Raw genomic sequence first — 72,089 nt, forward strand, 5'->3', positions numbered from 1 at the left:
ATATTGGTGTAAATACTGCTGTTACATTTTGCTCATGGGGGTTTGCACCAGTAATCAAAGCGTATCGTATCCACCTAAATACACCCTTGGGAATGCCTCCTGTGAATGGGGCCGATGCTATAAAAAACGCTGAAAGCAGGTGCTGAAAAGTAAGTGCCTGCTTTCTTAATGTGTGCATGGCGCCCGCAAGGGGGGCGCCATGCTATACGCAAATTAGGGGGTCGCGCTAGCAAGGAGGCACTAGGGTTGCTTGCGCGACCTTAGCGCCTCCTTACTAACCGGAGGTCTGCCAGTTTTGATCACAGACGCTGATAAACTTGGCATCGGTTTTCATAACGCAGCTGGCCGGTGATGAAAACCGACACCGAGCATATCGGCATCAGTCTTCAATGCAGCGGTTGAGTTTTTGGGTTTTTTTTTTTTTTTTTTACTTTTAAAGAAGTACAGAAAAACATTTTTTTCTGCTTTTCTGTACTTCTCTTCAATGCACTCATCTATTAATGCCTGCTCCAGGCAGGTGTTAATATCTGAGCGATAAATGTGCGCCTCAGACGCACATTTATTTTTTGCATTTGGAGTGAATGAGTAATAGCCTCATTCACATGGATTTGCATATGATAAGCGCTATCTCATTCACTCCACGTTGGATGCACGTTAAATAGGCGCTAATCCCCCTATTGTATTAGGAGGTGGATTAGCGCCTATTTAACCCGTGTCCGACTGCGGGTTATACAATGTGCTCAGCTGAGCGCACTCTATTGCATCGACCCCAATATAAGGTAAAACTACTCATGTTGTAGGACAATGCACATTCTTTACCTCTCATTGAGGGTGGGGAATTTTCAAAGAGCCAATTTACATTAATAAAAAACATTGTACACCCCCCAAATCAACTTTCAAAAATGCCCTCTGAAATTCTATATCATTCAGATGGTAAATTATTTAGCAAAATCTCAAACATTTAGTTGTTCCCAAAGCATTCTGCTGCCTTTGAATGACTTCCATGCAATAATAAAACTACAGAAGCACTGTTTGTTGCTGTTTTTTAGGTGATGGCTTGTCAGCATTATACTTATGAAACTACTGCTTACATAAGGTGTAATTTTCTGTCTGTATTTTTCTTTCCGTTTAATCTCTGTTCTACTATTCATGGTCCTTGTTTTTCTCTGTTATGAATCATCTATCTTAGTTTAAGTGGACTAAATGAGCAGATGCATGTCACAGTAATACTTTTCGGAAGATATGTTGCAAAATAGAATGTAGCAAGAAATAATCCTTGCTCTCACCATCGCTGGAAAAAAAAATAAACATAATTCACGGTTATGATGCCACACACCTACTAGGAGGAAATATTTGATAGACAGGGCAGAAGACTAAGCAATGCAGTATAAATAATTTTATATATGCTAGCTTATAGAAATTATAACTTGAAAAGTTTAAGAAATAGTAATGCCAATCCTTTATTTCTCTGTCTTGTTGCTGTGTCATTGTATCTGGTGGGAGTTTACTTACTGTATGCAGCATACCATGGTATGTTATAGTCAGGGCTGATGTTAGCAAACTGTTCAGGCCTCTTGCAGCTTCAAGATTCCTCTTCACTTATGTATTTCTAAATCTACTTTGTTGAAGGAATTGTAAACTGGGTAAGAGTTGCAGGAGTGGGTGGTCTTTTTTCCAAGAAATACCCAATTAATATAAACAAAAAGGAGTAAGCATAATTCCTGTAATATAATTTATATGAAGCCACTTTGACCCTTTGAGGAAGCTGCTAAACAGCTACTGAAATGGGACAGTAAATCCCGTATTACTAAACAAGCTCTTTACATTGTCGTTGCTGCAATCCTAACTTTTCAAATTAATTCTAAATGTATTTTGTCATTTTATATTGTTTTTATGATTGTTATTTTGCAAGCTCCTTTGAATTATAACTAAACCGAAGTATAAGATTTTTATGTAACTAAATAAACAATGTACAGAGAAACATGATGGCAGATAAAGACTTCTGTGCTCATTTGCTCTGACCTGCTAGATCTTATTACGGGTCTCTATTAGAGGTCTGGCTTTTTCTTGACCTCCCCACCACTAAGCATCCTTTGTGCTTGTCCTATGTGTTGCGCTGGGAGTGGACCTTTGGCCTGGTGCAGGATTGGTACGGCCCTCCAGTCAGACCCGGAGAGTGCCTGCCACCAGGAGGCAGAGCACAGGAGAAGACAGAGGCTAGCTGGAGCTTCACCAATAGCAACCCGGGGTTCCCTCAGGTTGAGCCCTTGGTTACCCGGGCCACCTGGTCTTAGGTGGGCCTCGCAGGGTCTCCTAGAGAGAAAGTTCAAGGGAGTACCCACCACGAACAAGAGTGCACGGTCGGTTTTCAGACAAGGAAGTCCAGAGGTCGCAGGAGGCCAGAATAGAATGCACGAGTGTATAGCGAGAAGTAAGGCCAGAGTCTTGGTGCAGAATGGTCAGCCAGGCAGGGTCGGTAACAGAAGTCAATCCAGGCATAGTCAGGTCAAGCAGGAGGTCGGGTTCCAGGTAGCAGACAAGAGTAGTCGAAGTTCCAGGCAGAGGTCAGGGCAGGCAGCGATCAAAGAGAGGTCAAGAACAGGCAAAGGTCGGTACTGTGAGATCAGTCCGAAGGATTCTACCAGGGATGGAGAGACGAAGGAGCAGGAGACACAGGAGACGCTGGAACTGGAAGACGCTGGAACAAGACACTGGAACAGAAGACTGGAACAAGACACAGGAACAAGGCCACTGGAACGCAGGAAGGCAAACTTACTATCACTAGGTGATCGACCTGATTGTCAAGGCAAAGTGGAACTGAGAGAGCAGCCCTTAAGTAAGGCCAGAGAGGAAATTCCCTGGGAGAAGCTTACAGGTGGGGCCCAGGGTAGAACAACTGCGGGCCCTTTAAATCCAAGAAGAAGCTGCGGCCCCCCCCTTAGAAGGGAAGGGGCAGGACCCTGGACAGCAGCCATGCTGCCAACTGCAGCAGGGGAGCAGGAGCTGGGCCTCAGGACAGGCCCCGATGACATCAGCGGCATCCAGCCATGAAGAGGAGGCTGTGGAGCGGCTTCCTGCCTTGGGAATGAGGACCCCTCCCCCGGGAGGGAGTAAGTTATGTTGGTGGCCTCCTGCCGCATTGGGGAAGGCCCGGCACAGCTCCTGCCATGCCGGCAAGATGGCGGCAGGGCCGCAAGGACCCATGGCATTGGTGGCTCCTGCCACGGAAGCAGGAAAAGGCAGGCTGCGGCCATACCGGGCAGCGGGGTGGCGGCGACATTGGCGGCACCGCCGTGGAGGTAAGCGGCATCCCGTGGCTCCGGCCGTGGGAGGAAGTGTAACACTATGCAGCCTTGAATCCCATTACTGGGATGTGGGCCCATGCATCCATCACCTTTACTGTGAAGAAAACCTTCCTTGTGTTCCTTCTATCCCTTCCAGCCTCATAGCATAACCCCCAGTTTTTAAACTTCCTATCCATAGAAAAATGCTTACCTCTTCTTACATTATTTATACCCGGAAGGTATGTGAATATTTCTGTTGTTTCAAAAATGCAATTGAGTTTCCATAATGGGCCTGATTTTCAAAGTCATTTACACACGTAAAACATGGTTTTGTGCATGCAAATAGCTGTTTTAAAGTAGCCCGGGGCTCGGCGCGTGAGCAAATATGCATGCAACCTGATTTTGGTGTACTTTTATGTGAACTGGGGAGAAATGCTTTGGTGGACTAGGTTGGGACTTAGGAGCATATTTTTTTATTTTAAAGAGTATGAGGTGAATTTTCAAAAGATACATGCATAAAAGATAGCACGTGTGCTCGTAAAATGGCATATAGGCTATTTTAAAAACCTGCAACATACGTGTGTGTCCGGAAATAAACCTGTGGATATAAAAATGAAATGGGCCACGGGCATTCCAGTCAGGAGCCAAAATTTATGAGTAAATTGCTATTTTACAACCTGCCAAGGTGATGCACATAAGTCTTTTACTTGCGTATATTTACTTCTGATTAAAATCTGGTGTAAGTGATCGTTAACATTTCAAAAGTGAAAAAATGACAGGGTGGAGGGGGGTCTGAGTGACAAGGGGGTACTTCAGGCTGAAGAGCTAGGAGGGTCTTCATGAGTAGCAGATGGACTGGGCAAACTGGTAGATTAATTGCTAAAACTGGTTATTTCATTGCCACTCGCATGTTATAAAATCCCCTGACTTTCACCTGTAAATGCGTCTAAATAACATGAGTAAAATCTATTTCTATATCTCTTTAAAATTCAAAGTAGAAATACATGGGTATATCACATACACACACTTATCCAGCTAAATTCTGACTTATCGATCTAAGTAGTCCTTTGCCGCTACTTAGGTAGACACATTTGAACGTATCCAGATAAATAGTTTTTATTTTATTCTTTTCTGGCTATTTTATATACACGGGGAAGTACAAAAAGTGCTATGAAAATGGACAAGTAACACTTTTCTGACTTATCCGGATATGTGCCGCTAATTTTCCAGATGTACAAACTTACACGGCATGCATTTTTTACATACACGAGCATGTTTGTGCGCAAATGTACTCTTATTTCATAACATGCACATATCATTTGCATGCAAGTTATAAAATACAGTATTAAATTTGTGTGCATCCGTATACACGTGTATATGGGCACTCATGAGCAGTTTTGAAAAGTCATCCTCCCTTTGTCAACTATAAATGTCATCCTTGCTTTTCTATCTCTAATGAATTTCCTTGCTTGATTTCTCTCATCTTTTTTTTGTTTTGGACTTACAAAGGCTAATATTCAAAAAAGCTGAGCCTCCTAAATTTTGACTCTTAAGCTGGAGTCCCTAAGTTAGAAGCCTATTTTGAATAGAACTTAAGAGCCAGGGATGTTAACTTTCAAAGGGGCATGCGGGCGGACATGAGCATGTGTGCGTCAGTGCACACCTAGGGACGCGGCGATTATATAACACACACATGTGCACGCATATTATAAAATACACTAGGTGTGCACTCATGTGTGCCCAATTTTAAATGGGCATGTGCCTAAGCACATAAATCCCGATTCTTCCGGGTAAGTCAGGGTATTGTATAAGAAGCAAGCATCCATGCCATTGTCAGTTTCACCATTGGCCAGCAGTTCACCCAATTAGAAACTAGGTCCTCCAAAGCTCCCTAGTTTAATAGCCTGCGTTCCCCTCAGTTACTCTAGACTCTTTAAACCCCTCTGGATTGAGTTTTTTTTAAACTTACACTGCCTCCATAGCTGAAGTAAACTTACGTGGCACTGAACCTGGGCACGCCCAGGTACTTAAATATTTAGGTGCACATCTCTTGGCCACACTCTGGAACACCCACATCCCACCCAATCCAAGCCCCTTTCTGAAATCAAGTGAGATGTGCACTCAGTAGGAGATATGCACACACCTGGGCGGCTTTTAAAATTCGGTGGGTGCGCGTAAGCCCGACTTGCACACGCATCCCCCGACTGATGCGCACGCAGGCTTTTAAAATCTACCTTAAAGTTTTCAGCTGAAATTTCACATAACTTTAGGATCCTAAAATTTAGGTCCCTAAATTTTAATTTTGCCTAGATATAGGGCTCTATGTTAGGTGCCTAGTTCTGAAATTATTGCTAAGCACCTAGCTTTGTTTTCTCATACAAACTCTGCCCCTGTAGCCACCCACTTTTCTGGGTCCTAAATTTAGGAGTCTTGTGAAACTAACTAGCAGGGTCATTCATCAAAATGCGTTATGGTGTTTAATGCCTGCGATAACACATGCAATATTAATGGTATTGCACTGCGTGAATGCACATTTTTTGAAGGGGTAGGATTAATGAAAGCAAGGGGCAATATTGCATGTTTTTAATTCTGGAAATAACTACACCTGGCATTAAGCCTGAAATTTGTGCTAAAGATTGCAAATTACATCTGTATTTGGGGAAAGAAGGAGGAGTAGAGAGAGAGAGTGAGAGAACCTCTGGAAAAGCATTCACAGAATTCAACTATTTATATCACTATAGGAGGCCCAGCTAATAACTCGCGATGAGGTTTTGGTGGTGGTTTAGGGTTCTGGGGCCAGTTTGACATGCAGGGTAAGTTGTACAAAGAGCATAGTACACCTCAGTGAAGATTTGACATCATTTGAAGAGAGGAAAGTCTCCCAAAGATGAGATTTCTGCAGTGTTCTCTCACCCTAGCTTGATGAACTCTCTATTTATACCACTGTAAGAAAGGGCACTCTTAACTCGGACTGGGTTTTGGGAGATGGGGTAGGTTTAGGAGGCTGGGATAGGTTTAGGGGTATTGTTAAGTAAACAGTAGGAAGTACTAACAGCAAAGCTGACATCAGTGAAGATATTTTGCTGTTTGGTGAAAAGTACAAGACAATTTGATTTGTACAATGTACTCTCTACCTAGTGTTAGGAATGCGGTGTTTGGGTGGATCCTTGGGTACTGTGGCAGATGGCTACGCCCACGGGGAGGAGCCCCGTGAGGAGCCACAGTACTAGGCTAGACTCAGAACGCACAAACACAGTTAGTTCTTTATTAAACAGCTAGAAGAGTGTCACCAGAGGTGGCAGTAGTAAGGCAGTCTGGTAGTTGCAGTCTCAGGGACCTCGGCAGAGGGAGCCCTTCTCACCCCGTTGGTATTGGGAGGTTCCGAAGCAGGTTTCCCAGCAAGGAAGTACAGTGGATGAGATAGACTGAGAGTTAGAGTACTCACTAGGTGCTTGCTGTAGATAGGCGATTCCACCAGGTTGAGAAGAAAATTCAGGCACTGAGGCAGGGACAGCAGGCCCTCCAGGATCAAGTACCTGTTCCCTGTAAGGCACCTGAAATAAAGCAGAGGGCCCCCGAGGAGCGGGTACCCAGTTTAGCAGCTACCATGAAGGGCAGAGAGAGCTTCCAGCGGCAGCACGGAAGCGGCAGAGTAGCATAGACAGGAACGGAATGATCCGGAGTCAAGTCCTTGCTAACTCAATAAGCTAGCAAAATAGAAGATGTTATGTACCCGGATGGTGTGACGTCAGTAAGAGGGAACGCCCCCGAGGTTCGCGCCAAGGGTTGCATAAAGACGTGGGTGGCGCGCGCACACCCTGGTAGGTACCTGAGAGGAGCATGGCAGGAGGCAGCACCATAGCGTTCTGGGGTCGCCGGAGAGGTCGGCTTGTAGACGTGGTGGTAGCCAGCTTTCCTAGGTAAGCGGGAGGAGCCGTGAATAAAGTGAGGCAAATGGGGCGAAGCCGTCTAGCACCGATGGACGCAACACCTAGCTTGTTGAAACCGCACTATTGAATATACCTCCAAAGTTAGCCGGATAAGTTTGCCTGAATATGGACCTTGATGTGAATGAGGCAGGGGGTAGAGTTGGGGACAAAGTCAGCCTTTATTAACATAATGGCAGGCTTGGCCTCCCCATCACCAGCCACCCTTCCCTTAGATGATGTGGGCAACACCTTCGGTGGAGGGGGAAAGGGGTAAGGAAGCAGTGTTGATATGTTCCCCCTTCTTCCTCCCAACCCCTCCCTTGATGCTGATCCTCATGGTGTTGGGTTTCAACTAGGAAACTTGTGTGACCCCTGGTTGGATGCTGCCCCACAGGGGTAGATGCTCTGGGGTTTTTTTCTCCTTTTTATTGGGAAGCAATTATGAGCCCCACTCTGTCTTTCCACGTTCATTTCAGCGTGGCAGTATCTTCCACGCATCCTCTCTGATTCTGCTGTGGATGTGAATTGAATTTTTCTTGCAGTTATGAGTAATCCGAGCCCTGGTTAATTTGATTGTTTTTGAACTGTTAATTTTACGGATTCACTTGGTTGAAATAGTTGTTTTAAAGAACTGTAGCTGGGGGCCTGCAGGGTCCTCTCCTGTTGGGTTGTGACAAAGAGGCCTAGGCAGAGGGTATGGGTTTGATGGATTGGTTTCAGAAGCCTTGGTGTCCTGCAGGCTCTTCTGCTAGGCCTGTGGTGGTACACTGCCATGATGCTGCAGTGAGGAGGGGGCCTTATAGGGAATGTGTTAAGACATTGTTCAGGTTCGGGTTGTTAATATGAGGTTAATAAACTGTGGCCTTTGTTAAATCCATTCTATGGGTCTTCTGAATTATTTAGAAGGTAGATAGGAGGGGGCACCAAGAAAGTCCATACTGCTTATGTTAATACAAAACTAATAAAAAAAAGAAAAATAACATTCAATTATCTAACTAGGTTGAAATGACTGTTTTCAGTGAAGATAAATTATCCAGAGAAATCACCATGCTATTCTTAAAGTGTATATAACTCTTTTTATTTAGCTTATATTATAGTAAATATTACAAAACTTCCTTTAATCTCTTGGTTTCAAAATCATAACATCCTATTCAAAGTCACTATCAGCAGATATATCTTCATTTTCAAAGTTTCAATTGTAGGATTAGAGAGTAAGAACATAAGATTTGCCATACTGGGTCAGAGCAAGGGTCCATCAAACCCAGTATCCTGTTTCCAACAGTGGCCAAGCCAGGTCACAAGTACCTGGCAGGATCCTAAGGGGTAGATAGATTCCAAGTTGCTTATCCCAGGGATAAGAAGAGGATTTCTCAAGGGATACCTGGCTAATAACAATTTATGGACTTTTCTCTAGGAACTTGCCCAAACCTGTTTTAAATCTAGCTATGCTAACTGCCTTTACCACATCCTCTGGCAATGAGTCCGTTGAGTGAAAACATATTTTCTCTGTTTTGTTTTAAATATTTCATGGAGTGTCCCCTAGACTTTGTATTTTTTGAAGATTGTTTTCCCTGTTTCACTCCACTCATGATTTTATAGACCTCTATCATATCTCCCCTCAGCCATCTCTTCTCCAAGCTGAAGAATCCTAACCTATTTTGATTTTTCCTGATAAGGAAGCCATTCCATCCCCTTTATCCAGTTCTTTTACAGTTCTGTCTGTTACAATTATACCCATGGCTGAAACCGTGGGCAGCCTCTCACCTCTCTTTTTGTCCTTTTTACAGCTTCTTCTGTGGCCCAGAGGCCGCCGACGTCCCCTCAGCATGGCTGGAGCCACTGTCTGTCCTTTGTGGCCAGGAGGCTGCCGCCGACACTGGGCCTGGGTTCGCAGACTAGCACTGCTCCTGCTCTGCTTTGTGGCTGGGACACCGCTCTCCAGGGGCCTGCCCCAGGCACGAGGCCACGCCTCTCTTCTGTTCTTAAAGGGCCCACAGTGGGAGTAGCCCTGCGGTCCCTCCTGATGATCTCATCCTGGGTGTTCCTGTTCAGCCCTATAAGAAGGGTCTTTCTTCATTGCTTCATTGCCTTCACAAGGAGCCAGTCCTCCTTAGGACTCTCTTCATTCCAGTTTCTCCTAGGTACTATGTTCTTCGTTGGAATTCCATGTCTTCATCATGGTCTCTCATCTGATCCTGTGTCTCCGTTTCAACAATCCCAGACATCCTGATGTTCCTGTCGCCCTTCTCTTCAAGTCTTCGAAATCACCTGATGTCCTAGATGTCTCATCCTTCAGATCTTCTTTCATCCAGATGTCCTTCTCTTCAGCAGTGCAAGCCTCTGGAAGATCCCTGTTTTTAATGCTCCAAGCTTCAGGTTCCAAGCTCCGAGTTCCTTGCTCTGAGTCCCATCTCCGAGTTCCTTGCTCTGAGTCTTGGATCCTGAGGTCCTACTCTGAATCCTGAATCCTGTCCAGGTCTTCGGAGTCCCTTTAGTCTGCCTCTGTCCTTGCCTAAGAACTCTGCCTAAAACCTGTTCCATTCTTGCGTGACCCGTGCCTTGCCTTAATTGGCTGTGGAGGGCACATCTCGGTACTGGCCTTGCCGGAGTCTTCGCTTTGTCCTGAGATTGGAGCCTGCTTCACTGCCTGCATGGTCCATGACCTGCCTTGACTGGCTGTGTAGGGCGCGTGGCGTGGCAGTACCTACTCAGTACTCTCCTCGATCCCTGAACCTCGTTTGAATCTCCAAGCAACCTAAGTCTTCATCTCACCTCCAAGTATCCTGAGTCTCGTCTCAGTCCTTCAAGTATCCTGAGTCTCGTCTCAACCCTTCAAGTATCCTGAGTCTTCATCTGAACCTGTTTGTTATAGCCCTCAGCCTCTGTCCATCCTGTCGCATCTGCCGTTCCCATACGGCAAGTCCGAAAGGGCTATCGAGTGCCAGGAGGGCTACTCCAGAGAACAACATTGCGTTGTTGGGTCTCTCTGATGTGTTCAGGTTCGGCAGAGGCCAGGGCTCCTTATCTTCAGCCGTCCGCCTGTGCTTGGACACTTCTCGCCTGCCTCAGCACTTCCCTGGAGCTCCTCTGCGGTCGCATTGTGGCCTAAGGGTACACCATTTCTTTAGAAACGGGACTGCTTCCAGCGCTCCCGTAACACTGTCATATCTTTTTTGAGATGCCGCAACTAGAATTGTACACAGTACTCTAGGTGCCATTGCACCATAGAGTGATACAGAGGTATTATTCACCATTTTATTTTCTATTACTTTCGTAATAACATAAGCCCTGATTTTAAAAGGCTTGTGTGAGTACATACTGGGGGTTACGCGTGTGGCTGGGCCCTGCGTGCGTCACACACATTTTCTAAAGAGCCTGGCCATGTGGGTAACCCCGATATGCTCTGAAGTGCCTTGGACAACTAAAAGGGGCAGGGCAGGGCCAGCTGGGACAGTAGCCGTTAGGCCCTGTCCCAGGGAAGCGCATGCCAGCAGCCAGCCGGCATGCAGAAGATTCTGCTCTGGAGGAGCAGTAAGTGCAAAAGCAAAATAATTGGGGATAGCTGGGCTAGATTTAGAGGTTGGGGTGGAGAGGGGAAATGGGAGAGGAAAGCGAAACAATGTGACAAGGCGATAGCTACAGCCAGAAGAATGCTTGGCTGCATAGAGAGAGGAATATCTAGTAAGAGAAAGGAAGTGATGATCCCCTTCAACCAGGCTTTGGTGAGGCCTCACCTGGAGTACTGTGTTCAGTTCTGGAGACGGTATCTCCAAAGGGACAGAGACAAGATGGAGGCGGTCCAGAGAAGGGCTACCAAAAAGATTGATGGTCTTCATAAAATGACTTATGAGGAGAGATTGAAGAACCTAAATATGTACACCCTGGAGGAGAGGAGGAGCAGGGGTGATATGATACAGACTTTCAGATACTTGAAAGGTTTTAATGATCCATGGTCAACAACAAACCTTTTCCATTGGAAAAAATCAGTAGAACAAGGGGACACAATTTGAAGCTCCACGGAGGAATACTCAGAACCAATGTCAAGAAGTATTTCTTCATGGAGAGGGTGGTGGATGCCTGGAATGCCCTTCCGGACGAAGTGGTGAAGACTAAAACTGTGAAGGATTTGAAAGGTGCATGGGATAAACACTGTGGATCCATAAAGGCTAGAGGATGGGAAGGAAGAGAAGAGCCATGGGGGTAGAGTACTGGAATGGAGGCTACTACCTGATGATTACTACCCTTACTCAATAAGCCTTTGTAACTCCAACATTGCTCTCTGCTTCAATGGCAAGGGGAAATATGGAAAAGGGGATTTGCATTCAGATAACAACCAACAAGGAATGAACTTCACAATCTGGGTAAACAAAGAAGCATGGGGGTAGCTTGGTTATTACGGCGGTTACTACCCTAAACCAATTAAGCCTGATATCACTTTGAATGCATATACAGAGTCGCTCTCTGCTTCTATAGCAGGGGGAAATGTGGAAAACAGGATTTGCATTCAGACAACCACTAACAAGGACTGAACTTCACAATCTGGGTAAACAAATAAGAGTGGGGGTAGCTTGCTTATTACGGCGGTTATTACCCTAAACCAATTAAGCCTGATACATCACTTTGAATACATATACAGCACTGCTCTTTGCTTCAATGGTAGGGGGAAATGTGGAAAACAGGTTTTACATTCAGACAACATCCAACAAGGCATCGATCTGTGCAGTCTGGGTGAACAAGCATCGGGGTAACTTGCTGGATGCAGCGATTACTGTTTGCTTAACCATTAAGCCTTATGCTCACCTTTGATTCAACTTCAACATTACTCTCTGCATCAATGACAGGGGATGTCAGGAAATTTGAATCAAACAGTTACCAACAAGGGCCCTGAACTTGCTGGTAGATGAAATAGATAAGTATGGGAAAATAATGAAACAGATAAATATGGGAAAATAAGTGTGGGAGCTTGCTGGGCAGACTGGATGGGCCGATTGGTCTTTTTCTTCCATCATTTCTATGTTTCTATGTTGCTATCTTAGGTAGGGGGGGACGGGAACTGGGAAGAAGCCCGATCACGTCGCTGCACGTATCTTAAAAATCCCACCCACGCATGAAGGCTACCCGCCCATATATGCACGCACAGATATTAAAATGCAGTATGCATATAAGCATGGGAAATGCATTTTATAACATGCGTGTGCTGACACGCGTATGTTATAAAATCAGCACGTCCATTTGCGCGTGCTGGGAACTGCGCTCACATGGATATGCACGCCGGCCTTTTAAAATCTAACCCTTACTGTTTGCTTTTTTGATCACTGCACATGGTGAGCCAAGGATTTCAATATATTGTTCACAATGATACCTAAATCGTTTTCCTGGGTAGGAAATATATTTGGCAGAAGTGAATTAAAAAATGTTTAGTAGTTCTTCTGATGTACAAATGTAACATCCATATGGTAACACAAGTGGTTTGCACTTTTTCCTAGTTTATTTCTTTTCAGAGCCTCAACAAATATCACTGGCATTTTTTCTAGTTTGAACCTTTTAAGTACTTAGTTAAATGGGCGAGGATCAAACCTTTTTGGCTCTAATTGGTGCATTTTCTCACTATTCCATTCTTTTTTTGTAGTCTCTATTAGGGATGTGCAGAGCAAAATTTTATGTTCATATTTTTTATGTCCGAAAGGGGGTCCCACTTGCGGCCAATATGGACATAAAAAAAATCCAATGAGTTGGGTATATGTACATATGTGCAAAAAAAAAATGTAAACCCCCTCACCCTCCTTAATCCCCCCCCCAGACTTACCACAACTCCCTGGTGATCGAGCGAGGAGTGAGGACGTCATTTCTGCAATCCTTGGCGAGAAGCATGTGACGTCGGTGGCACGTCGAGTGACGCGGCGTCACGTGATTCCCGGCTCGTTCGCGCCGGACGGCTCGTTCGGCCCAAAAAGAACTTTTGGCCAGCTTGGGGGGGCCTCCTGACCCCCCCAAGCTGGCCAAAAGTTCTTTTTGGGCCGAACGAGCCGTCCGGCGCGAACTCGCCGGGAATCACGTGGCGCCGCGTCACTCAGACGTGACGTCACGTGATTCCCGGCAAGTTCGCGCCGGACGGCTCGTTCGGCCCAAAAAGAACTTTTGGCCAGCTTGAGGGGGTCCCCCCAAGCTGGCCAAAAGTTCTTTTTGGGCCGAACGAGCCGTCCGGCGCGAACTTGCCGGGAATCACGTGACGTCGGCGTCACGTGATTCCCGGCTCGTTCGCGCCGGATGGCTCGTTCGGCCCAAAAAGAACTTTTGGCCAGCTTGGGGGGGCCTCCTGACCCCCCCAAGCTGGCCAAAAGTTCTTTTTGGGCCGAACAAGCCGTCCGGCGCGAACGAGCCGGGAATCACGTGACGCCGGCGTCACTCGACGTGCCGCCGACGTCACATGCTTCTCGCCAAGGATTGCAGAAATGGCGTCCTCACTCCTCGCTCCATCACCAGGGAGTTGTGGTAAGTCGGGGGGGGGGGGGATTAAGGAGGGTGAGGGGGTTTATATTTTTATTTTGGCTCAACAATCGCGATTTCCCACATATCGAAAATATCTATGTTCGATATGTGGGAAATCCGATCGTTTATGTCGAATCAATTTTTTAAGTAAAAAAAAAATATGAGTTGCGTTTTACTAATGCGGTCAATCCGAATGCACACCCCTAGTCTCTATGGTAGAGGCAAATTAATGTTTGTTTGCAAGTGAATTTCTTGCATTTACTAATCAATGTAGTAAAAATGTTGAATTTTGACCACTTTTTATTCAGCTTGTTTCTAGCTATATATAGATCCCCATTTAGTTTGTTCACTCTTACCTTCTCTCAAATCCCTGACTCACGCCAGGTCACTCCCTCCCTCCCACCCACAAACCCCTCACTTACCCCTGTGTACTCCTCTCCCCAACAAACGTCTTATTCCAGTTCACTCCCTCCCCAAGCACCATGATGTGCTTTCAACCACATGCCAAATGTCTGATCAGTAATAGATATACAGATTTAAATTGAACACATGTGAAAATGATATATATTGTTTTATTTTATAAAGTAAATTAACAGAAAACATATAGAAACACAGAGAACCTCTCTATAAACCACAATGACATTATATTAGACATTTCCCGTTGCTGGCTGCAGCAGGACTCCATCCTATGGCTACTGAATATTGAATATTGAGCCCTTAATTTTGAAAATTCTGGAATGAAATACATTTGCTTATAACATCTCTTACATATATCTATAATACGAGGCATGCATATTTTTATGCTTTTGTACAAGGTCAGCAAAATCTGGGCAAATCTTTTCAAATGCAATACCATCTGGTCCATAATGATTGTCTGAAAGATGACAGTGATGCTGAAAATGTTGTAGGCTTTGTGGTACATCTGTTTTAGTATAAGTTTATTTTTCCCACCCTCCCGGGGGAGGAGGCCTGACGTCCCAGCCTCAGAGAGCACTGGACACTCACATGGGACAGGGAAACTCAAGTTCTGTGGAATGGGGGCAGGAATGTTCTTACAGGGCCAATAAAAAGGGTTCATAGTCTGCAAATAATACGCAGTCCACTCCAGAAGGTATGCTACAAACAAAATAAAGTTTACCTGAAAAAAATTGTATAAATCTCCCTGGTAACAAGTACCAAAGGTCGGGCAAGATGCTCATGTGTTCAAAGCTCCAGCCAAAGGGAGAGTTGCATCTTTACAGAGACACTGACAGGCAGCACAGAAGGAACATATACAAAAGAGGAACCCGTATGTGCCAGCCTGACAACAGTTAGCAGAGAGCATGAAGCAGTTTGCCCGGGCGCTGAGGTGAAATGCAGAACCAGAGCTGTGACATTTGTGGTCAGAAGAGGGGGCTATACTGGCTTAGGGGTAGGAAGTGTATCTCAGTGCCCTTTTTTGGTGCATGGTAAATGACAATTTACAAAAGGTCTGGGTAATGCATGATGGGGGCGGGGGGAACGGAGGGATATGGAGCCTATAGCAAGAATACTGCATATAAGAAAGAGATGTAATAGCTAGCTCTCTGAAGGAGTTTGGAGAGCAGTCAGACACTGCACTCTCTGTAACTGTTCTCTTTCCTTCCACCAATACCTTGTAAACCAAAGATACATTTTCCTTACAATAAAGATTTCATTATTGGCCATATTTGGTTCTCCTGTGTATTGGTGTTGGGGAATAAACTCACAAAATGCAAAGATCCAGTAGTTACAAGAAAAGCTTCAAAACTCAACCCGAACAATGCAGAATTCAGAAACAGCTTACAGTTTTAATCAGAAATACGATTGTTACAGACACAATCAGCTTAAGTTATCTTTATCCACTGTAGTAACTATACTTTCTCCCTCAGGCTTTCTGCTACTCAGCTCAGAAAAAAAAGTGTACAGTCCTTGAAATTCCTCAAAGTACTCACAAACTGGCAGACTGGCCTAAGACAAATATTCCTACCTGCTTGGTGGTGAAAAGTTCATATGTTAATCTTTACCACTTGCATTAGAGCTCCTCCTCTTCCATGTATCCATAAAATGGAAGCCCAGGCTAGGCCACAGCTCTCAGCAAATAACCAATAGACACACCAAACTCCCTGAGATTCCTTCAAAACTCTTCCCAGAGCCTTGTGGACAGGGTCGGATTAAGACCAACTGATGGCCTAAGCACAACCTGACAATAGTGCCCCCCTTGGCCCTTCCATTGCTTAACTGACAAGACATTAAGACTCAGTAAGTGTGAAATAAGAGATTAAAATTTCAGTTTTCTTCCAGGCAAGAACCCCACAACTATAATAAATATAAACTTTTTAAAAAATTGTATTTAGCACTAAAAAGCAGTAAGCAATATAAGCAATTTACTTATAACTAGGGAGCAACAGAAAAAATGCAAATTTCAAAACTCTGTGGTGCCCCCCTTTCCTTGCTGTCCTATGCATGTGCTTATTTTACTTAATGGTTAACCCAGGGCTGCTCGTGGAAAGCACTATTCTGTCACCTCCCAACTCACCCCCTTTTTGGGCAAGGGCCAAAATATACATCAGTCCCTAATTCACACCACCCTTGATCCTCTTATTGCTGGAAAGTTCCCCATAATAAAGGATAGCACCATGTAGTGATCCCTGACAGGTAACATAGTAACCTGGGAAATTTCAGCAGAAAAAGACCGAAGTGGTCAATCCAGTCTGCTCAGCAAGCTTTTTTTTTTTTATTCTTAGGGTAATTGAGGATGTGTGCAGGTTATCCTAGTCAATATGATTACCCTTTTCTTCATCTCCATCATTTTTTCTTTAGGAATCCTCTGTGTTTATCCCATGCCCTTTTGATTTCAATTACCATCCTTGTCCACTCCTCACTTCCTCTACTGGATATTGAGGACATACATCCACTACCCTTTCCATGAAGAAATACTTCCTGACATTGGTCCTGACACGACCCTTTTGGAGCTTTATATTATGACCCCCTTGTTCTACAATTTTTTTTTCCATCTAAAAAAGTTTGATTTTATTAAACTGCAACCTTTCACAGTATAAAATACAATGATTTAAATGACTCCTCCAGCATCTGTGGAAGCTATCTCTACAGCCAGGCCTGGATTTCCCAATAGACACACTATGCCTGTGCCTGTGGTGATGCAATTTTGGGGGTGAAAAACTTTCTGCAGACCTCTAATCTTGCACCCCCTCTTCGACTGGTTTCCCTCCCACCTTCCTCTGTAGAGCTCAGAGATCCTCTTTATCTCTGCTATGAGGCTAATGGGGTTCTCAAGGCTTTGCCAGTGGAAGAAAAGGAGAGGAACCAGGACTGAAGCTGTGAGGCTGGCAAGGATCTCCAGGTCCCACTGGCAGAAGAAGAAAAGAGGAGCTGGGATTGGAGCTGTGAGGTCAATGGGGATTTCCAAGCCCACTGGCAGATAAAGACGGGAAGAACTGGTATTTGACAGAGGAAAATGAGATAGATGTTTGTGTGTGGAGAGAATGGAAACTGAAGGAGCAGGAGAGAAACTGAGGCCACTGAAGGGGGGGGGGGTGTCTTATACCAGAGGGGAGAGATTGAGGCCAAAGTCAGGGGCAGGTGCTGGGGGGATTGAGACCAAAGGGAGGCAGTTGTTGGAGGTATTGAAGCCAAAGTATGGGTGGGCAATTGCTGGAATTGAATCAGAGAACTACAGGGAAGAGTGGCAGGAGAATCAGGTGTTCAAGGGATGGGGAATTGAAGATCATGGGGGAAGTCAGAGGTCTTCAGAGGAGGAAGCAGGCAACAACAGTGCCTAGGGGGGGCAGAAAAAGCAAAATTCCATCCCTGTCTGCAGCATCTTCAGCCTTAGCCAACCTAGGGAGAGGAAGATCTGAGCTGGGACTCAACCCAGATTCTGCTGCATGGCGTGCACAGTACATGGGCTGGCCCCATGCTTTGTTTATTTGAAGGATTAGAAATGTTCTACTGCTGAATCCTCAATCCTGTGGTCCTGAACTAGGTTCCTGATTGTTTCCTGACTGGCTATGTTAGCTATGTGTTGGTATTTCATGTGAAGGCTTGTGTGTTTGCTGGGTCCCTAAGAAGGCTGAGTTCTATTTCTTTCTCGTAAAGTAAATGCCAACCATTGCTTGGATGTGTTGGCAAATAGGTTGTGAGTGTTCTCTCTTGATTTTTTTGGCAGTGAAGGCTGTGGTCATGATGCAATCACCATAGAGACCCTCAACCTGTTCTATTCCCAGGACATAAATGGCCTCAAGATTTTCATTTGCTATGCGTATTGGTACTCGAATACCTAACTAGGACCATTTTAGATGGAAGATTTGGTGCCATATAAGATAGCATTTTGCAGAGATCCAAATATTTCACTACAGTACTCAAATGTAAATTTGGCCCACAACTATACAAATCATTTGTAATACACAAGCAAGTGTTTGTGTTTTCCTTCTACAGCAAACTTATAGTATTAGTGAACCTTAATGAGATTCCTAAGATTTTTGGCAACACATTACATTAAGAAGATAACTGATTGCATCATGTGTGCTCAGTGCTCTTCTGACTCACAATGATTTGCAGACTAATAATTAAAACCCTGGCATTAAGATCACAGTTTAAATACGTGTGCTACAATGAAAGGACTTCACCTGCTCTTCAGCTGCTCTGCTTGACGGTCACTGATAGGTAAGTCAACCATTATTTTCTATGGGCCTGATTTTCAAAAGCATTTACATGATTACAACTTGGTTTTACACATGTAAATGCATTTTACCTGTGTAAGTGGGCGTTTGAAAATTATTACAATATATGCCATTGAATTGTCTGTAGTTTTTACCCATGTAAAATGCAGTGATATGGGTAAATGGCTTTTGAAAATTGCTAAGATAGTATGTTAAATTTGCATGTGTAACTGCTTTGAAAATTCATCCATAATATATTTGTTAGTTGTTGTTGGAATGTGATTTCATTAAGAGATGGCAATACATAAATGCTTGTCTTCATTACTGGTAGGTAAGGAAACAAAGTTTGAGTTGAATTTTAAAGTTAAGCCTTGGGAAAAACATCAGTGGTAATGAGTAAATTCTTGTAGCCCTTTTTTAAGTACAGCAGGAACCTTTTTGTAAGGAGATCTAATGTGCTCTAGAATGTTCGTACAAGCCAAATCCTCCACATTTCATTCAGGAAGCTTTGTGCTCTGCTAAGATGCTACAGACTGTAAAACTTTTCACAGGCATTTCCACTGACCTCTATGCCAAAGTATGGAATAATCTAGACATGGAAGCCTGTGGAACTCACATCAATCACTTACTTGTATGCATTGTCTAAAAGTCATCTGATTGAACACAGTGACTGCATGGCACAATTCTTTACCTATTAATGTAATATTAAAGATCAACGAAGAAGAGTCAGTTGTTTGCTTTGATCTAGATTATGTTTCAATCAGCAGTCACATTTCCAATCTGCAATCTTATTCAAACAGATTGATTCACTGAAATAGAAAGCACATGGTCTGTGAGGATGGTGAAATGGCAGGAGGGGGAAGGCACTATATATGAAAATGTTCATATAGTAGTATAAAATCGCAAACAGGTTTAGTAGAAAAGGAACAGTTAGGCTTTTCCTTATGCAAATATGTATGTTTCAGCTAGAGTTACCAAGTAGCTCCAGATTTTCAGGTCAGGTTGATCCTGTCCTAGCTTTACACCATGCATGCAGAGACTTGCTTTTCTTAGGGAATACAATAGAGAAATCAAAACTAAAAATCCCTAAATGCCATGTGGTAAAACTAGGACTGGATCAACCTGTCCTGAAAATCTGGAGCCAATTAGCACCCTCTCAGCAGACATTTCAGTATTACAATATGTGCATAAAATGCAAACGTTAAACAACTTTGGCAACATATGAAACTTGCAAATAGTAAAGCACAATAATAAGAATCTCTATCACTATAAAGAAAAGACTACACAACGTTATAATGGAAAATAATCAAAATGACAGCATATAATATGTTTTTTTTTATTTATCTTCATTGCTTTAGGTTTATCAATCAATATGAAACTCATCTTTCTTACCTGTCTTTTGACCACCGCCCTTAGCATGCCAGTCCCTGTAAGTACATATATTATATATGAATGGCAAAACATATCATAAACTACTAACAAACTGTCTAAAAGATTTATTGTATATAATAGACATCTGAACACAACTGCCATTTTCTTTGAGTTTCTAATACTCGTAATGATCTGCTGAATGTAATGGACTTTATGAAATAGCATTAATATACAATGCTAGCTGTTTTAACTGTAAGCATTCTGTGGCAGTAGTACAGTTGCTGCTGATGTTGCCAAGATAAGCCTATACACTGTCAGTAATTTCAGTGGTGGGCATCATTTTGTGCAGTGGCTGGCTCTGGTGCTGACTATAAGTTGCCATCCAAACACATGGACTATCTACACTGGAGTGATCTACAGACCTCCTACACAGGTGAAGGAGCTAGACAGAGATATAGTGAATGGCATGCATAAGGTTACAAAGAAGAAAGAGATGTTAATGGTGGGAGATTTTAATCTGCCAGAAGTGGATTGGAGCTCCTCATCTGAGGAATCAGTTAGAAGTAGAGAGATCATGGATTCCCTTCTAGAGGCTTACCTCAAACAAATGGAAACAGGAACTGAGAAGTGTGTTTCTAATGAGCCATGTTGTCAAGTGATTATCAGACAGAGTGATTTGATATAAGAGCCAAGAATAAAGGTGGCATACATATCTCATAATCTTGGATTTCAAGAGTAGTGAATTTGATAAAATGGGGAAGTATCTTAATGGGATACTGGCAAGATGAAAAAAGTCTATTGATGTACAAAGACAATGGACTAAATGAAAATGAACTGTAGCAAGTGGCGCTTTATGTCCGGGATGGCATAGAGTCCAAGAGGATAAACATCCTGCATGATACTAAATGCACAATCAAATCTTTATGGGTAGAAATCCCTTGTGTGTTGAGGAAGAGAATAGTGATAGGGGTATACTACCGTCCACCTGGTCAAGATGGTGAGATGGACAGTGAAATGCTAAGAGAAATTAGGGAAGCTAACCAAATTGGTAGCGCAGTAATAGTGGGAGATTTCAATTACCCCAATATTGACTGGGTAAATGTATCATCGGGACATGCTAGAGAGATAACGTTCCTGGATGGAATAAATAACAGTTTTATGGAGTTATTGGTTCAGGAACCGTTGAGAGAGGGAGCAATTTTAGATCTAATTCTCAGTGGAGCACAGGAGTTGGTGAGAGAGGTAACGGTGGTGGGGCCACTTGGCAATAGTGATCATAATATGATCAAATTTGATTTAATGACTGGAAGAGGAACAGTAAGCAAATCCACTTTGATAAAATGAGAAAAATAATTAGAAAAAAACTAAAAGGAGCAGCTACAAAGATAAAAAGTGTGCAAGAGGCGTGGACATTGTTAAAAAATACATCCTAGAAGCACAATCCAGATGTATTCCACACATTAAGAAAGGTAGCAGGAGGGCAAAACGATTACCGGCATGGTTAAAAGGTGAGGTAAAAGAGGCTATTTTAGCCAAAAGATCTTCATTCAAAAATTGGAAGAAGGATCCAACAAAAGAAAATAGGATAAAACATAAGCATTGGCAAGTTAAATGAAAGACATTGATAAGACAGTTTAATAGAGAATTTGAAAGGAAGTAGATGTAGTGTATTTGGATTTTCAGAAGGCATTTGACAAAGTTCCTCATGAGAGGCTTCTAGGAAAAGTAAAAAGTCATGGGATAGATGGCAATGTCCTTTCGTGGATTACAAACTGGCTAAAAGATAGGAAACAGAGAGTAGGATTAAAAGGACAATTTTCTCAGTGGAGGGGGGTGGGCAATGGAGTGCCAAAGGGATCTGTATTGGGATCTGTGCTTTTCAATATATTTATAAATGATCTGGAAAGGAATACGACAAGCGAGGTAATCAAATTTGCAGATGATACAAAATTATTCAGAGTAGTTAAATCACAAGCTGCTTGTGATAAGTTACAGGAGGACCTTGTGAGTGGAAAATTGGGCATCCAAATGGCAGATGAAATGTAATGTGGACAAGTGCAAGGTGTTGCATATAGAGAAAAATAACTCATGCTATAGTTACATGATGTTAGGTTCCATATTAGGAGCTACCACTCAGGAAAGAGATCTAGGCATCATAGTGGATAATACATTGAAATTGTCGGCTCAGTGTGTTGTGGCAGTCAAAAAAGCAAACAGAATGTTAGAAGGGAATGGTAAATAAAACGGAAAATGTCATAATGCCTCTATATTGCTCCATGGTGAAACTGCATCTTGAATACTGTGTATAAGTCTGGTCAACGCATCTCAAAAAAGATATAATTGCAATGGAGAAGGTACAGAGAAGGTCGACCAAAATGATAAAGGTGATGGAATAGCTCCCCTATAAGGAAAGACTAAAGAGGTTAGGACTCTTCATCTGGGAGAAGAGATGGCTGAGGGTGGGATATGATAGAGGTGTTTAAAATCATGAGAGGTCTAGAATGGGTAAATGTGAATCGGTTATTTACTCTTTTGGATAATAGAAGGACTAGGGGGCACTCCATGAAATTAGCATGTAGCACATTTAAAACTAATTGGAGAAAGTTCTTTTTCACTCAATGCACAATTAAACTCTGGAATTTGTTGCCAGAGGATGTGGTTAGTGCAGTTAATGTAGCTGGGTTTAAAAAGGTTTGGATAAGTTCTTGGAGGAGAAGTCCATTACCTGCTATTAATCAAGGTGACTTAGAAAATAGCCACTGCTATTACTGGCATCAGTAGCATGAGATAGACTTAGTTTTTGGGTACTTGCCAGGTACTTACAACCTGGATTGGAAACAGGATGCTGGGCTTGATGGACCCTTGGTCTGACCCAGTATGGCATGTTCTTAAGTTCTTAAGTGCAACAAATATACAGTATATATGTCAGGAAAGTAAATAAAAGGAAAAGTAGATTAGTATAGTTTACAAAAATATGACTGTAAAATTAAAGCATTCATAAGGTAGAAGGAATCTCAGAAAAGGGAGGACAGGGAAAAATATCTAGAAAAGCTGAGGGAGTAGGGAAGACCAAGTGATAAATCAATACCAGAAGAAAGGATAGGTACTCCAATAAAGAAAGGTAACAACCATTCAGCTATGTAAGCGAAAGGAGGGAGGACAAAGCGGAATTTTGAGAATGAGAGGAGAAAAAGAGGAATGTGTGGAATATTGTGTCCAGTTTTGGCAGCCATTCCTCTGTAAGGATATCCTCAAGGAAAGGAGAGAAATTCAGATATCTCAAAGGTGTAAATAATGCACAGGAAGCAAACATTGCTCATTGGAAAGAAAAATTGTAAAACAAGAGGTGATGGTATGCGGCTCAAAGGAGCTAGACTCAGGAGGAACATTTGAGCATTTCTTTTTTCATGGAAAGGGTGGGGGATGCATGAAACAGTCTCGCAGGGGAGGTGGTGGAGGCAGAAACTTTATCAGATGTTAAAAATGCATGGCAGAAGAACAAAGAATTCTTACTTGCAAAAAAAGTGAAGGAAAGACAGAGGAAAAACTGGGGGACTGTGGTATTACATCAGACAGCAGACTGGGAGATACGGTGTGCTTTATAGTCCTTTTGTGCCCAACACACTCATTTTGTTTCTATGACTGGTGGATACATGGATTAGCATTCCATGTGATGCAGTGAATTCAACAACAGTAACGAAATTCAAAAAAGCATGGGACAAGCACAAAGGATCCATACCTGTGACAAAGTGATCAGCTGGGGTACTAGCATTGTACCAGGAAACAAAGCAGGCAGACTAGATGGACTGTATTGTCCTTATCAGCTGTCAGATCCTGTTTCTATGTCAAAGATTTAAATGCGGAAATTAAAGTGACTCTGTATTTAGAAGTCAGAAAAATAAATGTCATTATTTATGTGTCTTATAAATTGTGCACTTATGAAAAATAAGGTTGGGGGTCAGGAAGCACTGAAGGAAATGAAGAAAGCCAAGTTCAGAGAGAACTGGCACATCGTAATTGCCAACCCTTGTGTCTAGGATGGTACTTAATGATGATGATGACCATATGATAGAGGTCTATAAAATCATGAAAGGACTTGAACAAGTTAAAGTAAATCGGTTATTTACTGTCTCAGATAATAGAAGGACTAGGGAACACTCCATGAAGTTAGCAAGTAGCTCATTTAAAACAAATTGAAGAAAATTCTTTTTCACTCAGTGCATAGTTAAACTGTGGAATTCATTGCCAGAGGATTTGGTTACAGCAGTTAATGTAACTGGGTTTAAAAAAGGTTTGGATAATTTCCTAGAGGAAAAATCCATAAACTGCTATCAATCAATAAGGAACAGTAGCTTGAGATCTATTTAATGTTTGGGTACTTGCCAGGTACTTGTGACTCTGTTGGAAACAGGATACTGGGCTTGATGGACCCTTAGTCTGATCCAGTATGGCCTATCTTATGTTCTTAAGTTCTTATAAAAAAAGAAAACAAGCAAAAAAGAGTGGGATGTGTAAATGATTCAGATGTGTCTGCCCATCTGCCTTTGTTTTGCTCCTTTTGAAAACAGAGTTTGCAGCCATTGCTGAGACGCGAGCCCACCCTATGTATCATTTCCCTTTGTCCTACCTGGGCAGCATCCAGAATGTCAGGTGAAACTGAAGAGAAAGGACTGTTGTGGTGTGTGTAGAGAGAGAGGCCTGACCTGCAAGGTATCATCTCCTTACTGATGTAGTTTCCACAATAGATGACAACTAGAATAGCATTTGAATTTACAAAAGAATGCAGTGTGTATTTGTCCTTCAAATGCAGCAATAAGCCCAACAATTTCATAATCTTTTTATGTTTATTTTTAATTGGTTCCTCCAGCTTGAAGAAAGCGGAAGTTCTAGTCGGGTAAGCTACTATTAATTGCTTTCCTTACTTTTTTCTTCCACAATGAACTATTTTAGAATTTTGAAACTAAAATACTATAATCTGTTTTATTTCCACAGAACACTCAGATTATTGTACCCCAAATGCCTCAGTTTCCATTTTTCCCACAATTTCCACAGGCTCCTCAAGTTCCACAGGTAATCCTTATGCTTAAGGGAATAAACCTAAAACATCATTCTATGGTAAAGGGTATTTATATAGAAAACGATGTAATAAGCTGGATTAAACTTGCTGCGGGTTTTTGCGCATGGTATTTCGCATGTTTTTCCGTGCTAATCTTATGCGTGTATGTAATAATGCATTTAGAACAAATAAATTTTGTGCACAAACCTGCAGAAAAAGCCATGGCTGGTTTAGCTGAGACTTTGCAAATGGCATGCAAAGGAGGCAATTAACTATTCATGGGCAATGCAGAGAACTGCCTTTGCAGAGGGAAAGGTTAGTGCGGGTGTTTTTACTCCAGTTTATTAGCACCTGGGTCAGGGTAGGAGTTACATTTAAGCATGTGTCTGCGATACATAAGCCATATCTACTCTGCTGCGTATCTGAGTGCATATACCTCAGAATATACCTCACTGTAGTAAGCCATGTCATTGTCAACTGTATAGTTTGATTGCATATTTTCCTCAGCCCACATCAACAATATATGAGGAACGAACAGGTGCTTTACCATGTGGAAGCAATGAAATAAAATTTAAAAAAGGTAGGGTAAAGGGTTTAGGGGGTAGGAAGGACTGGGGAAGAGGGAGGGAGTAAGGGCAGGGGGTTAGGGAAGTTCCCACCCAGTCCGCTCCTTAATTGGAGTGGACTGGGAGGGAACTGGGAGAGGCCCAAAATTCACTAAAATCTACCTCCCCCTTTTAAGCTCTGCGAGCACATACACGCGCGGATTACAAAATCCAGTACAGGTGTGCGTGCGGTGTGTATGCGTGTGACTTTCTTTAAAAATCTATCCCTAAGTCACGTTAGTGCGCACTAACCATATTTTAATTTCAGAGTTTATGTGCCCTAATGGGGCTTAGAGTGCACTAACTCTGTGTTAGTGCACATTAAGTCCCGTTACTGCAGACTATCTAGTTTTCTAATTATGGAGTTAGTGCGCCCTAATAGGACTTAGGGAGCACTAACTGGTTGTTAGCGTGCACTAACATAGAGTTAGTGCACTCTAAGAGACAGTAAGAAGACAGCCAATGGGAATGCAGAACCATATCTCTAGCTAATGAACTGCTCCCCAATTGACACATTTATAACTTAATGGGAACATTTTTTGTTAGGGCACGCTAACAACCAGTTAGTGTGTCCTAAGTGCTATTAGGATGCACTAACTTCGAAATTAGAAAACTAGGTAGTGCGCACTAACGGGACTTAGTACGCACTAATATATCTATAACTTAGTGCACACGGACAGGACTTAGCATGCACTAACTACATGTTAGTGTGCATTAACTCCAGCTACTGCGCACTAACACGAAATACAAATTTTCCGAAATTGTCTAATTCATTTTAAATGAATGCACATCTCTAAAATTTACTCCTGCTATAGGCTGGAGTAAGTCTGGGCCATAGTGCTGCTGTAGTTGTGCAGCTCCTATTATCATTAACGGGAATTATTTTGACACTTAAGATGGCTTCCTCCACCCACTACCAGATGCTGGTGATCTTAGGTGGGTGACTGAATATCTGAGAAGTGATAATGAGGGTCACACATATTGTAATGAAGTTATTAACATGTTACACCATTCAGAGTGAGAATGATGTGAATAAAAAGATCTGTGTAAGGTATTTACTCAAAGTTTGTAAGACATACAGTGCCTGTAAGTCATGTTATGAACATAGGATGCAATTATTTTGATTCTGACAAATATTTTTCTACGTCCCAAAGTTGGGTGACTTCCATCCTAAGGGCTAAATTTTGAAAGTGATCTGAAGCCAAACTATGCAGTTAGAAGGTTTTTAATGTTTACTGCCATCCATCAGCTATACATAATGAAACTAGGAGGCAGTATTTAGCAGCTGAAATTCTGGGTGTTTCTGGGGCTGAGTCACTATAGATCCAGGAAAGAACTTTGCCAACTAGCACTAATTTAAATTTATACATCTATCCCTCTGTGCAGGGATAGCTGGCCTAAACCTAGCCAGTTGTATCTGTGCACGAGGACTCTAATGATTTCCATCCCACTTCCTCCCTCAACCCGTCACTTACCCTTGGATGATCTCAGTGGAAAGGCCTCTGGTAAATGGCAGAGTAGGTGCCTCCTGCCCTGCCCATGCCAAATTCAAACTGGCAATACAAGGCACAATACTGATAACTATGTGGTAAATTAATCTATAGTAGTACAACAAACCACATATAAGCATAAAAGCCACTTGTACAATGAAAATAGGTGTTAAACCCTCATAGATGAGCAGAAAGTATTGCTGAGAATATAATCAGAAAAACAATAACATTAGTATACTAACTATTAATAACTATGGACATTTTACACCACCGAATAATACTGTACTTTTACCCTAAATCTCCTTTTTCTTCACAGGTTCCAATTCCAATCCCTATTCCATTTGATCCAGCACAGGTAAAAATGGAGAAATTACTTACCTGATAATTTCATTTTCCTTAGTGTAGACAGATGGACTCAGGACCAATGGGTATAGTGTACTCCTGATAGCAGTTGAGACGGATCAGATTTCAATCTGACGAGATCCCTATTACATATACTCCTGCAGGAAGCGCAGCTTTTCAGTATTCTCCTCGAAAAGCATTGTGGATATATGCATGACTGAATAATTTGAATAACTTGATTAACTTTATAACTTGGATAACTTGATTAACTTTATAACTTGGTTAACTTAATTAATTTGAACCGGTTGAATTGGCTATAGCTGGAGACCACCAGTGCCCTCAACCGAGAAATGTCGACACCCGGTAGGATGGGTGTCCTAGATGAAGGGAAGCATGGCTTACCCGTGAATCACTCGCTCCCAGGGATGTCCCCCGAGAATTCCATGAGTAACAGCAGCCATGGGTAGGATGCTGAGTCCATTTGTCTACACTAAGGAAAACGAAATTATCAGGTAAGTAATTTCTCCATTTCCTAGCGTGTAGCAGATGGACTCAGGACCAATGGGATGTATAAAAGCTACTCCCAAACCGGGTAGGAGGCTGCCCGTGACCCACTTGGTACTGCCTTTGCAAATGCTGTGTCCTCCTGAGCCTGAACATCCAGGCGGTGAAACCTGGAGAAGGTGTGGATGGAGGACCATGAACCGCCCTGCAGATCTCGGCGGGTGACAGCATCTTGGTTTCTGCCCAGGACACTGCCTGGGCTCTAGTAGAACAGGCCTTGACTTGTAAAGGTGGTGGCTTGCCTGCTTCTATGTAGGCCGCCTTCATGACTTCTTTGATCCAGCGGGCTATGGTTGCTCGCGAGGCCGCTTCCCCTTGCTTCTTCCCACTGTGAAGGACAAATAGATGGTCCGTCTTTCGTTTGGATTCCAACCTTTCCAGGTATTGGACTAGGAGCCTGCCAACATAGAGATGGCGTAGACTTCGAGCCTTTTCCAAATTCTTAAGCTCATCTGGCGATGGAAGCGAGATGGTTTGGTTGAGATGGAAGTGAGACACCACTTTGGGGAGGAACGACGGAACTGTGCGTAACTGGATGGTTCCCGGGGTGAGTCTGAGGAACGGCTCTCGGCAGGACAGTGCTTGTAGCTCGGATATACTATGGGCCGAACCGACTGCCAGCAGGAAGGCTGTCTTCAGTGTTAATAGTCGGAGAGACAGGCCGTGGAGAGGTCTGAAGGAGGTTCCTGCTAGGAAATCTAGGACCAGGTTGAGATCCTACCACCCCAAAGAGGCACCAGCCACTTTAGGGGTGGTCGGATCTGCTTGGCTCCTTTCAAGAAGCGGGAGACATCTGGGTGAGAGGCTATGCTGCAGCTCTTGCTCTTGGTTCCGTAGCATGATAATGCGGCCACCTGTACCTTGATGGAGTTGAGAGACAATCCCTTCTGTAGGCCATTCTGCAGGAATTCCAAAATCGCAAGAATTTTGACTGAGCATGGTATGATGTCGCGGTCCTCACACCAAGCTTCAAATACTCTCCAAATCCTTATGTATGTTAGCGATGTGGAGAACTTGTGTGCTCGGAGTAGGCTGTCAATTACTGCCCCCGAGTATCAGCTCTTCCTTAGGTGAGTCCTCTCAATGGCCAGACCTTAAGAGAGAATCGAGCTGGATCCTCGTGGAGGATCGGTCCCTGTTGGAGCAGGTCTCTGTGTGGAAGTAGTGGCAGGGGGGTCCCTGTCAGTAGTCTTTGCATGTCTGTGTACCACGGTCTTCTTGGCCAGTCCAGGGCCACTAAAAGTACTGGTCCCCTGTGGTGCTCTATCTTGTGGATGATCACGCCCGATAGGGGCCACAGTGGGAAGGCATATAACAGCGTCTCCTGTGGCCAGGTCTGTACCAGGGTATCGATTCCCTGGGACTGGGGTTCCTGCCTGCGGCTGAAGAAACTGGGTACTTGGGCATTGGACCAGTTTGCCAGGAGGTCCATGGTTGGTGTTCCCCAACAGTTTACTATCAATTGGAATGCTGTGGTAGACAGCCTCCATTCTCCTGGATCTAGACTTTCTCTGGTGAGGTAGTCCGCAGCGATGTTTTCTTTCCCGGCGATGTGGATGGCTGAGATCTCTTGAAGATTTGCTTCTGCCCATGACATTTGGAGGTCTTATTTCTAGAGACACCTGTTGGCTTCTGTTCCTCCCTGACCATTGATGTAGGCCACTGTTGTGGCATTGCCAACATTACTTTGACTGCTTTGTCTCGGAGTCTGTGACCGAACCATAGGCAGGCTAGTCTGACTGCCCGGGCTTCTAGGTGATTGATGTTCCATCCCGACTCTTCTTTGTTCCATTGCCCTTGGGCGGTTAGTTCCTGGCAGTGTGCTCCCCATCCTCGTAGGCTGGCATCCATGATAAGTAGGATCCAGGTTGGTGAGGATAATCTCGTTCCCTGGCTCAGATGGGCTTCTTGTAGCCACCATCGTAGTTGGGCCCGAACTCTATCCGGGAGCTGAAGACATACGGTATAGTTCTGGGACAGTGGATTCCATCGTAATAGTAGAGAGCGTTGTAAGGGTCTCATGTGAGCTCGTGCCCATGGCACTACTTCCAGTGTGGATGCTATGAGGCCGAGGACTTGTAGGTAATCCCATGCTGTGGGGTGAAGTTCGCTCAACATGGTTCGTAACTGGGTCATCAGTTTTGATCTCCTTGTCGGTGTCAGGATGACCTTGTCTTGTTTGGTGTCAAACCGGATTCCCAAGTATTCTAGAGATTGGGAGGGCTGAAGGCAGCTATTGTTTGTGTTGACCACCCACCCGAGGCTCTCCAGTAGAGTTTTGACTCTGTTGGTTGCCTGGTGGCTTTCCTCTGGGGATTTTGCCCTGATCAGCCAATCGTCTAGATAAGGGTGCACATGGATTCCTTCCTTCCTCAGTGTTGCTGCCACCATCACCACTATGATCTTGGTGAACGTCCAGGGTGCAGTGGCTAACCCGAAAGGTAGTGCCCGGAACTGATAGTGATGGTCCAGGATTGAGAAGTGTAGAAAACACTGATGCTCTTGATGGATCGGAATGTGTAGGTAGGCTTCCGACAGATCCAGGGATGTAAGGAACTCTCCCGGTTGTATCGCCCTTATTACCGAGCGTAGGGTTCCATGCAGAAGCAAGGAATCTTCAGGTGACAGTTGACCACCTTGAGGTCCAGGATGGGTCTGAACATTCCTTCTTTCTTGGAGACGATAAAATAGATGGAATAATGTCCAGTATTTATTTGTTGTGGAGGCACCGGAATTATAGCCTCTAAGGCTAGCAATCTGGTCAGTGTAGCTTCCACTGCCATCCTCTTGGAAGGGTCGTGGCAGGGAGATTTCACAAACTTGTCCAGAGGGAAGTGGTGGAAATCCAGGTAATATCCCTCTCAAATGATGGATAGAACCCACTTGTCCGAAGTTATCTCGACCCATCTTTGGTAGAATAGGGCAAGTCTGCCCCCTATGGCTTCTTCCTTTGGACGGGTTGGCTGATTTTCATTGTGGGGTGCGGCTGGGGCCGGAGCCTGAGCTGGCTCCCCTTTTGTTGTGCTTGTTCCGAAAGGACTGGCTTCGGACTGCGGGGCGGTGCTTCTATATGGACCGCTTGATATGTGCTTCTATATGGGTTGAAGCGCTGTGATCCTCTGCCCCTGGAGGTTCAGGGGAAGGATTGCTGGTTTCTCTTATTCCTGTCCTCCGGTAGCTGCAGCAGTGGGGACTCGCCCCATTTGTTGGCTAGTTTCTCTAGTTCGCTTCTGAACAGAAGTGTTTCCTTGAAAGGTTTCCTTGTGAGTCTCGTTTTGGAGGATGTGTCGGCCGATCAGTTTCAGAGCCAGATTAGTCTTCTGGCTGCCACGGCGGATGACACTCCTCTAGCTGCGGTGCGTACCAGATCAGAAGCGACGTCCACAAGGAATGATACTGCTGGTTCCAGGGCCTCCCCAGGAGTGTTGTTCCTGGTCTGTGATAAGCAGGCGCGTGTCACCACGGCACAGCAGGCCGCGATCTGTAAAGACATAGTGGAGACGTCAAAGGACTGTTTGAGGATAGATTCCAGACGTCTGTCTTGAGCATCCTTGAGTGCTGCTCCTCCCTCCACCGGGATAGTAGTGCACTTCAAGACCGCACAGACCATGGCATCCACTTTCAGACATGCCAGGAGATCTTTGGCGGCTGGGTCTAGAGGGTACATGGCTGCCAGAGCACGGCCCCCTTTGAACGTAGTTTCTGGGGCATCCCATTCCAGGTCAATTAGTTGTGGGACAGCTTGTAATAGTGGGAAATGGCGGGAGGTCTGATGGAGTCCCTCTAGTAGGGGGTTTATCTTAGGTTCTCCTGAGGTACTTGTGCCCGGGATAGCAAGCTCTTTTAATCTGTGTGTGACCAGGTCTGGAAGCTCGTCCTTGGTGAAGAAGCATATCATGGGTATTGAGGTATTGTCACCTGTGTTTTCATCAGGGTTGTATTTGAGACTTTGATACCCATAAGTACTTTCTCGGTGAGGGGAGTGGGTGAGTGGGGGCAAAAGAGTTGGTTCCTCAAGAGTGCCCCTGGCCAGGATCTCTCCTTTTGCACACACACCCTCAATCCATTTCATCCCTTCCCTCATCTCCTCTAGTCCGCCTTGGCCTGTGATAATAATGGAAAGAAGTTAGCATGGGCCTGTAAGAGTGAGTGTGTTCACAGCCTCTTTCCACTGTTGCCATGGGCCGGGCCACAGTAGAAGAGGGCAGGTAAGGGGAAGAGAGGGGAGGGGAGAGGCATCATCTGGATGCCCCTGTGGCATGTATCAAGTTCTGAGCTGGTGCCAGAAATGGAGTTAACTAGAGATGTGATTCAGCCGTCCATTGCTCCTACCATGTGATAGAGGCCAACCAATGGCACCGATAGCCCCTGTCACATGGTAAGGGCAAAAGGCCATCGGCGCCATTTTGATTAGTGGCAGCCGACGGCCCGAGAGGGGGAGATCACTCCCGGGACCCCCGCTGGACCACCAGGGACTTTCGGTAAATCTTGGGGGGTCGGGAGGGTGGGGGGTTGCAATTAATTAAATTTGAAGGGTTGGGGTGGGTTTGGGTTTTTTGTTTTTTTTAATGTGCCCTTTCTCCTCCCCCCCCCCAAAAAAAAATACGATAAGAAAACCACATGAAATTTTCTTATCATTTCATCACCTCCCCGAAACGCAACGCAATAGGAAATATCGTCTGTTTTCCTATTTTGTTGCAAATGAATGCACATCCCTAGAGTTAACGTACCTGAGAACATTTGAGTTGTGGTCACACTGAGATTGCAGTTGATTAGCAGCATTGAGGGGGTATGTGATGTGTATCAACTTTCTTTCTTCCCTGCTAATCCACATACTCTCTCGAACACACACACATACACACAAGCACATATGCTCCTCCTCTCTCTTTCTCATCCACCCTTCTTCTCCTCCAGACATAATCCTATGACACTCCCCCTTCCCCCAGACCTGATATCAGCACTCTTCACCTTCCCTGACCCCATCACTCTTCATCTTCCCTGACCCCAGCACTCTTCCTCTTTACTCTTTCCTGACTCCAGTTGTCTCCTTCCCCTTCCCTCATCCCCATGAATCACAAATAGCTCCATAACATTTTCTCCAAGGTGTCTCCTTCCTCCTCCTCCTCCTCTACTCTGCCCTCAGTTGAGTCCCAAGTCCTGGGATCGCAGGCTGAGCTGTGTCTGCTCCAGCCCATCCCTTCCTGTTTCTTTCCACATGCTACCTGTTTACACAGGTGGGGAAGGGTGATGCTGGATCAGACACATTGGAGCAGAAAACAATTGATCTGCTTCCTTTTTAGCCCTTCTCCTTCTATTTATCCTCACTTGCCGCCTTGGTGTCTGTTCCAGTCTCATCTCCTCACTCTTGTAGGAACAGGAAGGGTAGGGGTGGGGTTGGAAAATACACTGCAGAGCAGAAAACAGTTGCTCTGCTCCCTTCTCCAGCTCTTCCCTTCCTGTTCTCTGCTGCTTGAAGGGAAGGGGCTTGAGCAACAAATAGCAACTGGAGCTGGATGATGTCTTCAAATTTTGGCACTGGAGGTGACTGCCTGTGTTGCCTATTCATAAAGCTGGGCCTGGGTGTCCCATCTCCTGATTATCAGACAAGAAGCGGGTCACTGTCTGATGAAGTCAGTTGCATGGAACAGAAGAGATGAGTTGGAGGATCCATTTTCACTGGGCACTAACTGAAACAATAAGCACAAAATGTGTCTAACTTGAAAACTAAGGGCTTATGATCTGTTAATTAACATGACAGGTAGACTTAAGCAGCCCATTAGCACAATGATTTTGAGCAATTCAATGCTTGGATTTCCATGAGGAGCAAAGGTTCCCTATACACTCTCAAATTTCTTAACATTATAAACCTGGCTCATAGTCCAGGACTCCTTCACACTTCAAGTTATTCTCCAGTCAAAAAGATTTAGAAAGTTCTTTAGATAAACATAACAGAAAATCCAGTCAAGCATTCCTATATGTATTCTTATTGCTTGATTAATGGTCTTGACTAGCATGTGTGTCAAAGTCTGCTAAATCAGTTAATCGGGTTTACTCCCAAATTTTGGATTATATCAACTACTCTGATTGCTTTAGCAGTGCTCAGTGGAATGTTTGGTTGAAAGGTCAGGGGGTTAGTGTGTGTAATCATGTCTCATGAAGCTATTCAGTATGCTTATTTGATATGCGTTACATTTTTTTGGTTAAGAATACAAAGTGTTGTCTTTCACTCATATTATTCCCATTTTAGATTAACAATGTTATTCTCATAGCAGGATGCTTCTTATTGTTAGTGACCAAGTGTTTTGAACTCCTTGATCTTTCCAACAGACTTAATTCTACCCTGATGATGCCTGCTTTGTTGGGTAATATTGCATAATTAGACACTTGGCAAAGAAACTACACCCTTTCTAAGAAATTATGTCACAGGGTACACTGGAGTGTGTATTCAACACTGTAGTTGATAGCAGATACGCCTTTGAATAATAACTTACTAAATCTGCTTTTTTACAGGGTTTACCCATCCCAGGGGTAAGGATGTTTTCTTATTTTTTTTCTTTGCTTTGTTATGTTCCATTATGATATTTTATTTTGTGTCTTTGTCGCTAGCACCTGTCACAACCTTTCTTCCTCTTGGAATCAGTGAGAGTGTGAGGGATATGGTCCAAAACTGGGGAACAAGCAATGAGAACTGGGGAGAGAAGAAGAGCTGTGGATGAGGGAGTGAAAATTAGAAAGGAAGGTCAGAGTTATTGAAGAGGGGGTGAGAACTGGCAAGGGATCTCAGAGGGGAGGAGAGTGGACCAAAACTGAGAAAGGACTGAGGACTGGAGAGGGAGTCAGAGGGGCTGAATACTGTAGACATATTCAAGAAAGCCTTAAAAACCTGACTGCACATGCAAGAATTTGCAACTGACAATGCTGCTAGACAATAAATGATGATATTGAGTTTGCCTCATTATCTGTTAATTTTTATGTTTTTTATGTTATTTTATCTTTATTGCTTTTGTTTGTACAGACGATTAGGTTTTGACTTTGTATGTTATATTTGTAAACTGCTGCGTTATATAGAAGCCTTTTTAAATAAATAAATAAATAAATAAATAAATAAATAGACAAGCTAGGATGGGAAGCATAGAGGATAAGAGCTGGGAAAAGGAATGAAAATGAGCGCAAAGGGAGGGGTAGATGATAGAGCAGGGAGAGTACAGGGGTGAGAGCTGGGTGGATGGGCTAAGAGTTAGAGAAGGGGAGATGGGCTGGAAGACTCTGGGGAGAGGCAAAGTTATAGACTGATGGATGGAAAGGGACAATGAGTAAAATATGAGGATTAGAAAATTGAGAATGAAGAAGAAGATAAAGGGTGAAAGAACAAGAGAGATGGAGGGGAGGTTTGTGAGAAGGAGATAAAACTTCTGGAGAGCTGGAGAAGTTTGGTAAAGTTAAGAGGTGATAATGAAAAGATTAGGCCACTATGGAGAATAGAAAGATGTAAAGAGGAAAGATGAGAGAAAAAAGTGTGAAAGAAAAGATGGGAGATGAGAATTGGAAAGGTAAAATAGAAAAGAAAACTAGGAAAAGTATACAGGAGAAGACAGTTCAGATGAAAGCACAGCACCGATTGAGAACAATTCAATGAAAAGAAAACATATTTTGAATTTAGATGTTGAAATGTAAGGTATTTTGTACCTATGTTTTAAACAACCCTTTCACAGTGGCCCAATGGTGCTTTTTAGCATATATGCAGATGTGTTAACATTTTATGTGTTTGCATATGCAAAACATTTAAATAGCATGGTAGTAACCTAATTAGGTTTTAAATTGTGTGCATGCATTTATCATGTAAAATGTAATTCCTACTCTGGGGCTGTAGTGAACTGTCATTACATAATAAGTTATCTGCAGAGGGAAGGCAGTGTCTTGGTCCATCTCCTGAAAGGAAATTCCCCACCCCCATGGATATACACATTGCATTCTTCCAACCCTTCCCCCCATACCTCTCAACTTTCCTGGCACAGAGCAACCCTCTCTCTCTTTCTCCAGGCCCCTGTTCCCTCGGATTCTCCCAAAAATACAAAATTGCCCATCCACATACACGCCAGACCCCTCTCTCTTCCAATTCCTGCCGCCTCCATCTCAGAAGAACACCACTGGACATTCTCACATTTTAACATATCCCTTTAAGCATATCAATACTTTAGTACATTTATGTGAGGGGTGAAGTGGAATGGAGTGTGTATGTTTAACAGTTACATAGTTCTCAATCCATAGGCTTAAGTTATTCTTTAAGTCATGATGATAACCCCTGTGCATTATGCGATATTGTAGAAACATAGAAACATGACTGCAGAAAAAGACCATATAGCCCATCTAGTCTGCCCATCCACACAATTAATTCAGCGTTATAATTCTCATCACTTCCTTATAGGTCCCCTGTATTTATATCCCATGCTTTCTTGAATACATATACTGTTTTTGTCTTCACTGCCTACACTGGGAGACTGTGCCACATATCTCTGTGAAGAAATATTTCCTAAGATTACTTCTGTGACTACCCCTTTCACCCTCATCTCGTGATCCCTCGTTCTAGAGCTTCCTTTCCATTGAAAAAGGCTCACCTCCTACGCATGGAAACCTTTGAGATATTTGAATGTCTCTATCATATCTACTAGGGATGTGAATCGTTTTCCATATCGTCTTAACGATAGAAATCGTGTGGCAGGGCAAGAAAATCGTCTTAGGCACGATTTTTTAGTTAAAAAATCGTTAAAAATCGTTTTTTCCGATTAGTGCGCACTAACTCGGGTTAGTGCGCACTAACTCGAGTTAGTGCGCACTAACTGGGAGTTAGTGCGCACTAACTGAAAATGATACAATTTGACACTTTTCAGGTCAGTTAAGGTCAGTTTAGGAATGAATATGTATTCCTATTGGCTACCCTCTTATTTATTCATGTTACCAAGTTTCCTACTGACAGTATATGGGGGATGGGAAATGGAAACAGTTGGTAGCTTGACAAAACAAGTAATGTGATCAGTCAATGTGACTAGAACTTGTGCCCTAACCCTGATACCAGGGGTATTGTGATCTTCCTGCACACAGTGCCCTATCCCTATTAATACCAGGAGTGTTGTGATCTTCCTGCACACAGTGCCCTATCCCTAATACCAGGGGTGTTGTGATCTTCCTGCACACAGTGCCCTATTCCTGATACTGGGGGTGTTGTGATCTTCCTGCACACAGTGCCCTATTCCTGATACCGGGGGTGTTGTGATCTTCTTGCACACATCCCGGTATCAGGGATAGGGCACTGCATGCAGGAAGATCACAACACTCCTGGTATTAATAGGGATAGGGCACTGCATGCAGGAAGATCACAACACTCCTGGTATTAATAGGGATAGGGCACTGCATGCAGGAAGATCACAACACCCCTGGTATCAGGGATAGGGCACTGTGTGCAGGAAGATCACAATACCCCGGAGGAGTGAGGGTCAGGCAGCTCCCCCCTGTCTGTGAAGCCAGCCTCTCACTAGTAATGCAGGGAGGGAGCTGTCTCAGACTTCACCATCCTCCCCCCCCCTCACCCACACACCATTCACTAGCTGGGACATGGGGGAAGTCAGGAGTGAGGGTCAGGCAGCTCCCCCCTGTCTGTGAAGCCAGCCTCTCACTAGTAATGCAGGGAGGGAGCTGTCTCAGACTTCACCATCCTCCCCCCCCCCCCCCCTCACCCACACACCATTCACTAGCTGGGACATGGGGGAAGTCAGGAGTGAGGGTCAGGCAGCTCCCCCCTGTCTGTGAAGCCAGCCTCTCACTAGTAATGCAGGGAGGGAGCTGTCTCAGACTTCACCATCCTCCCCCCCCCCCCTCACCCACACACCATTCACTAGCTGGGACATGGGGGAAGTCAGGAGTGAGGGTCAGGCAGCTCCCCCCTGTCTGTGAAGCCAGCCTCTCACTAGTAATGCAGGGAGGGAGCTGTCTCAGACATCACCATCCTCCCCCCCCCCCCTCACCCACACACCATTCACTAGCTGGGACATGGGGGAAGTCAGGAGTGAGGGTCAGGCAGCTCCCCCCTGTCTGTGAAGCCAGCCTCTCACTAGTAATGCAGGGAGGGAGCTGTCTCAGACTTCACCATCCTCCCCCCCCCCCCCTCACCCACACACCATTCACTAGCTGGGACATGGGGGAAGTCAGGAGTAAGGGTCAGGCAGCTCCCCCCTGTCTGTGAAGCCAGCCTCTCACTAGTAATGCAGGGAGGGAGCTGTCTCAGACTTCACCATCCTCCCCCCCCCTCACCCACACACCATTCACTAGCTGGGACATGGGGGAAGTCAGGAGTGAGGGTCAGGCAGCTCCCCCCTGTCTGTGAAGCCAGCCTCTCACTAGTAATGCAGGGAGGGAGCTGTCTCAGACTTCACCATCCTCCCCCCCCCCCCTCACCCACACACCATTCACTAGCTGGGACATGGGGGAAGTCAGGAGTGAGGGTCAGGCAGCTCCCCCCCTGTCTGTGAAGCCAGCCTCTCACTAGTAATGCAGGGAGGGAGCTGTCTCAGACTGGTATCAGGGTTAGGGCACTGTGTGCAGGAAGATCACAACACTCCTGGTATTAATAGGGATAGGGCACTGTAAGAGATGACTGTAGTAGATGGAATAAAGATCTGATGTTTCTGCTCTCCTCACACCAAACAAAAACAACACACAAGCAGAGAAGCCCTTCTTACAAAGCTGAGCTAGTGAGTTAAGTAGGAGGAAAAGTAAACATACTTGTGCCAGTGTGGCTACTTAAAAAATACACTTACCAACAATCAATTACATATATTTGAACTGTGTACAGTTCCAGCCAGGACCACCTTTCTAAAATGCACAGTGATTGGCAAATTCAACATGCACTAGCATTTCAGGTGCCTGCTAACAAAAATAATAAACAAACAAGTTCTAGTCACGTGAGTGCTGATCATTACATTACTTTTTTTGTCAAGCTTCCAACTGTTTCCATTTCACATCCCCCCAACCATTACCTCAGTATTAGCCTTGGTAACATCAATAGATAAGAGCACAGCCAGCCAATAGGAATACATACATACATATTCATTCCTAAGTGACCTTTACTGACCTGGGAAGTGTGAACACTTTGTTTCATTTTCTGTTGGTGTTCGTTAGTTTCCAGTTCCATTTCCCATCCCCCCAACCATCACCTCAGTGGTAACCTTGGTAACATCAATAGATAAGAGAGCAGCCAGCCAATAGGAACACATATTCATTCCTAACTGACCTTCAGTGACCTGGAAAGTGTTTATTTGTATCATTTTCAGTTAGTGCGCACTAAATCGAGTTAGTGCGCACTAACGGGGAGTTAGTGCGCACTAACTCGAGTTAGTGCGCACTAACACGATTTAACGATTTTTAACGATAAATCGTTAGAATTTCTATTGTATCGTGTTCCATAACGATTTAAGACGATATAAACATTATCGGACGATAATTTTAATTGTTGAAAAACGATTCACATCCCTAATATCTACCCTATCTTGCCTTTCCTCTAGGAGTTTACATGTTTTAAGTCTATCCCCATATGCTTTAGAATGAAGACCAATGACCATTTTAGTAGCCACCCTCTGGTTCGACTCCATCCTGTTTATATCCTTTTGGAGGTGCAGTCTCCAGAATTGCACACAGTATTCCAAGTGAGGTTTCACCAGGGACCTATACAAGGGTAATATCACCTCCCTTTTTCTGCTGATCCTTCCTCTCCTTATGCAGCCAAGCATCTTTCTGGCTTTTACCATTGCTTTATCCACCTATTTGGCCACCTTAAGATCATCAGATACAATTATTCCCAGATCCTGTGCTTCCTTTGTGCTTAGAAGAATTTCACTTCCAATACTGTACCTCTCCCTTTGGTTTTTGCAGCCTAAATGCATTACCCTGCATTTTTTTAATCATTAAATCTAGTCTAGACCAGTGATTCTCAACCGGTGTGTCATGACACACCAGTGTGTCGCAAGCACCAACAGGTGTGTCACATGCCACCTGCAGCCAGCAGGGCCAAAGATTGGAGTTGCTAGCTGCTGCAGGCTACTGCTGGAAAACAGGCCAGTGGAGCCAAAGATCGGAGGCGTTGGCCGCCACAAGACCAGGCCAGCATGGCCGAAGACTGCAGCCGTTTAACTGGGAGCTGATGTGTGTGTGGGTATGTATTTGAGATCAGGAAGATGCTTCTATGTCTGTGTCTGTATGTATTTGAGAGAAGGAGGGTGCTTCTATGTATGTGTGGTGTGTATGTGAGAGGTGGAGGATGCTTGTGTGTGTGTGTGATGTGTATGAGAGATGGGGAGGGTGCTTGTGTGTATGGTGTATATGTGAGGGGGAGGTGCTTGTGTGTGTGTGGTGTATTTGTGAGATAAGGAGGGTGCTTGTGTGTGTGGTGTGTATGTGTGACAGAGAGGGTGCTTGTTTCTGTGTGGTGTATATGTGAGGGGGAGGGTGCTTGTGTGTGTGTGTAGTGTATATGTGGGAGGGGAAGGGTGCTTGTGAGAGTGGTGTGCATGTGAGGAGGAGGATGCTTGTGTTTGTGTGTGATGTGTATGTGGGAGGGGAAGGGTGCTTGTGTGTCTGGTGTGCATGTGAGAGGGAGAGGATGCTTGTGTGTGTGGTGTGCATGTGAGAGAGGAATGGTGCTTCTGTGAGAGTATGTGTGGTGTGTATGTGAAGAAAGAGAGTGTGCTTCTCAATGTGTGTGTTAGAGAGATGGAGCATGTTTCTAGCTGGCTGTGGCTGTGAGAGAGAGCGAGCGAGCATGTATGTGATTGAGAGCCGATGTGTAAGTGAGTGAAAGCATGTGTGTGATTGACAGCCTGTGTGCAAGTGAGATAGAGAGAACATGTGTGAAATTGAAAGCCTGTGTGTAAGTAAGAGAGATAGAGCATTGTGTGATTGAAAGAGACTTGTCAGAAAGATGATGTGTGTATGTGTGAGAAAGATTGATCAGAGGTGACTGGTATCTTTTTGTTTGTATGTGTGTGTGAGAGACAGAGAGACTGGTCAGAGAGATGAATGGTGTTTGAGAGACAGAAAATGATACTGAGGGTGTGACTAGTGTGTGTGTGTGTGTTAGAGAGAGACAGAGACTGGTTGTGGTCCCTAAGGAAGAGGACCATGAGGACAGCTTCAGCAGCTACTGCTGCTTCTGGTGTGGCCTGCAAGGGAAAGGAGTAGGAGAACTGTTGGAGAGGGTAAGTAAAGGTGGCTTTTTAAGTTCAATTTTCCTGATTGACTGCCATTTTAATTATTAGGTATTATAGGATGGGTCTGCTGTTTTGAAATACTTTATTGGTGTTTGGAGAACTTTTAATAATTTTTAAGATCTTTTAATTGTTTTTAATTGTTAGATGTTATTCTGTTCATCAGCTGTTTCAAAATATTTTTTCATATAGTTTTAAAATTATTTCTGTGTGGGGATCTATAACAGCGTGGCTTTTTCTGTTTTCCTAATAGGAGGTGTATTGGTATTTAGGGCCTGGTTTAATATTTGTAGTGTTGCCATTTTGTAGGCAGGGTTGTTCCATTTGAGTGTATGCAATAATGTAGGTGGAACTTTGTGCAGATTAGTTTGTGTGCATTATTGCAGATCCTGGTATTATGTTAGGTGCTAATTTTCTGTTTCCCTTTCTACAGTTTTGTACTGCATGCAGAGTGGCTTTTTTGGATTTCCATTCCAGTTTCTGTTTCCATATTTGTAATTTGTAGCCTTTCTGTACTTAGTGAAGGTCGATTTTGTGTGTATGACCAAGGTGAGGTATTTAACTAGCATGTAGGCTAGTAAAATACCTCATCTTATTTGTTGTGTTTTCTCAATAGGACATGCATTGGTAGTGAACTGCTGTCCTTTTGTAAGTAGGGCTATTGCGCCTTTTAGTAGAGGGTGTTTGTGTTATTGTTATTGAGATAACACCAGAATATATTTTTTGTATGGTAAGTTGCATGGGGATTGTTCTAGTTCTGCTTTTTACCCATTGCTGAGGGTCGGGGGTGAGGGTTCCTGTGGATGAAAAGTGTACATTTACAATTAACCTTGTGACTGTCATGTGTTCAGTGTGTCACGCTTGTGAGAACTATCTATCAGGTGTGTCCCGACAGGAAAAAAAGGTTGAGAACCACTGGTCTAGACAATTTCTTAAGCTTTGCTAGACCCCTCCTCATGTTTCCACACCTTCCTGCAGTCGACCCTGTTGATGATTTCAGTATCATCAGCAAAAAGACAAACCTTTCCCAGCAATCCATTTATAATGGCGCCCACAAAAATGTTGAAAAGAATCGGTCGAAGGACTGATCTCTGAGGCACACCACTAGTAACACTCCCCTCCCTAGGGAAAACTCCATTTCGCACTACCCTTTGTCACCTCCCACTCAGCCAGTTTATCATACAGAGATCATTCAAAAATCTCATCCTGAGTTAAAGGGCATCTAATCCGAGACACATGCGACTCCTGGGATTCTTTATTCCTGCATCTTTCTCTCTCTCTCTTTCATGCACCACGTCTTAATGCACTAATTAAAAATAAGCCACACTATTTTCCTGTATTGCTGTTCATCTGCCAGAATATTTTCAAAATCTAGATCTCTCCTTTATGTATTGCACAAGCATGATAATATTATTTTTCTGAAATTTAAATCTGGAATTTATTTTTATTTCTAGGGATTTCCTTTCAGTCCATTTGGGGTAAGATCATGTTTTGTGTTTCTTGTACTAGAGTTGGTGAGTGTGATCTCAGCTGGATTTTCTCCAGAGGCTTTGTGCCCTATGTCCAATTTCCAGAATGTTAATTGCAAACTGTCATACCCCCCTACCTTATTTTCTCCAATAGCTGGTGACACGCACAATGTACCTGATGTTACTTGGGCAGTTTAAGTATTACAAACACTTATGAAGAAGAAATATGGGGGTTCTTTCTAATATGTCTCACAGCAGGTACCTCTCCTATTATATGAGTGTTTACCATAAGTTTGGACGAGAAGAATGACTTTCCTTGCCTCGGTCATCTTGTAATCCCCTTTTCCAAACTTGTGAGAGGGTGCATTCTTTTATGATAAAGAGACAAGAAATAATTTAGATTGTCACTAGATTTATTTCTATCGGACCAGATTCAACCAAGTACTTTTTGGACTCTGGAGGGAAGAAGTGTAAAAGAAGTCTGTCAGAAATGCATTAAAATTAGTACTTTGGAGTAAAGGTCCCACAGTACATTTTGCAGGTTTTTGGTTGCGCAAATTTTCCATGGCTTTTCCCTCCCCCTTTACACAAATGGCAGGAAATTAAAGCCATAGGGGGCAGAAGGTATAAAGATTCCAAATTGTGCAAGCAAACTCACAGCTTTTTTGCATGATTTTTGTGCCCTGCTTTTGTCTGAAACTTTAAATCTGGCCAGGTAAGTAGTTTTTCTTGAGCATCTCTCAGCCTTGGCAGGAAAGGATAGTAAGGCCTAGGAAGACGTTGAAGAAAGCCTCTGGTCTGACAGGGTTCAGTTCATTTGAATGGGTTCTTCAGAACGGGATTTGGGTCTCTTCTCCATGCATGCCATATTTAGAAAGTTATTTAAACATACTTTTATTAAACATAGATCCCATGCATTTTCTAGTTTGAGCCTTACTAGCAAGTGGATGCATTTTGTAGCATTAAATGCCTTGCCAGTCTGATATGCTGCTACTATTACTACTTATCATATCTACAGTGGTACTAGATTTGATGCTATAATAAAAAGACTGCAGAAACTGTGCTTTTGTTCTCATGGAATGTTAATGAAAATTAGATGCCTCACAATAATTTATTTTATTTTCCTGCAGGGTTTTCCTTTCCTAGGGGTAAGACTGATTTTTTTTCCCCTTCATGTCCATTTTTTTAATTGTACTGAAGAGTTTCTTCCTTATAAGCACAGATGCTGATTCAGTCTTTCTGGCTTTTACCTAGGAGATGTTTATCTATGACAAAGGTTTGAATAGTGCAGCAGCAGATGTATTTCCCAATCAGTGCTCCCTAGATTACAGCATCTTAATCCTTTATTGGGAGTATCTAACTGCAGTCCTAAAGGCTGCAAACTGGTCTGGTTTTCTTGGATATCCCTAATGTTTATGCATGGAAAACATTTGCATGCACTGCCTCAATTGTATGCAAATGTATCTGAATATCAGACCACTTTGCGACCCTTGAAGACTAGAACTGGACACTCCTGCATGCTTCCACACCTATTTCTATGTATCAGCGTTTAGCTCCATAGATAAAGTAGTGTGGTTGCTATGTTACTCCACTGAGATATGTAGAAATAAAGGTCATCAAAAAGGTTATAGATGAAACCTTTTAATTGGACTCTTTTCAAGGGCTATACACTCTGCATCAAGTTAATGCATTTGTATATCTGTTGAAAGCTAGTCACAAACATATTAAGTTAGTCCCATCAGAAGATGTCACCTACAATCTCTTTGTAGACCATTATGTCCAGATATTTACAGATCGGAACCGTCTGAACAAACTTGGGAAAGATTATGTGATGCTGGTGAAACATCACCACCTTCCATCTCAGCCCCCACCATCCCTTCTTGGGCTTCTCAACTTTCTTCTGAGAACCTGCCCTGGACTGGGGAAACTTTACAGGAGATTGTGGCTAGTATTCATGGACTTAGATAATGGCAACTCCTGATATCCAAGCTAAGAATGCAGGTGCAAGATTTTGTTTCTGTGACAAGGCTTCAGGTCATTTGTTACGAAGAAACCTGCTGGGGAAAGTCATATCAGACAAAATCCCCACCTGCTATTTTAAAACCCCATAGAGGAAATAGTCCGTTTTTGTTTTTCTATATAAATCCTTTAAAAAAACTGAAAGATTTTTTGATTGGTGTTTATGGTCAAGAGATTGAACATTCTTTACAGCATCCTGCTCAAAGACCTGGAACAAATATCTGTGATCTTTTGTTGATTGACAGTCATGCAGTGAAATTAAGGATCCAGCTTTTTGGTTTAAACCTGAAACAATCTTTACAGCATCATTTTCTGAAATCATTTGAAAAAACAAAAAAGATAAACTTGGGGAAAAAATGGAAAAGAATCAGATATAAGAGGGTTGAGGTGTCTTGAAGGTCATGTATCAGTAGCATGGGATCTTCTTAGTGTTTGGGTAATTGCCAGGTTCTTGTGGCCTGGTTTGGTCTCTGTTGGAAACAGGATGCTGGGCTTGATGGACCATTGGTCTGACCCAGCATGGCAATTTCTTATGTTCTTATGCTCTTATGTAAAATAGTAATGACGGCAGAAAAAGTCCAAAATGGTCTATCTAGTTTGCCCAGCAAGCTTCCCAAGGTAGTAACTGCCACTCTGTGCAGGTTACCCCCATGTTTCTCTTAAGGGTAGTAACTGCTGCTCTGTCCCACGAAAGTCCCGAGCCTCTTCCTCCCTCTCACCCAGACCCCACGACTAAAATCGCAGCTAGAAGGGCCGGGAAATCAGAATCGCTCCATGCTGAAATCTGGAGTTAAAGCTTCTAAGATTTCCCACGGTTCCACCGACGACTTGTAAGTAGAGGACACTGGGGTCCCAGGCACTAATAGCCTGTGCTTCCCTCAGCGATCCGCACTGCTTTGATTTAGGTTGTGTTTGTTAAAATAGTGCTGTGGGCAGCTTCCCACTACCTGCCGCCCAAGCAGGCTTAATTCGGGAGGCTACTGTTTTCTTGTCGCGGCTGAGTTCTCACCCAAGATGGCGGCCGGGAGAGCAGGGAATCAAGAACTGCACTTACTTCAAAAACGTCCGACCTGCTGCAAGAATCACGCTTTATGATTTGCGGTTTTAGCCCATGATTTGCGCCCAAGCCGATGCTGTGCTGTAAGGACGATTTTTGTGATTTTGTTTGCAGCAAATTTATGAATGTATTGAGAAACCTGGCTGGAGTCTCAGACATCAGCAGCCATTCCTGCTCGCAGTGAACAGCGCCCCCCCCCCCCCCCCCATGTTTCACTTAAGGGTAGTAACTGCCGCTCTGTGCAGGTTACCCTCATGTTTCACTTAAGGGTAGTAACTGCCGCTCTGTGCAGGTTACCCTCATGTTTCTCTTAAGGGTAGTAACTGCTACTTCGTGCCGGTTAAGCTTTTTTATTTATTCCCATCCTCTAGCCTTTAAGGATCCACAGTGTTTATCCCATGCCCCTTTGAAATCCTTCACAGTTTTAGTCTTCACTATTTCCTCCGGAAGGGCGTTCCAAGCATCCACCACCCTCTCAGTGAAGAAATATTTCCTGACATTGGTTCTAAATCTTCCTTCCTGGCGTTTCAAATCGTGACTCTTAGATCTACTAAATTGTTTCCAATGGAAAAGGTTTGTTGACGACCATGGATCATTAAAACCTTTCAAGTATCTGAAGGTCTGTATCATATCACCCCTGCTCCTCCTCTCCTCCAGGGTATACATATTCAGGGTCTTCAACCGCACATAAGTCAACAATAAATTGGCCTAATTGAAATTTTCTACTCCTAGGGGGTGTATAGTGCTAAAATATAGCACTATATACCCTCAAAAAGCAGTAAGTAACTTTGAAATAAAAAGTGTTTTTCTCTGGAGCTTGGCGCTTTATCCTGAGTGTACATATTCACACTCCAATTATACTCTGCTCAACATTGAAGTGTTGCAGTCCTATTCTCAGCAGGATAATGGAGCATTGCTGTTAAGCGAACGCCTTTAAAATATGGAACAGTTCAACAAATCTGGAAATATTTTAAAGATTTCTCAAATAGGCACTGTGAATCTTTTTTTTTAAGAAAAATCTGAAGCAGATCTGAAAATCCATTTTCGCATCATCAAAAAATGTGAAGCAGATTTCATTAGATCTGCAAATATGCTTCTGATTTTCCAAGGAGCTAAGGCAGATTTCTTCATACTTGGATATTCCCCAGATTCTCTAAGGAAAATGGGGAAAACTCCAAAATAGTTCATCACAGTTGAACTAGTTTTAACCTGCCTGATCTGAATTTGACTTTAAATTGCTCACACATCACTACTCCTTGGTATTCATCAAGCCCCAAAACCTGAAGATCTCCCCCCTTTCTGGGGATGCATCTAGACTAGTGCTATTGAATTTTACTGTGTTGTAGTATTGTGTTGTACTGTATAACAGCAGGATAACATTTCAACTATCAGACTTTTGAATTACCAATGTTGAAGTCTATTCAAATCCTAACCTTGTTAAGTGGTGCACTTTTAAATCTGTTTTCTTTCTTTTATAGAAATAAAATGCTATATCTGTGATTCAAACGCAGCAGTTGGGCAGGACTTCTGTAAGTAGTCTGTCTTACACCAACTATGTCATTCTGATTGTGTTAATGCTCTTATTTCAATCCTTTTTTTTTTTTTATTTATATTGGGGATTTACATCTTTGTCAAAAGAATGTGCTGCCTAAGGCTCAAACTTTGCATCTGTTTCCTCAGTCCAGCATAATGGAATTGCTTTTAATATTTTTGCATTATTAGAAGGGCAATTCATGCTAATGGAGAACCAGAGAAGAGCTGGATGGCCTGGACAAAGACATATTATTACATCTCCTCTTTGTATAGATTAATTCGTTCAGATTACATGTCCTTCCCTACCCCTAAGCTTTGCCCTGTGTGTTCAACATGTGTTATAATGGGCCAAATGTATTTCTTTTTTTCTGATGATTAATTCTTTGTCTCTATAACAATAACATATTTTTTTTATTACAATTAAGTTTTACTGGTGTTTATCACAGCAGCCCTGTATCCTCTGAGTATGGATTTCAGCTGTAATATATGATAACAAGTTGTACACCTTTACAACCAAGACAATTACGTTAGACTATTTTAAACATGAATTCCTATGTATTAAAAACAACCATCCACGGCTTATATTATATACTTCTCTATTATTAAAGTAATAGTTAATGATCATCATTATGTAAATTGCTCAAGTGGCCATGTTATGATTTTTTTTCAGTGATAGACTGTGAGGGAGACTATAAAAAGGAGGCTGACCCTTTTACAGAATATCTATACTAAAGTGCTTATGTGTTTGCCCAGCCACTCCAATAAGAAATCCCTTTAACAAGAAATTTGCATCTGCTTATAACATAATAGAAAACTGTTTATCAATCAGCTTTCTCCATTTCTCAGATTTACAGTTCTTCTTAGAGAGAGGGTGGCTCCTGCTGCTTTGTACTGGGATGTCAATAGTACTAGAGTTACAGATGTCAAAACACCAAACACAAACAGAGTATACCATTACCAAGTGAAAATGTCAAAAACTTTAAAACTGCCTTTTTTAAAATTTGTTCAGTTTGGTTATGAACTAGTGATTCTCACATGGAATGACAGCATATAAAACATTTAAATAAATAAGCAGATATCTTGAGATTTTCTAATGCATGTGATTTTTATTTTTATGGAAGAGTTTGCACCTTTCCATCATCTAGGGATATACAAATTTGATTACTAGGAAGCATCTCTCTGTTTGACAGAATCTATGTGCGCTGAGAATCATGAAACATGGAATGATTCAGTTTTGCTTCACTGTCATAAAATGTTCCAGAATCATCAGGAGGCACCACAACTAATAGCAAGATAATCATCTCATATCAATCCTATAAACACATTGTTCATGAACTGGGAATTATTTGATTTGTCGGGCATTGTAAAGTTAGATTTTTGACCTACTGCTCCCTGGTGTTTTATTTTGAAATTATTATTTTATTTATGTATTTAAATGTATTACTTGCCTAATCACAACAGTAAGGCACAACAAAATAATCAGATCAAAACAATCACATAAAAATAACAGTATTAACATAATACATAATGTATAACCATATAGCTAATCATTTAAATTCCTTCAAAACATCTGCATATAATACAATGATAAAATCATTCAAATCACCTATCATAAAACATCAGCATTGGCATTGCATATGCAATCAGAGACTTGGAAAAGGTTTTAGGCCAAAATGAATGAACATTTCTCTCAGCTACCTTAATCCAACATAGTGTGCAACAGAGTCTACTGTTCTCAGCAGTAGTTGGTGCAGTGACGAGTGGACTTATTGAAAAAGGAAAACATTTGTTTGGAATAAGGCTCATGAGCTGGTGTGAAAGTAATATATTGGAGGTTAGTGATCTATACTCCTAAATCAGTTTAAAATGCTAAGGCTTTATCTATTTACAAAATACATAAAGTTCCTTGGTATACAAACTCTTGATTTCTAAATAGTGTTTACTCTGTAGGAAAACCAATCAAATAATAAACCTGCTTAGTTAAATTAAGGAGAAAAAAGATTATATTACAAAGTGAAAAAAATGTGCTTAATCAGAAAAACAAGACATGATACATTTACAAACCAGATATATTTAGGATGTATTACTGTGTTTAGTGAATCTTTGTAGGCACAGAAAATCATTATACATGATAATAATAATAATAATAATAATAATCTTGAATTCTAATGGTTTACTATTATAATAGTCAGATTAAAAAAGAATGAAAGGAAACTTGCAACTGTAAGAAGTTTTATTCTTATTAAAGCTATTCAGTATTCTATTTTATTATGCATGCATAATGAAAAAACTGTAAAGGATTATAGTTTAAAAAAAAATAAACATTTTTCTTAGTCACCAAGAGACAATATGGAATAAATAGTCACATGCCTGCAGTATCAGTTGATTCAGGAAAGATTTGAGGTTAAGTGCACAGCACCAGCTCTTTTATACATAACAGGAAATCCCAGACGTACACATTTGCTTCAAGTAAATACTGCTCAGTGGAGTTGTAATGAGTTGCCTCAGTAATCCACAGCAAACCTGCAGAACTGAGGCAGATTTTTTTTTTAATTGCAATTTGTTGATCAAGGAAACCCTGATTAAGGCAAAGGAAAACATAAAGAGTCTCAAGCCAAACTTATTGGAGGCCTGTTAATGAAACTTTCTGGCAGTCATTAGGCCTTGAGGCCTAGGAGGTATTAAAGTACTGTTTTCATTAACCTTCAGGCAGTATATGGTGACTAAGTGAATTTGTTAAAGATTTAATCAAATTACAGAATAGATGAAACCCTTTCATGTAAAAATAAGCCTTATTTAGCTACTGATGAGCTTTTCCTTTTGAAATTCTATTCTATAGTTTATTATACAATTGTGTGCTCTCTTTAAAATGGTATCCAGCTATCCTCATAATCTAGAACAAATTATGCACTTTCTATCATGGAGAGAGAGAGAAAAAAAAAAGATCCAAGCCCTAAACGTCTAATAAAATAATAAGGCTGCAAATTTAAATATGTTTTAAAAACACACTGCAGTTTGTCTTTTGTCATGGAAGGAGACTGAACTGATGTTTTTCTGTTCACAGATCACCCTGGATAGTGAAACCCATCCTCAGTGCAAACTGAGTTTCTACCATGACTGTACTTTTGGAAGTCTTTAACTTATATTGCATTTTGTGCATTTCTATTGGAATTAATATCCTGAAAGCCAGAAATATTATCCTGTAATAAATATTGATTAATATATATATATTGTACCCACATATTACTAAATTTGGTCCATTCAGTCTTGCATGTACATAAGACACAAACGTAATTTTCTTAAAGAAATAAAGATGCTGGATCGGGAGCAGTAGCCTCTGCCTTCCACTCTAGCTGCAATAGACAAAAAAGGAAGCAAGCTTCAAAAGGTTCCAGGTTGGCGATCTGTCATGACAGAAAATCACCACTGATAAGGCACCAGGAACAACGTAATCACTGTATAAGACTCCAGAAAGATGTTTATTGTCAGATATCTTTTAGTATATTTGATAGCTCACTGTATAGTACAAATAACTTTAACTACTAATCTGATACATTATTTTTAATAAAATGCATTGTGCAATAATTGTATTTAATGTCATTGTATAAAAAGTAGACCAAGAGCACAAAATATAGTTAAAATTGATATTATGCATTCTACAACTGGAAAGTACTTACTGGTTTTATAATCTTATATGAATTTGTATTGTTTCATTTGTCCAACCAATTACTAATGACTGCTGCTATATGTGACTTTCTTTATAAGATACAATTATTCATTATCAATAAAAACTGCTAGTTAACTTTAACATTTTTTAGTCTTTTTAAAAATCTTTTTTTTTAACATTATTGCTCTAAAAAATATAATTCTCCACCTATCCATCCACCTACAATGAAATATTTACAAAACTGAGATGCCAGTGTATCTCTAGCTTTCACAGAAGTGTGTAATTAAATAAAAGTTTAAAGAAGTGTGTATTATTAAATGCAACAGTGCTCATCTGAAAGGGTATTTACTGGCACATGATGCCCCAGGTAGAGGTGTCAGGGTTCTTCAGAAAAGCCGTATATTTATCAGGGGCATTAATAAGTGACATGAAAGCAATATAGCAGTATTCTATAACTAGAGTTTCTGCTTTTTTGGTATTTTTGTCCGACAAGACTCAAAGCCTGATGGGTGCTCTGAGCTGCAGGCAGTCCCAGGTTCCTTCTGCTGCTGGTGTCTGCAGCCTGAGCACTCTGCTGCCACAGCTACTGCTGCTAAGAGCTAGGGTTGCCAACTAGGGATGTGCATTCATTTTCAATGAATGTGCAATCTGCAACGCATTAGTCCCTATTCGTTGTATTCATGGGTTCGCGAAACACATGGTGATCCCCCACGAAAAAAACATATCATATTAGTTTCATTCTTTTGGTTCACAGTGATTTCTTAGCGGCCGGTTGAAATAGGAGAAGGCCATGTGGGAGTATCCATAAGAAAAACCAGCCCTTTCCTGTGAGTCATAAGTGACCTCACAGCCCTGTCATTGAGTGGGTCAGACCGGTTGGCAAGGTAGATGAGAATGCAACCTATCAGAGCTAAGCATTTTTCTAATGCAGCCAATTGCCGCTCTCAGTGCTCTGTGACGCTGTTCCTGATGACGCTGAACTATTTATACCTTAAGCACGTGGCATGCCACGCTCTTTCTTTGCAGGGGTGGTCCGGGGAGGTAGTCTGGGGATGGTGGATTTACTCAGAGCTAGTCTGAGTGTCTCAAATCTGTATTCAATTGCTAGCTACTTTGATAGAATTTTCCATTGAAAAAGATATTTCTTAGTTTTTGCTGCTGTGCCAGCCAGGCTTTTTTTTTAACTGCAGTTTTTTTTTTATTGAACTCAGACTGTCTTTCTGTGCTCTTTTAAGCCAACAAGGCAGTGCACTGGGCATCTGTGGGCAGTTTTCAAGACTCACATATATTGGTACAGCAGTGCTCTTTTAAGCCAAGAAGAACATAAGAATATAAAAACATAAGAAATTGCCATGCTGGGTCAGACCAAGGGTCCATCAAGCCCAGCATCCTGTTTCCAACAGAGGCCAAACCAGGCCACAAGAACCTGGCAATTACCCAAACACTAAGAAGATCCCATGCCACTGATGCAATTAATAGCAGTGGCTATTCCCTAAGTAAATTTGATTAATAGCCATTAATCGACTTCTCCTCCAAGAACTTATCCAAACCTTTTTTGAACCCAGCTATACTAACTGCACTAACCACATCCTCTGGCAACAAATTCCAGAGCTTTATTGTATGCTGAGTGAAAAAGAAATTTCTCCAATTAGTCTTAAATGTGCTACTTGCTAACTTCATGGAATGCCCCCTAGTCCTTCTATTATTCGAAAGTGTAAATAACTGATTCACATCTACCCGTTCAAGACCTCTCATGATCTTAAAGACCTCTATCATATCTCCCCTTAGCCGTCTCTTCTCCAAGCTGAACAGCCCTAACCTCTTCAGTCTTTCCTCATAGGGGAGCTGTTCCATCCCCTTTATCATTTTGGTTGCCCTTCTCTGTACCTTCTCCATCGCAACTATATCTTTTTTGAGATGCGCCGACCAGAATTGTACACAGTATTCCAGGTGTGGTCTCACCATGGAGTGATATAGAGGCATTATGACATTTTCCATTTTATTAGCCATTCCCTTACTAATAATTCCTAACATTCTGTTTGCTTTTTTGACTGCTGCAGCACACTGAGCCGATGATTTTAAAGTATTATCCACTATGATGCCTAGATCTTTTTCCTGGGTGGTAGCTCCTAATATGGAACCTAACATCATGTAACTACAACAAGGGTTATTTTTCCATATATGCAACACCTTGCACTTGTCCACATTAAATTTCATCTGCCATTTGGATGCCCATCTTCCAGTCTTGCAAGGTCCTCCTGTAATGTATCACAGTCTGCTTGTGATTTAACTACTCTGAATAATTTTGTATCATCCGCAAATTTGATAACCTCACTCATCGTATTCCTTTCCAGATCATTTATATATATATATTGAAAAGCACCGGTCCAAGTACAGATCCCTGAGGCACTCCACTGTTTACCGTTTTCCACTGAGAAAATTGACCATTTAATCCTACTCTCTGTTTCCTGTCTTTTAACCAGTTTGTAATCCATGAAAGGACATCGCCTCCTATCCCATGACTTTTTAGTTTTCTTCGAAGCCTCTGATGAGAGACTTTGTCAAACGCCTTCTGAAAATCCAAATACACTACATCTACCAGTTCACCTTTATCCACATGTTTATTAACCCCTTCAAAAAAATGAAGCAGATTTTTTAGGCAAGACTTCCCTTGGGTAAATCCATGTTGACTGTGTTCCATTAAACCATGTCTTTCTATATGCCCCACTATTTTTCCCGGCACTGAAGTCAGGCTCACTGGTCTATAGTTACCCGGATTGCCCCTGGAGCCTTTTTTAAATATTGGGGTTACATTGGCCACCCTCCAGTCTTCAGGTACAATGGATGATTTTAATGATAGGTTACAAATTTTAACTAATAGATCAGAAATTTCATTTTTTAGTTCCTTCAGTACCCTAGGATGCATACCATCCGGTCCAGGTGATTTGCTACTCTTTAGTTTGTCAATGTGACCTACTATATCTTCCAGGTTCACATTGATTTTGTTCAGTTCATCTGACTCATTACCCCTGATGAGTCAGATGGGCGCACTGGGTGCACTGGGCACACTGGGCGCACTGGGCATCAGTGAGCAGTTTTCCAGACTCACATATATTGGTACATCAGTGCTCTTTTAAGCCAACAAGTCAATGCACTGGGCATCTGTGGGCAGTTTTCCAGACTCAGATATTTTGGGACAGAGGTGCTCTTTGAAGCCAAATCCCCAGAAGACCTCTTTTGTAGTTACAAGTTTGTTGTATGCACATACAGTAGTATACATCAAGGCACTGCGCCTATGTGCAGTTTTGAAGAATTACATATATTGGGACAGAGGTGCTCTTTGAAGCCAAATCCCCAGTAGTTTGTTGTGTGCACATACAGCCATCCCAGTTGTAGTGTACATCAAGGCACTGCATCTGTGGGCAATTTTGCAGACTCACATATATTGGGAAAGTGGTGTTCTTTGAAGCCAAATCCCCGATAGGCCTCTTTTGTAGTTACAAGTTTTTGTGTGCATTTACAGAGGTCCCAGTTATAGTGTACATCAAGGCACTGCATCTGTGGGCAGTTTTGCAGACTCACATATATTGGGACAGCAGTGCTCTTTGAAGTCAAATCCCCAGTAGGCCTCTTTTGGAAATAATTCTTTTAATTGAAATCCCTAGTAGGCAGTGACTTTAAAACCATGAAGTCAGGGAAAGCTAGACATGGTCGAGTGATTGGGACTGGCAGAAAAGGCACTGGCAGAGGAGGCACTTCAAAAGGCACTGCCAAGCCACCATTATAGTTAAAAAGGGACCTGTTCCAATCTAAAATCTCTGGAGGGGCAGGCAGTTCCATCCGGAAAAAACTGAAATTTAAAGATGATGGATTGCCACCATCTGTTTCTGACCCTGTAGTTTTGGAGGTGAGGGAAGGGGAGGCTGAGTCATGCAAGACAAAAGGGCGAGACCCAAAAGCAGCAGTGTGACAGCAGACTTGACTTAGCACTGAAAATGTATTGCAGACATTACATTCCGATGAAGAGTCATCTTGTGTGGGATTCTCAGCATCAGAAATGGAAGATGTAATAGCTGAAGAAGATTTAGGAGGATTAGTTAGTTCTGTCTTAGCCTCCACTTCAGTGCTGCAGGGGAGAGATGAAACTGATGATGATCAGGTGGAAGAGCGGTCAGCACAGGCACAGAGTGTGACTGATGCCCCTGGCATTGCTTCTCAGGGTGCACCCACTACTTTAGCTCCAGTGCCAGCATCCACCCCGGAGGCTATAGAGAAGGGATCACGAAAGAAATCTGCAATTTGGAGCCACTTTAAAGTGATGGAGGACCCGCGTTTTGCTCAGTGTAATTACTGTGCCAGGGCTATTAGTCCTGGGGAAGGAGCAGGCAGCCTCAAAAGTTGTAACCAGGAGCATTGGGGAAATGGTTGCCCTTGATGACCAGCCATTGCAATTAGTGGAGAATGTGGGTTTCAAGCATTTGCTGAAGGTCTTAGTTCCAAATTACAAAGTCTCCTCCAGAACCACATTTAGCAGAAAGGTCATCCCCAGCCTGTCCAACCAGTGTCGCAGTCGCATCCAAGCACTGCTAGCTAAGGCAGAGGAGAGTGTGCATTTCACTTGTGATATCTGGACTGCACTGAATGCTGCACACTCTTACCTCTCCCTGACAGCACACAGGTGGGACCTGGCTGAGGCAGGGGCAAGCAGCAGGTCTATTAGTGAACAAGTAACAGGGTGGAGTGGGCTCTACTGCACACTCACCTGACGGATGAGGCCCATACCTCAGCTAATATTCTAGCATGCATCAGACAGATGATGGCGGGCTAGCAGCTATACCAGTGAGACAGGAATCTTCAGGCAGGGTTCTTTGTAACAGACAATGGTACAAACATGGTAAAAGCAATAGCCGATGGGCGCTTTCAGAACATCTGATGTTTTGCACACACTCTGCACCTGGTAGTGAAGTCAGCTCTGGGGTTGGAGTCCAATCACCAAGAGAGTGAATACCTGCATACATTAATACAGAAATGCAGGAACATAGCAGCGCACTTCCACAGAAGTGTGAAGGCGGGGCAGGTTCTTCAACAAAAGCAGACTGATTTAGAGATCACTCACAAGCATCTCATTCAAGACATTGCCACCCGGTGGAATTCCACCTATATGATGCTGCAGAGTTAAGTGGAGCAGCAGACACCCCTTCATGACCTTTCTCTGGAACTGGAGATAGGTGTGCATAGTCCCCTAGGGCATCATGATTGGTTAGCCATGAGTCAGCTGGTAAAAATCCTGCAGCCCTTCAAGGATGCCACGGACGAGCTGAGTTCCAGAAATGCCATCTTGGCTGACATCATCCCTATAGTTAATTTTCTGGAGGGAAATTTGGAGGGTTTTAAACAGGAAGAGGGAATGACAGCAGAGATGCTGCATTGTCTGGACATTTTGCAGAAGCAGGTGCAAGAGAGATTAATACCTTTAACAGAAGGCCACATATACATGCTCACCAAAGCTGTGATTCCCATGTGAAAGGGAAACTTGCCTTACAATCCGATTGTCTCATATTTGTGAAGGACCTGCTGTTAGTAAACGTCTGTGAACAGGAGCGTCATAGGCAGAGACAGATTAGCATGAAGCAGAGGAGGAAACAGCGGGCACTTCAGAGTAGTGCTAGCCCAAGCAGGAGCAGCACTCTGTCAGTGACAGCTTGTACTTCCTCCTCTACTTCAGTACGCCAAAGCCATGTTACCCATTAAAAAATCATCTGTTCTGGAATGGGCTAGAGAAAGCAGCTGGCATGAAGGAGTCTCAGCCCACCCAAGCAAAGGAGACACCAGCACAAATATCAGTCACACGGTATCTCTCAAAACCCACAGAGGACATACAGACAGATCCACTGGCATATTGGGCACACAAGTCCACTGTCTGGCCACACCTAGCCAAAGTGGCTCAGTGATATGTGTCATGTCCATCAACCAGCGTGCCCAGTGAATGTGTATTTTCAATGACAGGGGATATCATGTACCCTCACCGCTCAAGGCTGGCACCAGAGTTGATGGAAATGCTAGTGTTTTTGAAAATAAACACACCTTTACTTGGGTTTCCAAATTTTCCCTATGAATGGCAAGATGAATAAAAGTAATTGAAAGCCTTGAAGCAGCTCCAACTGCCTCCTATGCTCCAGATAATATCAGCACATGTACCTGACCTGATACGCTGTGCCAGTCTGTCCACTGTCCAGGCTGTGTGTCCCTACAAGGGCCTGACCTCAAACAGTGTGCCTGTCTCTCCAACCCTTATGTCACTACAAGGGCCTGACCTCAAACGCTGTGCCTGTCTGAGTTTAGTTCTAGTATTTCTAATTTCAGTTTCATGTATTTGTGCATCACCTCTTAGATTGTAAGCCCTCTGGGGATAGAGAAATACTTATAGTACCTGAATGTAAACCGGTGTGATATCTTGATTGAGATCAAATGTCGGTATATAAAAATAATAAATAAATAAATAAATATTCATTTTCCTGTTTTGCAACATTTGAATGTAAGAACATAAAAAGCTGACTTAAGATGTTTGGAGCTTGCCTGTCTGTCCAGCTTGGAACTTGGATATTTCATATGCTCAATAGTTTTCATGACCTTCATAATTTGGGCCATTTTCCCTAAATCTTTCTTAGATGCCAACATTAATGTTTCTGGTACTATGGAAAACTGGTGGTAGTTGCACTCTAGTTCATCCACTGTGTTCCTATAGTTTATAGAGGTACTGTGTAAACTACAAAGTCTTCATAGGTTGATATTGTAGATTTGGACTTGAGTAGTGGTTTTCTTATTGCTGAAAGCTCTTCAAGTTCCTTTGACATCAGCTGAAGTGCATAAGTACAGTTAATAGCTACTGGGTATTAACAAGGGCTTGACCTCAAACGCTGTGCCTGTCTGCAGTGTCTACTGCCCAGCCCTTACATCCGTACAAGGGCTTGACCTCTAACACTGTGCCTGTCCGTCCAGGCCTTACGTCCCTACAAGGGCCTGACCTCTAACGCTGTGCCTGTCTGTCCAGCTAGGAGCTTATATATTTCATATGCTCAATAGTTTTCATGACCTTCATAATACAGGACATTTTCCCTAGATGTTTCTTAGGTGCCAACAATAATGTTTCTAGTGCTATAGAAAACTGGTGGTAGGTGTACTCTAGTTCATCCTCTGTGTTCCCATAGTTTACAGAGGCACTGTAGAGTACAAAGTCAACATAGGTTGATATTGTAGATTTCGATTTTAGTAGCAGTTTTCTTATTTCTGAGAGCTCTTCAAGTTCCTTTGTCATCAGCAGAAGTGCATAAGTATTACGTACAGTTAATAGCTTCTAGGTATTTACAAGGGCCTGACCTCAAATGCTGTGCCTGTCCATCCAGGCCTTACATCCCTACAACAGCTTGACCTCTAACGCTGTGCCTGTCCGTCCAGGCCTTACATCCCTACAAGGGCTTGACCTCTAACACTGTGCCTGTCTGTCCACTGTCCCGGCCTTACGTCTCTACAAGGGCTTGACCTCTAATGCTGTACCTGTCCATCCAGGCCTTATGTCCCTACAAGGGCTTGACCTCTAATGCTGTGCCTGTCTGTCTACTGTCCAGGCCTTATGTCCCTACAAGGGCTTGACCTCAAACACTGTGCCTGTCTGTCCAGGCCTTACGTCGCTACAAGGGCTTGACCTCAAACCCTGTGCCTGTCCATCCAGGCCTTACATCCCTACAAGGGCTTGACCTCTCATGCTGTGCCTGTCCATCCAGGCCTTATGTCCCTACAAGAGCCTGAGCTCTAATGCAGTGTCTGTCCATCAACTGTTGAGGCCTTACATCCCAACAAGGGCTTGACCTCTAATGCTGTGCCTGTCCATCCAGGCCTTATGTCCCTACAAGGGCTTGACCTCTAACACTGTGCCTGTCTGTCCACTGTCCCGGCCTTATGTCTCTACTAGGGCTTGACCTCTAATGCTGTACCTGTCCATCCAGGCCTCCGTGCCTACAAGGGCTTGACCTCTAATGCTGTGCCTGTCTGTCTACTGTCCAGGCCTTATGTCCCTACAAGGGCTTGACCTCTAATACTGTGCCTGTCCATCCAGGCCTTACATCCCTACAAGGACTTGACCTCAAACACTGTGCCTGTCTGTCCAGACCTTACGTCGCTACAAGGGCTTGACCTCAAACACTGTGCCTGTCTATCCAGGCCTTACATCCCTACAAGGGCTTGACCTCTCATGCTGTGCCTGTCCATCCAGGCCTTAGGTCCCTACAAATGCCTGAGCTCTAATGCTGTGCCTGTCCATCCACTGTCGAGGCCTTACATCCCTACAAGGGCTTGACCTTAATGCTGTGCCTGTCCATCCAGGCCTTATGTCCCTACAAGGGCTTGACCTCTAATGCTGTGCCTGTCCATCCAGGCCTTACATCCCTACAAGGGTTTGACCTCTCATTAGGGGTGTGCATTCATTTTGAACTTAAATGTAAAACGCTACTTTTTTTTTTTTTTAACTTAAAAAAGTGATGAGGCGAAAACGATCGGATTTCCAACTTATTCAACATAGCTATGTTGAATACGTTGGAAATCGCGATTGTTGATCCAAAATAAAAATTTAAACCCCTCACCTTCCTTAATCCCCCCTCCAAAGACTTACCACAACTCCCTGGTGATCCAGCGAGGAGTCAGGACGCCATTTCTGAACTCCTTTGCGAGGAGCACGTGACATCGGCGCCACGTCGGAGTGACGCGGCGTCACGTGATTCCCCGCGGGTTCGCTCCGGGACCCTCGTTCGGCCCAAAAGGAACTTTTGGTCAGCTTGGGGGCCTTACATCCCTACAAGGGCTTGACCTCTAATGCTGTGCCTGTCCATCCTGGCCTTATGTCCCTACAAGGGCTTGACTTCTAATGCTGTGCCTGTCCATCTATTGTCCAGGCCTTACATCCCTACAAGGACCTGACCTGAAACGCTGTGCCAGGCTGTCCACTGTCCAGGCTGTACATCCCTACAAGGGCTTCACTTCATATGCTGTGCCTGTCCATACAGGTGTTACGTCCCTACAAGGGCCTGACCTCAAATGCTGTATCTGTCTGTCCAGCTTGGAGCTTGGATATTTCATATGCTCAATAGTTTTCATGACCTTTATAATATGGACCATTTTCCCTAGATGTTTCTTAGGTGCCAACATTAATGTTTCTAGTACTATAGAAAACTGGTGGTAGTTGTACTCTAGTTCATCCTCTGTGTTCCCATAGTTTCAGAGGCACTGTAGGGTACAAAGTCAACATAGCTTGATATTGTCGATTTGGACTTGAGTACCAGTTTTCTTATTTCTGAGAGCTCTTCAAGTTCCTTTGTCATCAGCTCAAGTGCATAAGTACAGTTAATAACTTCTGGGTATTCACTAGATGACAATGCAACCACCACACTCTAGGGGCCAACCAATTTCAGGGTTGACCCCTAGAGTGTGGTGCGCAAAGGAAATGGAACTCTCTCCAAGTGTAGCCAGCCTATCTCTTAGCGCCCGTTGACACATGTTGAACCGCTGTTCATATGGAAACCTCCTCCATGTCAACTCGCCACGCTTGAAGGCTCATGCTCCACTCTAGGGGCCAACCCATTTCAGGGAGCCCTTTCCTGCGCAAAGTAAAGGGAACTCTCCCCGGGTGTAGCCAGCCTATCTTTTAGCACCCATTGACCCATGTTGAACCAGAACGTCTGTTCACATGGAAATCTCCTCCACATCGACTCGCCACACTTGAAGGCTCATGCTCCACTCTAGGGGCCAACATCCCATTCTAGGGAGCCCTTTCCTATGCAAAGGAAAGGGAAGTCTTCCCGGGTGTAGCCAGCCTATCTTTTAACATCTGCTGACCCATGTTGAACCGCTGTTCACATGGAAACCTCCTCCGCCTTGGCCTTCAAAATTCTCGTTTGTATATCTGCTATGTCCACTAGGGATGTGAATCGTTTTTTGACGATTTAAAATATCGTCCGATATATTTTAAATCGTCAAAAATCATTAGGGCCACGATACAATACTAATTCCCCTGATTTATCGTTAAAAAATCATAAATCGGGGGAAGGGGGAGGGCAGGAAAACCGGCACACTAAAACCCCCTAAAACCCACCCCCGACCCTTTAAATTAAATCCCCCACCCTCCCGAACCCCCCCCCCCAATGCTTTAAATTACCTGGGGATCCAGCGGTGGTCCAGAACGGCGGCGGTCCGGAACAGCCCCCTCAATTGAATCCTTTTGTCTTCAGCAGGCGCCATTTTGCAAAATGGCCGCCGCAAAATGGCGGTGGCCATAGACAAAAACGATTCAACGCAGGAGGTCGTTCCGGACCCCCGCTGGACTTTTGGCAAGTCTTGTGGGGGTCAGGAGGCCCCCCCCAAGCTGGCCAAAGGTTTCTGGGAGTCCCAGCGGGGTTCAGGAAGCGATTTCTTGCCGCGAATCGTTTTCCATACGGAAAATGGCGCCGGCAGGAGATCGACTGCAGGAGGTCGTTCAGCGGGGGTTCCGGACCGCCGCTGAACGACCTCCTGCAGTCGATCTCCTGCCGGCGCCATTTTCCGTACGGAAAACGATTCGCGGCAAGAAATCGCTTCCTGAACCCCGCTGGACTCCCAGAAACCTTTGGCCAGCTTGGGGGGGGCCTCCTGACCCCCACAAGACTTGCCAAAAGTCCAGCGGGGGTCCGGAACGACCTCCTGCGTCGAATCGTTTTTGTCTATGGCCACCGCCATTTTGCGGCGGCCATTTTGCAAAATGGCGCCTGCTGAAGACAAAAGGATTCAATTGAGGGGGCTGTTCCGGACCGCCGCCGTTCTGGACCACCGCTGGATCCCCAGGTAATTTAAAGCATTGGGGGGGGGTTCGGGAGGGTGGGGGATTTAATTTAAAGGGTCGGGGGTGGGTTTTAGGGGGTTGGCTCACGATTTTAACGATTTTTCACGATATTTTTAAAACCCAAACGGCAACAATACGATTCCCTCCCCCTCCCAGCCGAAATCGATCGTTAAGACGATCGAGGACACGATTCACATCTCTAATGTCCACCAGATTTTAAAAGACCAGCGAGAGCTCACTAGATGCCAAGAGAAACACCCCACTCTAGGGGTGAACCCTTTCTAGGGAGCCCTTTCCTACACAAAGGAAAGGGAACTCTCCCCGGGGCCAGCCTGTCTTACCCCTATCAAAACCACAGGGACCTGACTACTTCAGCTCTGCCAGCCTGTCTTGCCCCTATCAACTTTCTGCCACTCTGCCTTGCTGCCATACACCAGACAACTCACTCTACTCCTTGTGGTGTTCTTGCCACTATCATGGTTCCTCAGTGTGTTGGTGCTAGTCTTTCTGCTGCTTTGTCCATTTATCGGCACCTTGTGGTTTTTTTCTGACACTCTTTCTGCTTGCTATGTTCCCCCTTCATTGTGCTGTAGGATGTTGATGCCACTTGTCTTGCCACTTTGCCTGTCGTGCTGCCTTCGAGGGTTCATGCAACTGTTATCAGTGCTCTCTTTTGAAGCTGTGGTGTGTTTTTGACACTCTCGCTGCTACTTTGCACCTCTGTTAAAGCACTCTTGCCACTCCTGGCACCCCTTTGCCCCTTTAAAGTGCCTTAGGCTATTCATGCCACTTTGGTACCACTTTGCCGCAGTCTTAAGTACCTTGGAGCTCTTTTCTCGTTCTGATGATTGCTCCCCAGAAGATTCATCAGAATTGATAAGAAAACCCCAATTCTGCAGCCAAAAATAGGCTGCAAATACTTCCCCATTGACTTTAATGGGAAAACGGAAAATGAATGAAACTAATCAACGAATTGGTTTTTCCCCCTATGAAACTAATGCAACAAATTTGGGTCCCTGTGAAATGAAAACCGAATCAAAACAAATTTTTTCCTCCTGCACATCCCTATTGCCAACTAGCTCCATATTTTCAGGACAGGTTATCCCATTGCTTGCAGGAATTTGTAGTCTTGCTTTTCTGAAGACGTGCATTGCTAAATCAGAACTACAATTTCCTGCATGCAATGGGGTAAAATGAGGACTGGATCAACCCATCCTGAAAATCTGGAGCCAGTTGGCAATCCTACTCAAAGCCCCCTCTGGGAATTGTGTCTAATTCTGGAAAAAAAAAAAAAAGCTCTATCTATAATTAACCTGAAAGTTTCCAAAATTGAAATACTTGTTCTGATTAAATTGCAAATATGCTTTTTTTGGTTCTTAAAGGTTGAATAGTAACACTGTGTAATTTTAAATGTCAGAACAAAAAGGCCTCCCTGAATTTTTCATGTTTTTCTGAGTCAAAATATTCTGCTTCATTGTATTGAACTAACAACTAAAAGCTACTTAAAACTTTGTATGCAACCACAAATTGATTTCAGGATGTGGTTCACCAGAAAAGGCCAAATTGAACAATCTGGTTGGTATTTTATCCCTTTCAGGGGATGAACTGTGGATACACAGTAAGGGATTGAGGGATATTATGCTGTACCAGCTCTTTGCTGCTTAATGTATATTTGTGTAAAAAGACCTGCAGTACATCTTTGTTTCTCCAGCAGGTAGCAGCAGCTCACTACATTTGCCAAAATTTCTTACCTGGGAAATAGCCTGAATTCTACCACACAGTACGGTTAATTTGTATAGGTTTGTTTAGGTCTCAATTTATAATACAATGGAATTCAAATAACAAAAAGAATAGCCTTTCTTTCTTAAAATTAAAATGGGGTGAGCGGCAGGAAGAAGAAACTGGGGCAAGAGGATTTGGCGTTTTACTTTCTCACCTCTGTTCTCATCACTTAGCACTGCCATCTTCCCCCTTTTTTTTGTTGGCTAGACAGCAGATATCATTTTGTACTTGCATTCATGGGATGAGCAGCCATTTTTGTTCTAATGCGAGGATGCCTCTGATGCACCGAACCCTTTTGATAGGATTTGGGTGCTGGAATTACCCCAAAAGGGATGGCTGAGTGTTTGTGACTCAGAGAACCTGGCCATTATGGGAGTGAGCCAAAAATCTACATCAAGTGACCCCAAGATCTGCCTGGGGTGTCATCCATCAGCTCCTTAAACTGATTATCATAATTGATCCATGAAAATCCTTCATTTGTTGTGTGTGCCCCTATAATAGTGTCCAAATATGATGACATGACCAAATGTTGTGAGGGTGTCCTCACTGCCTAGGATGGAAACCAGCCTTGCAAATTATCTCATCCATGAATTAATATTCTTAAGTACAATGTAAGGGCATTAGGCAATCTAAGCAAACCTTCGGTCTCATGCCCTCCCCCTTACATATTTATCTATAAGCATCAGCTCTGGCTCGCCATCCCTCCTTCTCGCCCCATCCTTCTCGCCCCATCCTTCTCTCCTTCTCGCCCCATCCATCATCTTTCTTTCACTCTCCTGCATCCTCCTTCCTTTAACCTATTGTCTGTAGTGCCTTTATCCCCTGCCTTTATCCCCTGTCCAGTATCTATCCTCATTTTTCTCCCCACAGCATCCTCTTTCTCCCCTCCTCTTCCTGTTCAGCACACTTGCATCAATCTCTTCCCCCCCCCTTTTGCAAATCCCACTAATCTCTCTCTCTCTCTCTGTCAACCCCCTACCTGCCCAGAATCCTTTCTCTCAGTATTCCTACCCCACTCTCAACTTGTCCAGCACCTTCTCTCCACAAATCCCCCACCCAATCAGCTTCCGTTTTGTCTCCACTTCCCACATCTACCAAATATCCATTCCCTTGTCTCTTGTGGGTTCTTGCCATCTCCCACATTTTGGCAGCCTAGGCCACTGCCTGGTTTGCCTAGTGAAAGAACTAGTCCTGAATATTTCAGGGCACTTTTTTTTCCCCAGCTAGGGGGATTGTGATGCTTGCTGGTCTTCTGTTGCCTTTCTTATTCTGCCTTCTAAGAGACTAAAGGTGCCCACGTATTATATGAGCCTAACGTGGTGTCTGAAACATCACAGAAACCCTTGCCACGGCTGTTTGAGACTGTGCTGGCTGTGACCAGGTTCTCCAAGATCCTGCCATCGAGGATCTTCTGGAGCCAGAGGATGTGCTATGCCCACTAGAGGGGTGTATACTACCTCTGAGTCTGTCCTTTTCCTTGATTCAAAACCTCCCTTAAACCACTTCCTGACAGAGTTGTCTGTGAATTATTTGCTGCCGCAGTCACTGGGTGTTGGTCCCCTAGGCTGGGGGCCACCAATTCAACTGTTTCCATTCCTTCTCTGGGGATTGATCTATTGGTCTTGGCGCAAGCCAGAAAGTGCCTGCACTAGAGACACTGATATCAAGGCCATGGGTAGTTCCTGTCCCTGCCTCCTTGTGTCTGGTTGCATCTCCTACTATTTATCACTTATATATTGATGTGTGACATATGCAACACTGTACAAAAAGATATGAGACAATCCCTTTTCACTAGAACTTACAATCTAATCAAGATAAACATACAGTGTAAAAGAGATTTTGGGCATTTCTTTTATTAAGAAAATGGTTAAAAATTAATAAGGCTGTAAATGGGATAATAAAAAATTAAGATTTAAAGGAGGCCTAAAAAAAGGTGGATTTTTAAACTGGATTTAAATAAGGCATGAGAGGGAGCATAATGTACCAACTCTAGAAATCTATTCCAAACATACCAGGTGGAAAACACAGAGTCAGGGATTAAATGAGAGGGGCATAGATAGGAGTGACTTGCCTGATATATAGATAGGGCCAGCTCTAGGGCACATGGTACCCTGGGAAAAAATCCCCCCCCCCCCAACTGATGGCGCCCCCTTGGGCCTCTCTTCAGCCGCAGTGGTACATCATGTGCTGCAGCCATGCTAGGCCTCTCTTCAGCTGCATGGAATGGGGTCTACTGAGGCCATGCTGGCCCTATTTTTAGCTGTGATGGGATGGGGTCCACCGTGGCCACACAAGGCTTATGGCTGCAGGTAAAATAAGGCTGAGGAGAAAGGTGGGAATGGGGTCAGAGGAACAAGAAGTGAGTTTGAGGGAAGAGAGGAAACAGGCACTTTCCTCCACTGTGATTTCAGAAAAGGAGGGGAAGGGCTAGGGGAAGAGCAGAGGAAAGAAGTGGGAGAGCGAAGGGTAGAGGTGACCTGGTTGAAAAATCAAAACTAATTTTGTAAACCTTGTCATGAACGTATTCAGCCATAGTCTGGGCAGAGAGTGAAGGATTGTTGGGAGGTGAAGAAATTTCGAGGAGGGAATTGAGTATGGCAGAGTCAGCAAGGTTTGGAAGCAAAAGAGTTTTTCAGAAGTACAAGGTAGTCTTAACTGGCAAATTCAATGGTAGACTAGAAGGCATCAGCATGAATTTGAAATGTATGAAGTCAGCAATGGCATGAGAATTTAGCCAGAGACATTCTACAGAGCAGGCACAAGCAAGGTGGAAGCAAATTATAGGGGTGAGCCAAGGTTGGGGTTTGGTGCACCTTACATGGCACATAAGAGGAGGGACAAGAGTGTCTAAAGCAGAAGAGAGTATAGTGTAAGAAGAAACTGTCTCATCAACTGACTCAGGTGATGTAATGGTGGAAAGGAGAGTTGAGAGAATAGTGGAGAGGATACAAGTGTCCTGGAGATTCCTGAAGGTGTTAGTGGTAACTGGATGAGGTTGTGGGGGAGGGTGGCTTATTGTGAAAATTATCAGATGACATGTCTAAGAGGTGAAGATATGTCTGAGCAACAGCAGTTGGATGAAAGATTCCTGAAGGTGTTAGTGGTAACTGGATGAGGTTGTGGGGGAGGGTGGCTTATTGTGAAAATTATCAGATGACATGTCTAAGAGGTGAAGATATGTCTGAGCAACAGCAGTTGGATGAAAGAACTAAGTTAAGGCATAACAACATAAGAACATAAGAAGTTTCCATACTGTGTCAGACCAAGGGGCCATCAAGCCCAGCATCCTGTTTCCAACAGTGGCCAATCCAGGTTACAAGTACCTGGCAAGTACCCAAACATTAAATAGATCCCATGCTACTAAAGCCAGTAATAAGCAGAGGCTATTCCCTGATTAATAGCATTTTATGGACTTCTCCAGGAACTTATCCAAACCTTTTTAAATCCAACTGCCTCTACCACATCCTCTGGCAATGAATTCCAGAGCTTAATTGTGTGTTGAGTAGAAAAGAATTTCCTCCAATGTGTTTTAATTGTGCTAGTTGCTAACTTCATGGAGTGCCCCATAGTCCTTGTATTATCTGAAAGAGTAAATAACTGATTCATATTTACTCACTCAAGTCCTTTCATGATTTTATAGACTTCTTTCATCTCCCCTGCTTTTCTTGTGAGGTGGGGTGGTGGAAGTTGGAGATCAAATGAAGAGGTTAAGGAAAGGAGTTTTGAAGCAAGAAAGTCAGTGGGGTCATCAACATGGCAGTTAAAGTCCCGAAGAATAAGGGAAGGTAAAGATGGCTCAAGGAAGAAAGAAAGCCTGGATTCCAAGTCAGTGAGAAAGAAGTAGGGGGATTTATCAGGGGATCGATAAATGACAGCTATCCAGAGAGGTAGTGGGGGTGCAAAGGCAGATGGAATGGGCCTCAAAGGAAGAAAAAGAGGGAGACTGAGGTGGAAGGCGGGGTTGAAACCTAAAGGAGGTGAAGATCAGCAGTCTAACACCACCACCGTGGCCTATTATGTGAGGTATATGGGAGAAAAGATAACCTCCATTGCAGAGGGCAGCAATGGAAGCAAAGCCCTAAGAGGAAAGCCTGATCTCAGTCAAGGCAAGACGATGAAGAATATGAATGATAAAGAGGTCACATATAAAGTGGGCATTCCACAGGGAACATGAGAAAGGAGGAGAAAAGGAATGGAGAAGATGAGTAGGGATAAGATTGGAGGGGGTAACACTTTCATGGGGTGAAAATTGCCTTGGAGAGCCAGGATTGGAACTGATAGCCCCTGCCGAGAGTAGGAAGAAGAGGATCAGAATAATATGGAGAAAAGAGGCACTTGGCTGCCCTATTCCTTTCTGCCCTTCAGCTGCACAGCTACATCTGGATAGGAACTGTAGAGCATGGGACCCAGCCCTACCTCCTGCATGAGAGCCCCTAGTCCTGCTCTGCCTGCTTGTCTTACCAGAGGACTGATTTATGAGTGGACACACCGGACCCCACATCCACTTTCCACCAACTGGATGAGCAATGAACTGGGGCAATTGGTTCAGAACCACAAGGCTTGGCTGTCTTGTATCCCAAGCCTCTACCTTACCTTATTGCAAGTGAGGTAAGAAGTGCAGAACAGCTTGGAGGCTGCAATTCAAATTTGCCGGCTTCTGCTTGCTAGTCAGCTCCTCTTTTTTTGTGTGTTTGAATTGAGCAATCTGCTGCATTTAAAGCCAATTAACGAATTCATTTTTTTCTGGCCAACTGGTAGGAGGGGGGGGGGGGGGGGCAAGCCTCAGCACTCACCTATTTAGCTGAGTTGGTGGGTAGAGGCAAGAAGAAAGTAGGTCAACACCCAGGCTGTGCCTCCTTATATGCTTCCATGCAAGGCTGGTGCTTCCTTTAGGCAAACTAGGCAGTCACCTAGAATGGCAAGATTTTGTGGGTGGCAAAATCCTGACAGTGTAATATCTAGGGAGGTGCTGAACCACAGCCAATACCATCAAAGAAAGGAGTGCTATGCTGGAGCCACTGTCACTGATAGTTAAGCTGGGAGGGGGAGGGGGAAGTGAATGACCAAAGGTTTACGTAGGGCACCAAATCTGCTTGTACCAGCCATGCTTCCATGCTGCCCAGTTAGACCTCCTCACCTGAGATATGGATTTGATGTGGTTAGACCTTCCCTCTTCCTACAGGTTCAGATTGACCAATGTCCACCCTAAAATCCAGAAAGGGCAAGAATCTGAGGCAGCATTTCACCCTCTCCCATCAGATTTGCTTATGCCCAGCAATGTGAGCTTTGGAGGGAGGAGAGGCTAGTGATGGCATGAGGCATCGTGGTGGCTGAAGGCAGGGGTAGCAGCATTCCCAGCATCTGCACAGCATGACTCCCTGCCCCTGGAGGCGGCCTGGAAGGGGTGAAAAGTACCGCCAGCAGCATAGGCAGCATGGTGGTGAGTGCCAAACCCCTCCCTCTCCCCTGTACCTGGGTGCACAGACGCCTGGTTACACACAGTGTCTGTGCACTCAGCACAGTGCCACAGATAGTCCAGTGGTACTCTAAGTCTTCTCACTCTCCTCCCTCCCCGCATCATCCTAAAAGAGCCCAAAGTGAGGGAGATACTGGACCTACTACTTAACAACAGGGAAGGGGGTCTAATTAGGTTTTCCCTCTGAGCTCCAAAAATCATTACAAAAGGTCATTTAACATAAGAGCAAAGTCAGAGGTGAGACACAAAAAGTTCAGGGCCTTGGACTTCAAGAGTAACATTTTCAATATGGGAAAGTACCTTAGGGAAGCAGTGATGGGGTGGGAAGATCATTGTGAGGTAGAACAGTGGACAAAACTAAAGGAGCTATATTAAGGGAGTAATTTTAATGTTTTGCTTTTTTTTTTATAGTAAATAAAACTAAAAGGGAAAAGAGATTTGCGTGGTTTTAAAAAAAGATTACTGAAAAGGTAAGGGCAAAAAGATTAGCATTCAAAAGGTTGAGGGAAGCAGGAGAAGCAAAGCTGATAGCCAAAGAAGAACCAGCTAAGGCAGTAAAGCACATATGTCACTGAAAGGAGGAAGTGCAGAGGTGGCATTGTAAGACTGAGGAGAGGTCAAGAGCTCAACAAGAAAGATTCAATCGAAAACTGCAGCCACACATTTAGGGGCCGATGCAATAAATTTGTGTAGAAAGCGGGTGCTGAACAGTCAGCGCCCGCTTTCTTAACGTACCCAAGGCGGGTGCCATGCAATATTTAAATTAGGGGGTCGCATTAGTAAGGAGGCGCTAGGATTGCTTGTGCACCCCTAGTGCCTCCTTGCTAACGCGAACCCGATCGACGTCGGTGGTCCGCCAGTTAGGGAAACTGACGCCGCACAGCTGCACAGCCAGGGGGTTCAGGAAACAGACGCTTGTCATTCGAACGTCTGTTTCCTGCACCCAACTGCCAGTGTTTTGGTTTTTTTCTTCTATTTTTTAACTTTATTTAGTTTCACTTTTCCTCCTACTTAATATCGCAACGATATTAAGTAGGAGGCAGTACAGAAAAGCACATTTTTTTTTTTGCATCTGGAGTGAATGCTAATAGCCTCAATCACATGCATTTGCATGTGATTGAGGCTATTAGACTCACTCTGCTTCGGACGCACGTTGAACAGGCGCTGATCCCCTTATTGCATTAGGGGATTCATTAGCGCCTATTCAACCCGCGTCTGACTGCAGGTTATACAGTGCGCTCAGCTGAGCGCACTGTATTGCATCGGCCCCTTAGAGTTGATTTGGAGCCCTGGACTTTGCAACTAATTTTAAAAGGGAAACTCCCCACACAGTTTCCCTGCAGGGAGTAAAGTACATGTGGACTTTGCTTTTACTGAGGATGGGAAAAAGGGTACGCATCTATTCACATAGATTTGAAAATGAAATCCACCCCCCTCCCCCCATTTTATTTCCCTCTCCTCCCCCTGCCCTAGAATGCCTGCATTATCCCACAGCTAGATAGAGCCACCAAGAGAAGGAAGAAATCTGAGCAGACAAGTTGGGTCTAATGGTTCTTATCTGCTTTCATATTCTATGATTTTTGGGGTTTTTTGGACCTGATTTCCATAAGCATTTATGTGCTTAAAACCCAGTTTTACATGCGGAAATAGGCTTTTCCAAATTGGCCAGGGGGTTGTGCGCATAAAGGTCTGCATGTAACTCACATATATATTTTTTAATTCATAAGAAAGAAGCACTTTGGGCACAGAGTTGGGGCTGGGGAAATCATTTACACGTGTACTTTCAAGTTTTGGAACCACATGCACATATTTGTGTACAACAATACAAAAACAAAAATACCCAAGGAAGTGTAAGAATCTTCACTAAGTGGAAAAATATAACCTCACCTCATATGATTGTTAGAGGGAACAGAACACAAGGATCTTAAAATATGCCTTCCCCCGTTCCCTCCGAGGCCGCTCCGATTTCCCTGGGGCTGAAGTAAGTTGCACGCGCCGGCCATCTGCCCCCTTCCCGCCCCCGGACCGCCCCCTTCTGGCCCCTTTAGTAAAGCCCCGGGACTTACATGCATCCCGAGGCTTTACGCGCATCGTTGTGCGCACCAGTGTGTCAGCATTCTTGATGGTCTATAGTACTTTTTCTTGCATCCAGCCTGACATTGCAATGTTTCGGAAGGAAAACTTCCATCTTCAGGGGTCGGTCAGCTCACACAATATCATTTTCTCAAAATCCCAGGTGTCTAGTAAATGTAACAATATGTTTCAAAGACATCATAATTGTCAAAGGAAACCATCTCAAAAAGTCCTAATGCACAACAGATAATATTTTCAATATAATGGAGTCTTCTTGTATAAACACGTTTTTAAGCTACTGACTATGGGGTATATTTTAAAAGGGTGCGCGCAAGTTATAAAATCAGGGGTCAGCGTGCACAAGGGGGGGTGCACAATAGGGATGTGAATCGTGTCCTCGATCGTCTTAACGATCGATTTCGGCTGGGAGGGGGAGGGAATCGTATTGTTGCCGTTTGGGGGGGTAAAATATCGTGAAAAATCGTGAAAAATCTAAAAATCTAAAAATCGCAAAACCGGCACATTAAAACCCCCTAAAAACCCACCCCCGACCCTTTAAATTAAATCCCCCACCCTCCCGAACCCCCCACAAATGACTTAAATAACCTGCGGGTCCAGCGGCGGTCCGGAACGGCAGCGGTCCGGAACGGGCTCCTGCTCCTCAATCTTGTTGTCTTCAGCCGGCGCCATTTTCCAAAATGGCGGCGAAAAATGGCGGCGGCCATAGACGAACACGATTGGACGGCAGGAGGTCCTTCCGGACCCCCGCTGGACTTTTGGCAAGTCTCGTGGGGGTCAGGAGGCCCCCCACAAGCTGGCCAAAAGTTCCTGGTGGTCCAGCGGGGGTCAGGGAGCGATTTCCCGCCGCGAATCGTTTTCGTACGGAAAATGGCGCCGGCAGGAGATCGACTGCAGGAGGTCGTTCAGCGAGGCGCCGGAACCCTCGCTGAACGACCTCCTGCAGTCGATCTCCTGCCGGCGCCATTTTCCGTACGAAAACGATTCGCGGCGGGAAATCGCTCCCTGACCCCCGCTGGACCTCCAGGAACTTTGGCCAGCTTGTGGGGGGCCTCCTGACCCCCACGAG

General features: G+C 43.7%; 1 protein-coding gene across 2 annotated transcripts; it reads left to right on the plus strand.

Moving 5' to 3' along the window:
• The first annotated feature begins 18,340 nt into the window (after positions 1-18,340).
• On the plus strand, positions 18,341-50,948 carry LOC115080664 (U1 small nuclear ribonucleoprotein C-like). Of its 2 annotated transcripts, XM_029585011.1 has the most exons (10): positions 18,341-18,385; positions 19,740-19,810; positions 24,620-24,646; positions 24,745-24,822; positions 27,220-27,258; positions 34,320-34,337; positions 42,517-42,540; positions 43,662-43,679; positions 47,086-47,136; positions 50,205-50,948. In XM_029585011.1, exons 2-9 carry the CDS (start codon positions 19,754-19,756, stop codon positions 47,089-47,091), a joined length of 267 nt encoding a protein of 88 aa, XP_029440871.1. In that variant the 5' UTR covers positions 18,341-18,385; positions 19,740-19,753; the 3' UTR covers positions 47,092-47,136; positions 50,205-50,948. The 2 variants fall into 2 exon arrangements, with proteins under 2 accessions (XP_029440871.1, XP_029440879.1); XM_029585019.1 differs by lacking the exon at positions 27,220-27,258.
• Positions 50,949-72,089: the final 21,141 nt, after the last annotated feature.

This window comes from Rhinatrema bivittatum, chromosome 1 (genome assembly GCF_901001135.1).
Source record: "Rhinatrema bivittatum chromosome 1, aRhiBiv1.1, whole genome shotgun sequence".
Lineage (NCBI taxonomy): Eukaryota > Metazoa > Chordata > Amphibia > Gymnophiona > Rhinatrematidae > Rhinatrema > Rhinatrema bivittatum.

What these genes read in the sequence shown, in the direction of transcription:
- LOC115080664 (XM_029585011.1), top strand. Translation starts at nt 19,754, where the DNA reads ATGAAACTCATCTTTCTTACCTGTCTTTTGACCACCGCCCTTAGCATG. An exon ending in CCCTTAGCATGCCAGTCCCT is followed by an intron (nt 19,811 to 24,619) that starts GTAAGTACATAT and finishes TGGTTCCTCCAG; the next exon opens with CTTGAAGAAAGCGGAAGTTC. An exon ending in AGGCTCCTCAAGTTCCACAG is followed by an intron (nt 24,823 to 27,219) that starts GTAATCCTTATG and finishes TTTTCTTCACAG; the next exon opens with GTTCCAATTCCAATCCCTAT.